This window comes from Vigna umbellata, chromosome 2 (genome assembly GCF_029865625.1).
Source record: "Vigna umbellata cultivar VRB3 chromosome 2, Vumbellata_1.0, whole genome shotgun sequence".
Classification (NCBI taxonomy): domain Eukaryota; kingdom Viridiplantae; phylum Streptophyta; class Magnoliopsida; order Fabales; family Fabaceae; genus Vigna; species Vigna umbellata.
This window is the reverse complement of record NC_142166.1, coordinates 40,110,636-40,182,724: the sequence shown is the minus strand read 5'-3', so window position 1 is coordinate 40,182,724 and position 72,089 is coordinate 40,110,636. Positions and strand designations below refer to the sequence as shown.

The 72,089-nt window shown below is 31.6% G+C and overlaps 4 protein-coding genes and 2 pseudogenes across 6 annotated transcripts in view; 4 read left to right on the top strand and 2 right to left on the bottom strand.

The window, feature by feature from the left end:
• Window positions 1-4,136, top strand: part of LOC124823122 (protein disulfide-isomerase-like) — a 10,593-nt pseudogene extending 6,457 nt beyond the window's left edge. Inside the window, exon 10 of the transcript XR_015784342.1 lies at window positions 3,652-4,136. The product of XR_015784342.1 is annotated as a protein disulfide-isomerase-like (transcript). The remainder of the gene's footprint in view (window positions 1-3,651) is intronic.
• Window positions 4,137-7,787: 3,651 nt separating this feature from the next.
• Window positions 7,788-11,552, top strand: LOC124823121 (protein disulfide-isomerase-like). 2 transcript variants are annotated; one of them, XM_088106794.1, is made up of 11 exons: window positions 7,788-8,024; window positions 8,350-8,380; window positions 8,472-8,759; window positions 8,836-9,024; window positions 9,111-9,236; window positions 9,579-9,716; window positions 9,798-9,917; window positions 10,086-10,203; window positions 10,759-10,871; window positions 10,970-11,212; window positions 11,297-11,552. In XM_088106794.1, the coding sequence occupies exons 1-10, from the start codon at window positions 7,843-7,845 to the stop codon at window positions 11,207-11,209; spliced, it is 1,545 nt and encodes a 514-aa protein (XP_087962920.1). In that variant the 5' UTR covers window positions 7,788-7,842; the 3' UTR covers window positions 11,210-11,212; window positions 11,297-11,552. The 2 variants fall into 2 exon arrangements, with proteins under 2 accessions (XP_087962920.1, XP_047151213.2); XM_047295257.2 differs by having other exon boundaries at window positions 7,790-8,024; window positions 11,314-11,552.
• Window positions 11,553-21,024: 9,472 nt separating this feature from the next.
• On the bottom strand, window positions 21,025-24,000 carry LOC124823120 (two-component response regulator ARR17-like). Its single transcript, XM_047295255.2, has 5 exons — window positions 23,501-24,000; window positions 23,229-23,356; window positions 22,113-22,190; window positions 21,659-21,726; window positions 21,025-21,431 (listed from the first exon to the last, which is right to left on the bottom strand). Exons 1-5 carry the CDS (start codon window positions 23,655-23,657, stop codon window positions 21,167-21,169), a joined length of 696 nt encoding a protein of 231 aa, XP_047151211.1. The 5' UTR covers window positions 23,658-24,000; the 3' UTR covers window positions 21,025-21,166.
• Window positions 24,001-38,470: 14,470 nt separating this feature from the next.
• Window positions 38,471-47,630, top strand: LOC124842912 (delta-aminolevulinic acid dehydratase, chloroplastic). The gene is made up of 12 exons (XM_047319515.2): window positions 38,471-38,894; window positions 38,993-39,104; window positions 39,472-39,545; window positions 40,369-40,437; window positions 40,520-40,603; window positions 40,698-40,767; window positions 43,311-43,366; window positions 43,733-43,854; window positions 44,867-44,938; window positions 45,038-45,119; window positions 45,209-45,286; window positions 47,209-47,630. Exons 1-12 carry the CDS (start codon window positions 38,634-38,636, stop codon window positions 47,374-47,376), a joined length of 1,248 nt encoding a protein of 415 aa, XP_047175471.1. The 5' UTR covers window positions 38,471-38,633; the 3' UTR covers window positions 47,377-47,630.
• Window positions 47,631-48,800: 1,170 nt separating this feature from the next.
• On the top strand, window positions 48,801-49,543 carry LOC148203985 (uncharacterized; annotated as a pseudogene).
• Window positions 49,544-49,905: 362 nt separating this feature from the next.
• LOC124848907 (IAA-amino acid hydrolase ILR1-like 6) lies at window positions 49,906-59,094 on the bottom strand. Its single transcript, XM_088106793.1, has 5 exons — window positions 58,430-59,094; window positions 57,378-57,503; window positions 50,840-51,154; window positions 50,614-50,742; window positions 49,906-50,475 (listed from the first exon to the last, which is right to left on the bottom strand). Exons 1-5 carry the CDS (start codon window positions 58,886-58,888, stop codon window positions 50,110-50,112), a joined length of 1,395 nt encoding a protein of 464 aa, XP_087962919.1. The 5' UTR covers window positions 58,889-59,094; the 3' UTR covers window positions 49,906-50,109.
• Between the last annotated feature and the right edge of the window lie 12,995 nt (window positions 59,095-72,089).

The window sequence follows — 72,089 nt, the reverse complement described above, 5'->3', positions numbered from 1 at the left end:
GAAAACCAGAGAAAGGAAATGGAAGAATGAGTATAATCCAAATGAGCAAGATGAAAAGGTTGAATGTCCAGAAGGCAAAAGTGGTTCTGAAAAGAACTTAAAGAAGAAAGATAGAAGGAATGTAGAATGTTTTAGTTGTCACAAGATGGGGCATTATGCATTCGAATGTTACTCAAATAAAGGTAAGCAGAAGAAAAACAACAAAACAAGGAGGCGTATCTAGCTCAAGAGGACTCTGACTCAGAACCATTGACGCTGATGGTGACAACAACATCTGATAATTCACAATCATTTGTGAAATCGTGGTATTTGGACTCGGGATGCTCAAATCACATGACATGCAACAAGGAGTGGCTGATCAGATTAGATGAATCAAAGAAGAGTAAGGTCAGATTCGCAGATAACAGCACACTCCAGGTAGAAGGAATGGGAAATGTGGTTATACGGAGAAAAGATGGCTCACATGCAATCATAGAAGATGTTCTACTTGTACCAGCAATGAAATGCAACCTTCTGAGTCTGGGACAACTTGTTGAGAAAGGATTTACAGTTGTTATGGGAGGCTGTGATCAGGTAGAAGTGTTTGATAAAAATAAAGTGTTGATCTTGAGAAGCAAGATTTCTAAAATCGAACATTTCAAGTGTGTATGGATGCAGTAGGAAGCTGGCAGTGTTTGTCAACTGTAAAGGATGATGATACCTGGAAGTGGCATTTAAGGTTTGGCCATCTAAACTTTAAAGATCTAAGGCAGCTAAGTGGAAAAGGTATGGTTTCTGGAATGACAGAAACCAGCATACCAGAAAACGTGTGTGAATCTTGCATTGTTGGAAAACAAAGCAGAAGACCATTTCAAGCGAGATTGGAAATGAGATCCAAAGGATGTCTTGATGTGGTGCACTCAGATATATGCGGCCCTATGGAAGTGTCGACCTTGGCTGGGAACAGGTATTTTATCACTTTTGTTGATGAATTTAGTAGAATGGTTTGGGTGTTTCTGATACAGATGAAGAGTGAAGCACTTGAGATATTCAAGAGGTTCAAGATTAAGGTGGAAACAGAGAGTGGAAGAACCATTAAAATACTCAGAACCGATGGAGGGGGTGAGTATACATCTCATGCATTTGAACAATTCTGCCAAGACAGTGGAGTCAATCATGAAGTAACAGCACCATACACTCCACAGCACAACGGTTTGGTAGAAAGGAGAAACAGAACTATCATGAACATGGCCAGGTGTTTGCTGCGTGATAAGTGCTTGCCACGAAGTCTCTGGGGTGAAGCGGTGTCAACAGCTGTTCATATATTGAACAGGTGTCCTACCAAGAGACTCACAGACAAAGTTCCACTCGAGGCATGGACAGGTACGAAACCAAGTGTAAGTCATTTTAGAGTGTTTGGATCTTTGGTCTTTAGCCACATTGCAGATCAGAGGAGATCAAAGCTTGAAGATAAAGGGGAGGCGATGGTTCTCGTAGGATACCATTCGACAGGGGCATATAAGCTCTACGATCCTAACAAAGGCAGAATGGTGATCAGCAGAGATGTAGTAATTCTGGAAGATGAAAGTTGGGATTGGGAGAAAGGGCAGACCAGTACCAAGAAGGTGACAGTGGTGACTGAGATGTCAGATGCAACTGATAAGAAAGTTGTTGATGGAGCTGATAGTGATGATACACTAAGGAGACCTAGAAGACAGTCTAAAAGACCACCCAGATTTTCAGATTACGAGTTATATACGGATACTGGTGTAAGTGATGAAGGTGATCTGGTGCACATGGCATTAATGGCTGGAACTGAACCAATAGATGTTGATGAAGCTATGGCAGAAACCGAATGGAAGGAAGCCATGATTGAAGAACTCAAATCCATCGAGAAGAATAAAACGTGGAGTTTGGTCGATCTGCCACATGGAAAGCAATGCATTGGATTGAAGTGGGTTTTCAAGCGAAAGCTGAATCCAGATGGCACTGTTTTAAAGCACAAAGCTAGGCTTGTGGCAAGAGGATTTTTGCAAAGACAAGGAATTGACTTCACAGAGGTGTTCGCTCCAGTAGCAAGGTTAGAAACAATTCGTGTAGTAATTGCTATTGCCTGTGCTAAAAGATGGTCTATGATTCAACTTGATGTTAAATCTGCGTTCTTGCATGGACCACTGGAGGAGGAAGTCTATGTTCAACAACCTCCAGGATTTAACAAAGGGAACAAGAAGCAGCAAGTGTACAAGCTTCATAAGGCTCTCTATGGCTTGCGGCAAGCTCCAAGAGCATGGAACAGAAGGATTGACGGGTTTTTCCTCGATCATGGATTTAAACGCTGTGTTGTGGAGCATGGTGTGTATGTAAGGGAGAACACTGAAGGCAACAGAATGATTGTCTGCCTATACGTAGATGACTTGTTGATATCTGGATCAAGCCTAAAGGAGATAGACGAGTTCAAGCGTATGATGGAATCTGAGTTCGAAATGACTGATCTTGGGAAGCTTAATTACTTTTTGGGCATGGAATTTACTCAGACAGAAGCAGGATTGTTGATGCATCAGCAAAGATACATGAAAGAGTTACTGGAAAGATTCAAGATGGCTTCATGCAATGATGTTAGAAGTCCTCTTGAAGTAAATACCAAGCTGAAGTTAGATGAGACTGAAGAAGGAGTGAATGAAACGATCTTCAAACAGGTTATTGGTTCATTACGATTCCTATGTAATAGTAGACCTGACTTGATGTTCAGTGTAGGTCTTCTGAGTCGGTTCATGGGAAATCCAAAGAAGAGTCATATGGTGGCTGCCAAAAGGATATTAAGATACGTAAAAGGGACAACTAACTATGGAATTTTATTTCCATATGGTTTGCGTGAGGATGAACTGAAGTTTGTTGGCTATGCAGATTCTGACTATGGTGGAGATCTTGTTGAAAGGAAAAGTACGTCTGGAAACATATTCTTCATCAATAAAGCACCTGTTTCATGGAGTTCTAGAAAGCAGAATGTAGTTGCTCTGTCTAGCTGTGAAGCAGAATACATATCTGGATGCCATGCAGCTTGTCAAGGAGTTTGGTTGAAGGAACTAATGAAGGAGTTAGGAATAGTTGAAGAAAGTCCAGTACTGTTAAAAATGGACAACACTTCGGCTATGAATTTGGCTAAAAATCCTGTTAGCCATGGAAGGAGTAAGCACATTGAGATCAAATATCATTTCTTGCGTGACATGGTAACCAGAGGAAGAATTGAGCTGATCTACTGCAAATCTGACTTACAACTTGCAGATCTTCTCACAAAACCACTTAAGACTGATAGAATTGAGTTTCTGAGAAAAGAGATAGGAGTGTTACCTCTGGACAGCTTGATTTAGGAAGGAGTGTTAGGAGTTTTAAATGCAAGCTGTTATACAGTTTTTTCTGTTATTCTGTTTACTATAAAACACTGTCTGTATTACACTTTTGCTGTTCAATAATACACGTTCAATATTTCCACATTCATTTTTCTGTTCTGATATCTTCTATCAGTTTTCATTCTCTGCATTTCTCTAACAAAAGCTATGTGCTACAGAAGCTGGGGGTTGTATTAGTAGACTTTAAGAAACACATTTTTATTAAAGGTTAATATCTTATGCTGTTTTCTTAAGTTATATTCTGCATGTTGTTTGCATTCTCCAGGATGGAGTTGCCAACGATATCTCAAGTGATTCCTTTGAAGCCAAACGTTATCCAACAGTGTACTTCAGGTCAGCAAGTGGAAAGATATCAAAATACAGTGGCAATAGGACCAAGGAAGACATCATAGAATTCATCGAAAAGAATCGGGATAAACATGCTCATCAAGAACAAGCAAAGGGTGACAAAGAAAAAGGAAAAGATGAGCTTTGAAAGGTAAGAGTAGGTAGAGCATTAGTTATCCATTTACTTTGCAATGCTATAAAAACTCTTCCAAACTTTCTATGCATATTTTGATTTAATCTCTCCTTTGCTGGAAGGAAGTTGTTCATCGTGGTAGATAAAATCACACAAGTGCCACTCTATCTTCCTTTGCTCGCCTTTAATGTTTTTGGGTTTTCCTATGTATAATGTATGTATGTTTTACATAAGAAAACGGGAACCTTTGTTTGTCGGAATCCAGAGTCAAATATAAATTCGAGTCTCTAGACATACATCGTATCATTCTTAACCTTCGTCTTTTTTAAAATACAGAGTAAAATATGTTACTTTCTCTTAAAAAAATTTCAAATTAGCTGAGAGATATTTGATGCCTAGGAGTACATATTTCAAGTTTTAATTCATGTTAAATTTTAATTTTAACTCATAACTAACTTAATAAAAAAAAACTAAATATTTTAAAATCAGAGAGATTGAAGCGAGACAAATTTTTTTGAAAGATTTTACAGGAAGGAAAGCATTTTTCATCTTTTAAAAAATGTCTCATTTGATGGTTAGATAAATTCATTAAGCGTCCGCATGTTCCATGGCTAAAATATAAAATTTACAATTGAGATTAATACGGATTTTAATATTCATTATAATAAATTTTTTTATGTAATATCAGTTTTGATTTTGTTAATGGCTTAAACTTATTTGTGTGTAAATATCTAATTTTTATACGAGCATAAAATAACTTCCATTCTTTAAATTATATGTATTAGTTTATAATATAGGAATATAATTTCATTTTAAAGAAAGATGTAAAGTCGTTCTATATTTTGACCCCCATGGACCCAAAAATAGAAGAACCTTAAATCACACTCTATTGATGAAAAAAATCTGGTTTGGACACATATTGGAATGATGTCTTAGATACAACAAATACAAGTTTGACAGTAATATAATGTTCAATTAAAGTAAATAAAAAAGAGTCTTACTATCATTAGATGCAAGAAAACTTCAGAAGTCTAACACAATAAAAGTGAACCAATCTCCTGCGCGTGTTGAAAACTCGTGTTGGAATAAGTTTTACCTGTTAATTTTTATTTTTATTAAATATTTTTCCAATAATTTTTTTTAAGGTTTTTCATTTTAACCTTTCTAATTTTTTTTATCTATTTTTATTTTTATTGTATTATTTTAATTTTCAAATACTACTCTTTACCTTTGGAACGTTATTTAAATTATTCTTTCTCATTATATAAACTACTAACAAAAAAACGGTGTAAAGTAAAATTGCATAGACTCAAAGCAAATAACTTTTTCTAAAGAAACTAAAACTCAAATTTAGTGAAATCCAAATATATTTCATCCTTTTTTTTAAATATGCTATAAAAAAATCATTGGTTGTATCTAATTAACTTTTAAATCTTTTTTTTTTCATACGATGTTTACTCCTGTGTTAGTTTTACGGTAAATTATTTGATGCTTTTGTAATATAAAAAATGTTATATGTGGCTGTAATCCCTGTAAGGTTGAAAATAATTTTTATCACAAACTTTGTTATATATTATTGATTTTGATATAAATTATAGTAGTTTTCATTCATTTCTAATTTAATTCCAGAAAACCATATTAAAAATCTTAAAATTTATCTTTCTCATTCATTCACATAAATCATGAGAGAAAAATATTAACTTTTGATTCATGAGAGACAAATTGACAATATCTTTTATGTGTTCTCTAATCTTATTTTTCCAATTTATCTCTTGACATTTCTTTTTTTCTCTCACTTTTTTGATAGTTTATAATGAGAAAATCTTAGAACCTAAATCTATTTTATTTACTACATTCACCAAGTTGGCTACGATTCATTTTTATTTTAACTTTTTGTAATAATTGATAGGATATTATATTTTATTAAATTACATCATCGTTATATTTCACGAGTCACATAGTTGAATTAATCTATTAATTAATTCTAATACTCCAAATTTTAAAAATGAATAAAAATAGTTATTTCAATCCAATAATTTTCAAATTCTTTTACATGTTAAACGATACTATGGACTAATATTTAACCATAAAGGTGTATAATAGCGTAAACAATTCAAATAACGTCTTGAAATATCATTTGAGATGTAAAAGAGAATTAACTCAGAATTCGGCACACAGACAAGTATATGAATATATATGTATATAAAATAAGGATGTACAAGAAAAATTAAGTAAGTACTCTAACAGAAAATGCATTGTACTTATAAACTGATGTGCATACAAAATTGTAAAGATGACAATTGATTGTCAAATGAAATTAATTACAATTTGCTTCATTTATTAAATTTAATGAAATTTGTGACATTATTATGCTTTGATATTTATTACTAAATTAATATGTATATATATTGCATGATATAATGAAAATATTTATATTTATTTAATATTATTCTTTAGGATGGAGAGAAGTACAAAGTCTATGTACATAGAATTCTTCTATATCTTTTAAGGAATAAGAAGATTTAGATGTAAGGGAAAGAAATTAATTTTTCCTCAAATCATAATTAAATTAAAAATTAGACTATATTGTATTTGAAAGAGATGTCACAATAAACAAAGATAAAAAAAAAAGGTTCATTTTAGAAAAAACTTGTTTGCTCAACGAAGAATATACCGATATTGAAAGGATTCATTTAGGAAAAAAATGTAAAAAATTTAAATGAGTTTAAGTATTACATTTAATATAAAAGAATAATGTATAAGGAATAAGACTTAAATTATTAGGCTCTAATATCCTATATTAATTAAGGTTTTGTGATTTTAAAAATATAGTATCTGTTTTGTGCCACCTACACGAGGAATATAAGTCAATTAAGGTCCACTTATTTTAAGATATATCAAATGTTAACATGTAATAAATCTTATTTATTATGATTAGGTTAAATTAGTAGTTTGATTTTAATTTTAATTGAAATAATTGAAATAGATCACTAATTTCTTTTTCTCAATTGAATCTTATTTTTTAAAAAATTGATTTAATTAAATAGTTTCCGTTATACTTGTACGAATGGTATTAAAAACATACTATTTCATAGTTTTTTTTTTTCATATTTTCCTTTTTAAAATATAAAAAAGCACGTCACATATTATTAACGTTATTAAGAGAATATTAATAAAGATAACCTAATTGCACTTATTTCCTTTTTAGAAAAAACTTAATCAAGACAAAAAGATAAAACAACAAATTATTTCAAATAATATTAGGACTAGCAACTAATTTAACTTTATCATAATTGTAGAGAAACATCTTATATTTAATTGTAATATAATATGTAACTAAACGTGAATTCCGTATTATATATATATAAGTAGGCTTTTCTACTCATAACCATACGATACGATGGATCAAAGTTTTTTTTTTGATCGCTATTGACTTTTTAGTTCCATTTAGAATATATTTATAGAGTTTGGTTATTCTATAGTTTATATCCATGTAATTATAGAATGGTTTTGACTGGTTGTAATAATTAAAAAAATAATCCGGAAGAGTCAAAAGATGTTATCAAGAATAAATTTATTTCCTTAATCAATCTAACAGCAAACTGGGCACGCAATTATTCAAATCCATCAGATTTGTTCAGCCACAAATATTTAACATACACCTGACCTACACGGGATTATGAGCACCCTCAGAAGCATTTATCCGTTAATTAAAGCCCTATTATTCAATATCAGAGCCACCGGTTTCACTGGGATGCTGAAGAAAAGAAAAGAAATGTTGAGTGACAAGAATGGTCGAATAAGATTTCGCCACGTCATCCAGAGTGCCAACGTGGGGACAGGAGATTCGTTAGCAGTGGCCAATGTCCAAAATATCTGAGAAACATAGCGCACGTGTCATGCGGTGTTCTTACCGGGTTTCTAACTCCTACAAAAACCCCTCTCGTGACCTTCTCTTAACCTCAATTGCTTTCACAGCTTCCCTTCAAAGGAACAATGGCGCGTAGGGTTTCCATTTGCTTCTTCTTCTTCGTCTTTGCACTTTCTCTTATCGCCTCTCAGATCTCTGCGGAGGAGTCCTCTGAGACTAAGGAATTCGTACTCACACTGGATAATTCCAACTTTCACGACACTATCAGCAAGCACGATTTCATCGTTGTCGAGTTCTACGCTCCATGGTATGTTTCGATTCTGTTGCATTTTTACTTGTTTTTATTTTATGCTTCATCTTTACTCCTTCTGATCTGAGACATTTGCTTTGACTTTGTCTACATCTCGCTTTTGTTAATTTCCTGTTGTGATTTTGTGTCTATACTGATGCCCTCGTTTTAATCTGATTTAATTTTTGTGTTTTGGATTTAATTCTGTGGTTTCGTTTGAATTGACTGTGTTTGATTTGATTTTTGAATCTGTTGTTCTGAATCGGCTTCACTGAGATCTATTGTTGTTGATATTAGTGCATTGTGGTTTTCACGTGAAATTTGTTTTTATTTTTCTTCTTAGGTGTGGCCACTGCAAGAAGCTTGCTCCTGAGGTAATTTTGGTCGCCTTTAATTTTGGGGTTTACTTTGATTTGTTGTTGTAGGATTATGCGGTTGATATTTTTGGCATTTTTGTTTCTGCAGTATGAGAAAGCTGCGTCTATCTTGAGCAGTCATGATCCTCCGATTGTTTTGGCTAAAGTTGACGCCAATGAAGAGAAGAACAAAGCTCTTGCATCGGAATATGATGTTAAGGGATACCCCACACTTAAGATTGTGAGGAATGGGGGAAAGAATGTTCAGGAGTACAAAGGTCCCCGTGAAGCCGATGGCATCGTTGATTATTTGAAGAGACAGAGTGGTCCTGCTTCAACTGAAATTAAATCTGCCGATGATGCTACAGCTTTTATTGGTGAAAATAAAGTTGTTATTGTAAGTGATCGATTGTTTAATTTTTCTTTATTTTAACTCATTGGCCTGTAATAATGATATATTGATATGATTTCAGGTTGGAGTTTTCCCGAAATTTTCTGGCGAGGAGTTTGATAACTTTACTGCCTTAGCAGAGAAGTTGCGTGCTGATTATGACTTTGGTCACACCCTGAATGCTAAACACCTTCCAAGAGGTGAATCATCAGTCGCTGGCCCTGTAATTAGGTTATTCAAGCCGTTCGATGAACTTTTTGTTGACTCCAAGGTAGTGCTGATTTATGTGGATTAATTTTGCAATTTTATTTGATGTTTAATCTAATACTGGCTGTCAAAATTAACTTGTGTTTGCAGGATTTCCAAGTGGATACTCTAGAGAAATTTGTTGAGGAGTCCAGTATCCCTGTCGTTACTATCTTTAACAATGATCCTAACAATCATCCTTTCGTTGTCAAGTTCTTCAACAGCCCCAATGCAAAGGTAAATTTGCTGTTTAAGTCAATTTTGTTCTTTCAATATTGAACTTGAGATTTCCGTATTATTAACGTTATTGCAGCTGAATTTTTATTTGTTAAATACCTCCATGTTTCATTAATTGCTATAGCTGGGTAGCAGAGCATGGATTTAAATTGAGGTTTTCAGTTGCGGCCATTGGGCTACTAGCAGCTTTTTGCCTTCTGTAATCTGAACAAAATAGCATTTTCCTAAACTACTTTTCTTTCCCCTACCCTTCCTGTTCCATAATATTTATTATTTTCTTTGTTTTGGTTGTATGCCCATTTTATCTCGTGTTAAAGAAACTTAAATTGTTGATATTGGCAGGCAATGTTGTTCATCAACTTCACTGCTGAAAGTGCTGAATCTTTCAAATCAAAATACCGTGAAGCTGCTGAGCAATTTAAACAACAGGGTGTAAGCTTTCTGGTTGGAGATGTAGAGTCTAGTCAAGGAGCTTTCCAGGTTTGTATCAAAATATGTAACATTCAAAATATGTAGCATTCAATATCGATATTTGACATTTAGTATGGCTTGTCTTGACAGTACTTTGGACTGAAGGAAGAACAAGTACCTTTAATTATCATTCAACATAATGACGGGAAGAAATATTTTAAGCCCAATTTGGAAGCCGAACACATTCCAACTTGGTTGAAGGCATACAAGGTTATTCTTATTTCTCTTAGTGGCTTGTAACGTAGGCATAATTTAATCTGGTTTATTACTTTTAGTATTATATGTTTGCGGTACTCTTTAATTTTAAATTATTTAATTGTGACTGCTATTTGTCTTGGAAAGATATAAATCTTGACACTGTCTTTCTGAATATTTCAGGAGGGTAACATTGCACCATATGTGAAATCTGAACCTGTTCCAGAAACTAACAATGAACCAGTTAAAGTGGTAGTTGGGGAAAGTCTCCAGGACATCGTTTTCAAGTCTGGGAAGAACGGTATATACTTGTTCCTTTTTTCTATTTTGGTTCTATTCAATGGATTATCAGATTTTGGCACACACTGTAATCTTAAAAAATATCACGTTTATAATGTTCCTTGTTTTTGATGGATCATTACGGTCCAATTTAGATAATGAATACATCTTTAGTTTGTATAATATCATCAACCTTTACGAAAAGCTGATATATATGATTTTATATTTTTACCACATTTAATTTGGTGGATCTGTTCGTATAATCATTGCAAACTATGAAGGATAGAACTTTGGATTTTTTTTAATCGGAAATTGTGTTAAACATTAGACGAATTTCTCTTCATATATGAAATTATAGAATAACAAAATTGATTTGAATTTTTATTTATAATCTAAATGCAGTTTCCATCTTCTTCAGACAACTATTTATCTTTGATTATATATAGTAGTAATTATGCCCATGATTATATATGGTAGTAATTATGCCCATAGTAGAATCTTTCATGCATCTACATCATTTTTGTTAGTGGTAAACCTTTATCAGTCCATCATAACTGCTAAAACAAACACCTTGCAGTTCTACTGGAGTTTTACGCTCCCTGGTGTGGTCATTGCAAACAGTTGGCTCCTATATTGGACGAAGTTGCTATCTCATATCAAAATGATGCTAATGTTATCATTGCTAAACTGGTAAGAATTGTATTCAGTTTTCAGCTTCGATTATTATGATAGTATATCCGTTTCGTTCTTTGTCAGTCACATTCTACATGTTGTTTGTCACTTTCCAGGATGCAACTGCCAACGATATCCCAGGTGATACCTTTGATGTCCAAGGTTATCCAACCCTGTACTTCAGGTCATCAAGTGGAAATCTATTACAATACGACGGTGGCAGGACCAAGAAAGACATCATAGAATTCATTGAAAAGAACCGGGACAAACCTGCCCAGCAAGAACAAGGAACAGATAAACCTGCTCATGCTGAACAAGTAAAAGATGAGCAAGAAACAGGAAAAGATGAGCTTTGAGAGGTAAGTTTTTGCTGATCATTGGCTGTCCATTTTCATTGCAATGCCTAACTCTTGCAGACTTTGATTTGCATTTTTTTGATGTAGTCTCTCTTTTTTTGCAGGAAAGAAGTTGCACCTCTCTGGGGATATAGGCACATAGTTACATGTGGGGTGTTAACCCCGTTGTATCTCTTTATCACAGTTTAGTGAATTTTAGGTGCAGACTATCTTTCTCCTTCGGTTTTCCTTCTCTTTTGTATGTTACGAGAAATAAAACGGATTTTCTTTGGCGGAGTAGAGTTTTAGTTTTGGAAAAGTTGTAGCTCGAATTTGAATTAATTTAGTCATGCTTTTAGAACAAGATTTCCGGTTCTTAGTCTTCTTTGGACTATAATTTATATAAGATTTTCAATTCGGTTTAATTTTCTTAATCGAAATCCAATTGATATACATAATAAATAAACGCGATTTGCAAATCCCATTGAGTAGTTGTTGCTCTACACCCAGGTGCTACCAAAGCAAGCCTTTTGTCTTTGCGTTAAAATTTGTTTTTCGTAACTTGTTCCCAAAATGTACGTTTTCTAGTGCAAATGTTTGCTAAAAAGGACGTCTGTGGAAATTAATTCTAATTGAATCAGTTTTTATGACCACCATTTTGGAATTTTAACTTACACAAGAATGTCAGTTACTTTATAAACGTAATGAAGGTACGAGGTTTCATTTTGTGGTTTTTTTATTTATATTTCTAGTCTTTATTTTTAAGATCTTTAAGAGAAATAATAAGTGATTAATAATGTAATATTTCATACCAATGGTATATCTTATAATTCATATAATTGTTGAATTTGGATTATCCTAATAACACAGCATTAAGCGATTTTTGCACCTTTTGCATAACAAAATCTTGTGTTTATATTACATTAGTTTTTTTTATCTCTTTTTTTGTCTTTATATTGTTTAAACCTTATTTTTTTCCCATATAAAAATACTACATTAGTTTTTTTTTCTCTCTCTTTTTTATGTGAAAGGTAATTGTTTTTGTTTTATAATTTAGGAATTTAAAGTAAGCTGAAAGTTTTATGTAAAATGTAAGTGGAAGAATCATAAATGCACTGTTTTAAAGTTTTGTCTGAGGTGTAAAATCTCTTGTGTCTCTCTTCTTGTAAAGACTTCACACTGGTACCAGAATTTCATTTCAAGAAAATGACGATACAATGAATGAGTAAAGAAACTCATACTCGAATAAAAGATTATTAATAATTCAAGATAAATTAAAAATCTAATACTAAATAAAAAAATAAAATATAAAGAAGAAAAACTCATAAATTAATATCCTGATTTTTATAGAGAATTCTGAATCTCCCAACATAAACCTTACATCAATAACGTGCATCCTCTGCAAAGTAATACTCTGTCATTTACTTAAAAGAATTTACATGTCCTCCCGACTAAAGAAGGCCTGCGAGTGGCCGACTTCTTCTCGAGAATCATTTATATAAATGTGAGCTTCTATTTTTTTACTTTTTTATAAATATTATGTATAAGTGTAATAAAATATGTTTACTAAGGTGGAATTCAAGGTTAAAATTTAGCAAAATGCTTCCAGGATAAATCCTGATAGAAAAAGAATAGAATATATATCAACCAGCCTAAACTAACCAGAACATTATTACCACTTTTTATAAATAATTTAAGTACCCATTTATCATTGTTTAATAAATTTCACCATTCAATTTTTATTCACATTTTCAATTTTTACACATTTTGTCAATTTCTTAAATATGTAATAGGGTTAACCCTTTTTTCAAAAACCATACTGTTTCGGTTGAATTGGTCCGAGGGTCGGTAGTTCTTCCTTGTTCTGCTCTCTTTTTATCTTCAATCCTCTCTGAGAATGCAATCCACTTTGATGAGTTGTTGACTTGCATAAGACACTCGACGCTCAAGTCAGAAATGTTTCATAAAGATGTCTATATTTTATTAGGATAGAAAATGATGTCTTTCCCATGGCCTTAACCCTATATTTATAAGACTTATGACAATCAAGCTCATTAATTCATATTTGATATGGCAATAAATCCAATAATACTTGCTAATATACCTACTAATTGTCCATTAATACCATATTCTTGTGCAATATGACATGTCAATCACTCATAAATAGCGTATATTCGCATTTAATATGACCATTAAACGTATTAATTGGCCATTAATGATATTTACCTTTTCTGATTAGTTTGTCTGACAGCTGGTCAGTTGCCAGGTATAGTACACATACCATTCTATCACATGTGTTTTTTTATAAAATATAATGTTAGAAATGTGCAAAGATCAGAGCAGTAAAATTGAAAATTTTGAAAACCTAACAATAACATGCATGAAAAGAACTCGCATGGTGAAATTTACAATGGACTACATACATAGCTTTTTTGGCAGGATGGGTGAAATTTGCAAACATTAAAATTCATTTAAAATGCAAGTTAAACAGACAAATTTATTTTTCGTAGTATTAAGTTATGCGAGTGTAAATTTAAACGGGGATGACCTGTTTGTATACTTAGCTTTACATACACCCCTCTCATATTAAAATAAACATTCACTTATCTTATATTTTAAATGAAAAACATTTCTTTCCTTATGTTTCTTTATTAAATGACATATATTTGTCTTATATTTTAATAAAGTAACATTTAGTTTCCTTATTCCATTTAAACATTAGTGTGTTTCATAAACATTGGGGTCAATATGAGTGAGACACTAATCACCATGGTTTAACAACCAATGCAAACTTATGCTAATAATTTTACTAACAAACTACTCTTGTAAACTTAAAGTCTTAATCACTTTTCCTTTTTCTTTCTGCTAGTGTTATTAAATTTGAGAGCATGAGGCTCAGAAAATACACTTCTTAAAAAAAAAGTTTTCATTTTAAAGAAAAAAAAAATTAAAATAGAGAGAATATTTTGATTCTTTTGATTTTCTATTTTTCTATGCTTTTTTAAGGTTTAATGTGGAGATTTGAGAGTCAAAGTTTAGTTTAGTTTCTGTTTGATAGTAGAGGTGGAGGAAAAGCAATGGTGGTGGTTTTGTGTTTGTGTTTTCGGGTGTGGAGTCTTGCTTGGATATGAGATCATTGCTACATACGTTGATAAAGTAAAATTTATGGTTTTAGCTTTTATTTTTGTGGGTATTGTTGGTTTATCCACTATGTCTATTTCTTCTAACAAGGAAGATTTATATGAATTGGACTTATTTTTTGTGATTAATTTAGGTTTTATGGACTTTTTATTGTTGTTTTATTGTGATTATTAACATGGAAGATTTATATTTTTTGTGCACTAGAGACTTTGATGCATAATGATGAACTATTCAATGACTCTTTTTCATATATTTAAGGTCTTGTTCACTTGAAGGGATTTGGGAGAGAGTAATTGAGGAGATTTGAGAGGATTTGAAGATAATTTTTGTTGTTGTTTATTTGAGTGAATTTGGAGGTAAGTGAGATTGAATTTAGAAGTAAAGTTTGTAAGAATTAGTGTAATATTTGATTGACGTCATAGATTAAAAAAATTTACTTCCAAATCCACTCTCGTTTACCTCCAAATTCACTCAAATAAACAACAAAAAAATTTATCTTCAAATTCTCTCAAATCCTCTCAATTACTCTCCCCCAAATCCATTCAAGTGAACAAGAAATAAGTGTCATTCTACTGTGTCTTACAGACAAAAGTCACATAGGAAAATGGGTTCCTTCCTATTGAGCGTGCTGACCACTTCCGGTCGGTCTTCTACACCGTATAGTACACTTATCAATCGATGTGTTTATATTTTAAGGAAAAAATGGGATATTTTTTCTAGGAGAAATATTATAACATGATAGAAATTAAGTACGAATTTTCTTAAAAAAAATCATCCAAGTTCAGCTAATAATCTAATTTATCCATTTGTTTCAATTAGTAATATTAATTGAATGTTTTGTTTTGTAATTTTTTTTAACTATGTCCCCTTTTAGTGGTCTAATAATGTGTATAAGAAAACTTGCTTGATTAGTCATTTTTATTATCCTGAGTATACCTTTTGTTCTATCCAAAAGAGAGTGTTTATTTGTTTTGCCATACGAATTTGGTGACAAAATATTTTGCTCTGTTAAAGGATAATATTGATAATTTTCACACATAAAAAAGAATGAAGTTGAATGTATGTTTGTTTTTAGTAATCATTCTAGCAAACTACAATCTTTGTTAAATGCTTATAATATAGTGCTCGTAAAAAGATAAAACAACTTATATGAACCTTGATAAGAGATTACCTTTTGCAAGAATTTATAGAATTCACTTTGGCATACAACCAATGTTGTGATATAATATCATCAACCCTTCTTCTTGATTTATTGTTGCAATCGATACATTTGTTTATGACAACATATCTCTAAAAGCACATACAAATATGTCACGATAAGTGGTAGATCTTCAAAAAATATTTTGCAGATGCCAAAACCTATATAAAAATTTTGGGAAGCTAAATATATAAAGTATATTAATTTAAAAAAAAATCAAATAATTCATTAATTTTTATACACTGAAAAAAAAAAGTTGGGGTGAGGGGAGCCTCCTCAGCCCCTGGTAAGATTTGTCTCTAGTCTTAATTTCTTTCAACTGTCTTTTAAGATTCCACATTTAATGTATAGATCTTAACATGAAGTCATCTACTTATCTAATGAACAATATGTTCTTTTTCAAGTTATTCATATGTCATACCCCTTACACAATGTATAGAATATTCATACATTTTTTTTTTCTATTTTAACAATAAAAAATCCACCAGTCTCTCAGATATGATCATTTTATATGAACACATATAAGGGTAAAAACAACTATAATATAGAATCATGTGTCATGTTGCGTCTAAATCTATTATCCACCCATCATAAAATTGTTTTTTGTTATTAAAGGTAATTACTATTTCAGTAAACAAAAATATGTTCATCTTTTAAGGAACTTAAAACACAACCTTACAAGGTTAATGTTTCAAAGTTCTCTATTCCATTCTTCTTACACAAACAATCTTTCTTTATGTGCACTTGAGATTCTTTTATCTTCGAGACTTTGATCTACCATAATTTTTACTATCAGTAGAGTTAGAGTTGTTATTGATCTACCTTGTTAATGTTTCCATTTGCTTCATGTTTTCCACCATATCTACCTTATTCGGATTCTTCTTTAATACTAACTTTAGAAACACCCTCAAAGTGCAAAATAGTGATGATGAATTAATGATACAACATTTATTCTTAAAGATATCGAAACCTACCATTAAAAGCAACAAAGAAAATCAGGTATTCAAATTTTTTAATATGGTCTATGAGGCTAACTAATTCAAAAATTGTATAATTTTTTCTTCAAGAATGTTTTATATATGAAGTGAACTAATCTCATACAATTTTGCGAGAATATCCCAAGTTTCCTTTATAATATTGTTTTAAGACAAAATTGTATTTACCATTACTAAGTTTACATTTATGATAGCATCATAATTAATTTCATTCCACTTTTGTTATATGATGTTCATATACCTTTCTTCAGTTGTATATTCACAATTGTCTCTTTAGAAAAAAAAAATATTTTCAATATCAGTAACAAGAAATTATTCTCATCGAACTTTTCCATCTTGTTGTCATGATTTTAAATTGAATTATCTAACTTTAGCTACAATAATATTATCCTTTTAAAATAATGATGATAATAGATTATGAATTGACATAAAATAAGATTAAAAATAAAATGGATCACTCATACACATTTAAATATAAAGTCTTTCTTTTATTTAAATATATAGTAGTGAATGGTGTTATAGTAAGTAGTGTATATTGACTATTTATGTGTGATTTTTTATTTTGATACCTATAGTTGTGAATGGTGTTGATTTTTTTTTACTATTCCTTATAACCTTTATTTTAGAAAGAAAAAAAATTAGAGCCCTTATTTTGGGTCTATATGAAGTTTAAAAATTATTTGGAAAGTCAATCGTTGCATATTGTTAAACAACTATAACTTTTTGCTTATGTTGGATTTGACATTATTATATATTGATTTTAGATAGAAAAAAATTTCCAAGGCATTCATTCTAGATTTAAAAAAAACAGACCATTTTCTATTTTTCGTTAATTTATTTTGTGTTTTTCCTTCTTTTTTTCAAACTTTGCAAAAATATTCTACATACTTAGACTTTGAATTTTGATCTAAACTTTTTTGTGAGAGTTTTTCATGATTTTTTGGTGTTTTGCACAAATTTTCAGGTCATTTGGAGTTTTTCTGAATATACTCTCAATTTTACCCTATATTTGGATGTATATGGTCTTTATATAACTAGGAAACTAGACAAAATATAACCAATACCATATACAACAAACAAGTTTAACAATACCAATATCAAAAAATGAAAGTTAATCAAAAACCTAAAAGTAACCTTGAAGGTGGATTCACTTTCGAAATAAAGCGTTGTTGTTAGTGAGGGAGAAAAGAGAACACACCTATGGTGGTCGCTGGTGGAGCTTCAATGAAGCACGAAAACACAAAATGAATTCATCAAAAACACAAATAAAAAGGTAATCAAGGTAGTGAAAACACATACATTTAAGGTAAATGGCACAAAATTGACATTTGTTCTCCCTTGTACTCGTGAACAAAGGAGTTCGTTTCCCTGAAAGTAGTGGATGTTTGAACTCCAGGACATCAATGCTAAACGAAAAATCAATATCAATTAACAAAAACTAAAAAAATATCCAAACAAAGACAACATAAACACTTTTGTTAAGGAAAATTACACAAAATTTACCTTTGTTCTTCCTCACACTCGTGAATGAAGTCCATAGTTCAAGCATAAGTGAAATCACGAAGAAATAGTGTGGCGGTGTTGCTTTTAGTAAATAATTACAATGTATATAACGTAAAAAACTCCAAAATACGGCGTATTATACCTCTTTGATGTCTAAAACTAGGGCATTCAACGTCATATGTGGGTACATTTTCACATTCGTGCCAAACATTTTCATGAAATTTACCTAATATGACTTCGGAAATTGAGAATTTCGACGTCTAATTACCATATGGTGTTGGAAAAGAATAAATTCTGACATTGAAATTGAATATTTATTTACAAAAATATCACCAATCATTTTTAAAGTTGATCTTTTTCATATTTTGATGTTTAACGCGACACATGGAAGACTTATTTTGTCCTAAAAGGTGATTCTAGAGGTAGTGGCCAAAGTGATGGTAGAAGTGATGATGAAGATGATAAGGAGCAAATCGCTCATCAAAACTGGCATGGTCGTGGACAAGGAGGAAACCAACGAGGTCGGTCAAGTAAGTTTGATGTTAAATGCGATAAATGTGACTAGTATTACCACTATGCGATTGAGTGCAATTATTCAAATGTTATTATTGTGGTAAGACCGGTCATATAATATTGTGAGGGTGAGAGAAAGGAGGAGACAAATATCTTTATTACTAAGGAAGGCAATGAAGAAATTGGAATTATATTGATGGCAAGAAGCCTGGATGTCGAGCTGCAAAGTGTGAGCCTGAATACCATATTGTAGAGCTGCATGACCGAACTGCCGAGCTTGGGTGCCGAGTTACCGAGTAAGAGTCCAGAACAGAGAAAAGAAAATTCAGACAGACTGTAAAGGTATCATGACAACTCGGTGGAGAGCTTGGAAGAGTTAGTGGAGAGCCCAGATTGGGGACCAAGTACTTCGTTTTTCGTAGACAGTTGGGTCAAGGAGATGAACCTTTGCTTCGACATACTCCTTGGAGAGAAGGACCACGAAGTTGAAGGTCTCAAATGTGAACTGAAAAGTCTTGTTGTGCAGTTCTAGAATGAGATGAAGCTTCAAGAAGAAGGGAAGAAGCTTTTGAAAGGTGAAAAGTTGTTGTTGTAGTAACAAAGAGACGTTTGAGATTTGAAAATAGAACGAGATTTGACGCTGCAGAGCTCTCGAGAATCACGTGCGGTAACTGAAACGTTGAAGTAGGAGATCGTAGCAGTGAAGAAGTGTTCATCTGAGGTTGTTGGTGGTGGTCCTATGTTGTCTTCTGGGGATGATGATGTGAAGGTTTATAGTGGGGTGAAAAATCATGTGATTGAACCGTCACTTATTAGGGGACCCTAAAGTCATTCTCGATCCTTATAAGCACAATTTGAAAGTGGAAATGGACTCAATTGAGGGATGTTTCTGTTTGTGTTTATCAATCTTCACATATTGAAGTTGAAGACGTTTCTTCATTCCCGGCGAAGGATGAGGATTACCAAATCCCAAAAATGAAGTTCTAGAAATCTCTACGTGGTGAAAGTGAACAACCGTCACTGTTGGGAATATATACTTGGATTGAAAGACCTTGTAGGACAGTAGTTGAGGCAGCAGTTGAATCATGTAGGAATGTTGGAGTGAAGATCAAGATGATCATAGGAGATAATGTGCACAGTTAAAAATAAGTCGACCATGAAACCAATTGTTACTATTACTGAAAGGAGCAAGTTTGATCTGGGTTAATGCAAGAAGAAAGATGAAGTAAGACAAAATTTAAGTTTTTGGAATAATTTTGTAGGAATAAACTTTAATTTAAGAGTTATTAATTATTGAGAGTGGTAGTGATTATTGCATTATGAAAACAAGAGTCAAGAAATTACTATGCTATATTTTATAATAATTAAAGTATTTAATTTGTAATAATTGAGAACATCATGATTCATAAATGAAAGACGTAATATTAGTCCTCTGGACTGTAAGTCCTCTGAGATGGTACGTTAAATTGGTAAACTGCATTTTTATCAGGAAATTATAAAAAGATCGTGTCAATTCATCGTCTTATATAAGTTCGTTTTACAGTGACGACTTTATGTGATTATTGTACATTCAGACCTTGTTGAATAACAAAGAAAACTGAGATATATTTTACGCATGAAAATGTCCCATCAGTATTTCAAATCTAGTTCGAAAAAGTAACATTATATTATTTGTAGACAAACCTTACAAAATAAAAGTAATAAACAGCATCCCATGGTAAAAGCCTATGATTTGTTTCAGCGTACAACAGCATTAAGAAAAAGTTGATGATACATGCATTGCAACTCAGAAAAGAAAAACAGTGGAAAGCACGTGGTTCATGAAATACCCCACACACACCATTTTGTCAGTGTAAACACTGATTTTTCTCTTTGCCTGCAAACTAGTTCAGTTTTACCGTCTATTGCGTATGTCCAAAGCAAGAGCCTTTAACTTGTAATCAAGAGCTTAGTTTATGCAGTAGACACAAGGATTTTCAAAGACCCCACTCAGCCACTCACCTGTGTTTCATTTCCTTTATCTTATAAACTATAATTTTGCCAAATAGAACTAAATCACTTATGATATGATCTACGGACTAATTTATGCTTCAACTTTTCCTTCTTCAACACGAAGATGTAAGTTAGAGATTTCACTAGTTATATATCTTATAAGGGAGTTAAAGAGCCATGCAAAATGTTCCTTCTGGTCAGTCAAAATTGTTTGAAAGTGATTAAATTGGAAAGTGGTATGTTTTAAGTGTAATATACATTACTTTAATCTTATAAATCCGATAACCGTTTTTAAGATAAAATTTCCATTCATTTATATCAATAAATAATGTATAATTTTCAACATATCTCCTCTTATAAAAACATATACGTTTTGATACGAGATTAGATATTAATTAAAGATGAACGATTATATAATAACAAATAAAACAATAAACCCAACCAACAACTTTTTGTTAACAGAACTTTTAACCTATATTATATTAAGAAATGAATTTTAACTCAAACTCAATTTTATAAGACATTAACACTCACTGGGAATTCATTAAGCTTAGATTTGAGGAGATAGCCATAATTAGAATCATAGTCATAAACTATATCAGGTATGCACCAAACACTCTCTGTAGTGTTGTTTTCTTACACCACAGCCAACTCCTTCATTTTGGGTCTTGATCTCTCCTGATGAGAGTCCGGAGATATGGCCTTCCTTTTGCTAATACTGTTACTGTTATGGTTACTAATGTTAATGATGACATTCTCATTCTCCGAATCTATGCAACTGTTAGCAGATTCTTTTTCACAAGAGTTTTCAAGGGATTTCAGAAAGTATGACTGAAGCTTGTCCAAATCTGATAACTGAAGAGGCTTCAGCAGAAACTCTTCTGCCCCTCCTTCCAAGCACCTATCAACAATGTCATAAATTTCTCAATTACATAAACTATTATGCCATTAGTATCAGTGACAAAAAAAAATCCGTTTCCTTGATGAAGTGGGTGTGTTTTAATGTCACAAAGTGATGTTTTTTAAGGACTGCAGTGCAGCTAATTATGGTAAATCTAAAAAGATCGGTTTTAAAAATTGCAAAAAAGAGTTAACTCAAATTCCACAAATGAAGCAAGAAAAACTCACATGCTGATTCTGGAAGGTACATTTTCTGATGACATAATCACGACGGGAACATCTTTCCAAGAAGATCCCTGCAGCGGTAAGCAATGTCAAAACAAGAAAGAAAGGAAAACAAAAAGAAGGACCAAATTAAAGAAAAGGGAAAAAAAAAAGTGAAAGCAAACTTAGATCCTGAGATCTGTAACTTTTCCTTTTTCTTTTATCTTTCTTTTTACTGAAAACTACATTATCACACACTGGCTATATCTGTATGCAATGGTGAATAAAAAGATGAGCAAGTTGAAGAAGCAATGTGTATTGGAAATATTTATGATGGGATTAAAAATTATTGTAAGTGTTGATTGAAGGAGAAGGGAATGTTTGGAATCTTTTAGAGAGTGTGAGTACATGCTATTGAAGCTAAAAAAGACAGAGGGAATTTCGGGAAGGTGTCGGGGAATAAGAGTTGTGTGTTGACCTTGACTCGTTTGAGTAAATCATAGCCACTCATCCCAGGCATGCAATAGTCTGTCATGATCAAATTCACTTTGATTCCCTGAAATTCAAAAGATGCAACAGAAAGTACAGGTTACTGTTTGCTATTAATATGGAATATCTCTCACCCCACTACACATACGTATTACTGTCACCAAAAATTAAAGAGAGAAATGACCACGATCACCTACCTAGCTAGCTAAGTACCAAAAACCATATTCAATGGTCTTTGCCCAAACCTTTTTGTACCCGTTTTTCTTTTCCAAAAGACACCCTTAACTTAAACAAAAGAAAATAAAAACAACTGATGTAGACAACAGTAGATACGATTCTGGGAGCGTGCCATTCGTGCATCAAAACAACGATTACGCCTACGTACACGCAATAAAAAGCTCTTAACTTTTTCCACAAATTGTATTATTTTTCATGCCATGCTTATGGGATTACAATGCCGTCGGATCTTCAAGAAAACTTCCACAAACAATTATGCAGAACAAAGGTAATAATATTTTGTTATCTTATGCAAATGGATACATAATATGCATGCGCGATCTTATGCAATGGTGGTGAAAGAGAAAAAGAAAGTCACTTTTTATGACTCTTGAGATTAGTCTTAGCCGTCCTAATAAACTCGCCCTTTACGTGATTCCACAGAACTCAATGTTATTTACATTAATAACAATTTCAGAAACTTCCTCCTGCTTAATCACTATATACGTGTACCTTTTGAAGGTAATTTTTGGGGAGAAAATTAATATATCCCCACAGGTCATCTTATGCCCTATTATACATTACTTATGATAATTTATTCTGGCAATTGAATGCTGTTACTTAAGTGGAAGAAAACATGAAAGGAATAACTAATGCTGCATTACAGCGAAAAATGGAAGCCATTTAGAAGTTGTGGCTTGTTTTGAAAACTAGTTTTGTAAGCGAATTAAGTAAGAACATACTTTCTGTGAGGGGAAAGAAAAATGTCCATGGAATGAAATTACAACTCAAATCAAAGGATTGGCTCAAATGTAGTACACAACAAGCACACATGTCTTAAAACCATTGAAGATAAACAAAGAAAAGAACAGACTGAGATTATTATTACCTCTTGCTGCAACGGTTGAGGTGGAGGAGGAGATGATGATTCTAAAGAGGTTGAAGAAGTAGTATCATGAAGGTCATCAACCAACCCGAGATATTTCAAAGCCTTGTCTCCGGAGTCCACGCAGGTGACTGCTTAACAAATAATTAACACAACCATAAACCAAATTAGCAACACTCAACCTGAGAAATAAGAGGGTAATGGTAGCAACATTAGAACGGTAGGGAAGAATTAAAAGAGAAAAAAAAAAGAAAAAGGGTACATATTGTAGGAACCTTTGCATGAAGAACCTCTTAGGAGCCTCTCCAAAAGCTTCCTATCTATGACACTGTCGTCCACTGCCAACACATGAAAATGTTGCTCCTGCGGTTGCGGCTGTTGTTGCAGTTGTTGTTGTTGTAACTGTAGTTTTCTGTTATCCACAAACTCCATATCAGGGTTGAGAATAAGCTTCTGAACACTATCTATATGTTTACTTGCAATATATATAGCTGGTTTAAAATGTATCAGTAATTCGGGGGGGGGGAGAGAGAGAGAGAGAGAGAGAGAGAGAGAGAGAGAGAGAGAGAGAGAATGAATGGGAAGAAGAGGTGGAATGTAATTATCCCTGGTAGCTTTTTGTTTTGATTTTTGATTTATTTTTTTGTTTTGGTATGAGTGGGTGCATGAGAGAAAAAACTGTGGTGGCACAGTGGCATGGATGTGGTGTTGTTTTTGTGTGCGCTTAGCTTCTTCATGGTGAGATCTTCTCCCTAGATTCTCTCTACCACTTTGGTACAACCACCACACATACATAAGCTTTCTCTCTCTTTCCCCTTTCAATTAGATTTTATTTGATTGCTGAGGAAAAACCCAAGATCTTTGTTCCCATTCGGTCATCATGATGATGGAAACAAGGTTGAAATTTTGGGTCAGGATACCATTGCCTTTCAAAATTAAACCAACCCTTCTTTCCTAACTAATTAAACCGCTTTTACTTTCTTATTAATTTTCTCAACTACATTTATTAATTTTCCAAGGCCAATGAGTGGGGTTTATTTTTGTTCCCTTTTACCTTATTCTAATATTCTTGCTTCTCCACCCACTTTTGTTTACTTTCTCATCGTAAAATACAGTGTTTTGTGTTACTCATAAAGTGCACGATGCATTGGGTAAGATAATTTCCGAGACTTTTCTCCAACTAACGGATAATCTTACATCACCCTATTTTACTTTAGCCAAACATTTCGCTATGGAATGTAGGATGTGACCCCTAATTAAATAGGATCCTTTGCTACTATCATTTTGTTGTAAAAAAGAGAAGTTCACATAAACTAAGTTAATAAAAAAAATTCCACTCATTTTGGGTCATTAACCTCTTCTTTTACTGTGAAGTTCAAAATTTTCTGTGCGTCTTATAAAATGTGGAGAAATTGTAATTTTGATGTTAAATATCCTCTCACATGCGAAAACCCATCAACTCCTCCTACATGACAAACTCATTCTGTCGGGCACGAAAAAAATCGAATAAACGAGGTACATGAAATTAACTCGGTCAATTAAGATTGTTTGAACTCCTAGGCGATTATTGTGATGTTTCATCTTTTCAATGCCTTACTGGTATGATAGTCTAATCTTAATTAATATGGTTAACTGCCAAGTACCCAAATTTACGCAAACAACAATAACAAGATCTTTATGAAATCCCACCGAATATCAGAAAATAGATGTTTGCTTACCTGAAATTGGACGCAATGTTGACATCGCCCCCCAAGAGTAAATATTGTGGAGTTTGGGTAAAGAAACGAGGAAAATTACTAAAAATTCAATACATGATATGATAAATTTAATAAATAATAATGTATAATTTTAACATGATTTTTTAAATTTAACTGATAAATTATTATTATTTGTATGTGATATGTGAAAGCGCAACCTAAGAACTGAAAAATAAAAGAGGGAGAATGTGAAATAATGCGTAATACATTTACACAAAGGTTAGCATTAATGTTTGAAGAGTAAATGGTAAAGGGAAGAAGAGATAAGTATAAGGGTGGGGGAGTTGGGACCAAAATGGGGTCCAGTTGGCAAAATTTGAAATCTTGGGTGGGTCCAAGCAAATATAATCTTTTGTGGATCCCAAACCCATTCCTCTCTTGTGATATAGATTTCCCAATATTTGGAATCTGTTCCCATCGAGGGTGTCCAAAGCAGAAAGTTTTTCCTTTAGGGCTCAGTCAGTTTGTTCAAAACCCCTTTTTCACACTTGAGTGTGGGACCCAATTCTTGTCTGCCACGTGTTCCTTCCTTTCAAGTGTAGACCTAATTATCTTCTGACATTGGGACACCCTTCTAACGTGGTGCCTCATGAACCGTCAGATCACATCACTGTCATCCTCAATCATTTTACCTCTTCTCACCTTACCACCCCCAATTCTACTTCTCCTATTTTTTTTCTTCTCTTTTTCCCTTTTCTTTTTCTTTTATTGCTTTAATATTTTAGACAATCCCATTAGCGTGTTTCCAAAGGACTCTCCGTTTTCGCAACACACGCCACACAAAATAATCAATTTACTCTCTCAGCAAAACCCCAAAAAACCAAACCATGCAACCACAGATTCATCTACAACCATCATGCTTATAATATATCATATAATATATAATATATATATTCCTTCATCATAAATCAGGATTTAAATTATTTAAATGTTTTATGTCCTGCAGCTACCTTAATTGTAGAGTTTCAAGCCTTCTTACACTAAAAATAATAATGCACTTTTTTGCTTGGGTAAAATTAAAAACGAATCACATGCTTATAATGTTTTCATCACTCGATAAAGGCGACAAAATGATTTATGTATCCATGACTCAATCAATCCATATCTATGCTTAACTTTAACGTAATATATTTATTTTTATGATGATAAAATTAAAATAATTTTGGTTGACTAATGGTCAACCCTTATTTTTCCTATGTGCGCTGCATTACAATTAAAAATGTATCAGGAGGTTAATTCTTCATAAAATTCAATAACTCTTACTAAAATGTTTTACTAGTGCATTTTTAGGACGATTATTTGTTTTATCAAATTATATTATTGATTGTTATTAATTAAGAGGTGAAAGTATTTGTTGTTACTTGTATTAAAGGCTATATAACCACTGAATCAGTAATTAAGTTCCTAAGAGAAGTGATTTTGGTGAAAACAATTGTAGTTAATTTGTTAGGTGGATATGGCACAATGCAATTCAAATGTTCAAATGGCTTAAGCGTGAATGATACCAAACTAATAACAAAGACTTAATTGTTTAAATTTTAACAAATAAGAACTCAATTAAGACAGAAAAGTGAATGATTTAGTTGAGAGATTACATACATAATTAAACCTTTTAAATATTGTTTAGACATTTTTTAATGTTTTTTTATTTAACTTATTTTTAAACTCTGAATTTTATAATATTAATAATTTTTGTGTCACTCATTCCTTTATAAGATTAAAGTCTTAAGTGGATAAATTTATAATATGTTGTTCTCTTGAAACATATTTTTCTTTATTCAGATTTAAAATACAATAAAAAAATGTTACCAAATAATATTAAAACACAAAATAATAAATAATTAAATTAAACTAGGCAGGTTGGTGAATCAATTCGGCTCATCACGGACTCAATTCAAGTGAACCGGATTTTAAATGGGCTGAATTGAAAATTGACCCATATAAAAAGTTTTATTTTTTTCCAACCCAACCTAACTCGAATCCATGGTGGGTCAAGTTATTCGTCTATACATATGCCAAATGACATTGAATTTAATTATGAACAATTACTGGTTAATTAATCTGTTTATTAATTGCTTTTATACAAAATTTATCGATAAAAATATTCCTCAGTGACGTTAAAGTCAACAACAAGTCAAATTTGATTATTTGTAGTTCTGTATCATAGTTCAACCTAATATATCATATCACATGTCACAAACTAAATTTATCAAAGTAAGATACCGAATACATATTAATTAAAAACCAAAGTTGAAAAGTAAAGTTTAAATGCCAGAAATACATATTAATGTGGGATGTTGAACTTTCTCACTGATCAAGCTTTGCAAATTCTTGAGCTAACAAAATTGTTGGTTACGTGAAATGTTTGAGGTATGATTTTACCATTGACTTTAAGGCAATAAAAGAGAATACTATTGCATATTCTCTTTCTTAATCGTTTTAAATAGCTTGGTCTAAAGAAAAATCTCAATAAATAAATACATTGAAGTCTACTGAAGAAGTATATTTAGAGTTAAAAATCATTATACAAGCATGTTATAAGGATCAGCCTTTGAAACCTAATTACATTACATGACAGATTGTTAAGGGGAGATTGGTAATTCCTTCCATAAATGATTCAACCAACTCTTGCAGGTTTCATAGTTCCCTTATTGGTGGTCATGGACCTTTGCCAGAATTATCGCTCTATTTTTTTAGCGTAGAATGTATGAGGAAGTCAATCTTATGTTCAACTGTGCTTAATATGTGGAAAAGCTAAATCAACCAATGTTCATCCTCAAATTTGTTGCCATTACTTGTTCCCGAGAAAGACTAAGAAATCTTAGTTATGGATTTTCATCACTGGTTTTATCTTCCTGGTTTGATAGTGATTAACTATTTTTTTATTACAAGTGATTAACTATTTTTTATTGAGAGGTTATCCAAATATCCATCCTAAAAAGTGATTAACTATTTTTTATTATAATTTCCGTAATGAATTTTTTTTTTCTTTCAACAATTCACGACTACCAATTAAATTTTCCAAAAATTTTTATTTTAATAAATAAATTAATTTAATTTTTCATAATAGACTCTATACAATCTATATATTTTTCAAATTTTTCATAATACACTAAAATCGTTACCTACAATAACGATTCCAGTTCATAGTTAAATTACTCTGAAATTATTACCAATTTAAAATTAATAGTTTTGAACTCGTTAAAAAGTGCACGAATTCAGTTAAAAATCCATCAATACCGAATTTGTAAGAGAGTATAATACTTTTTATTAAAAATATTATACTGAATTCGTTAGAAGTGAACAAGACTTCAATTAAACTTAAAACATAAGTTCTCTTACGATTTTTTTTAATTAAAACCACTATTCTCAATCATGATTTTTTATAATTAATTACGGCCTAACCTAATTATGTTTTAATCTAATTATGAAAAATATACTAAACTTTAATATTATACATAAATTGTCATTACATTCTACAATTTCTTTATAATGTCGTCATTAAGTATAATGACTTACACTAGTGCAGTCAGGGAAAACGACAACGATTATTTTTGTCCATAGGCAGCGATTCCTAAACCGAGTCATATACAGGCGAGGCAAAAAGTCTACTCCTTTTTGTCTCGGTTGTGAACCGAGGCAAAAAATGGTAGCATTTTGCCTCGGTTCTTAGGTAATCGAAGCAGTAGGGTTTTTGTTTTTTTATTTTTTACCCGAAGGACTTTACGTCTCGGTTCTTTTTGAACCAAGGCAGTATGTCGTCCTCTACTACCTCAGTTGTGACCTGAACCGAGGCAGTAGAGTGTTTTTTATTTTTATTTTTTTGTTTTTTTCACCAGACTTTATGCCTCGGTTGTGGCATGAACCGATGTCGTAGAGGGCTTGCTGCCTCGGTTATGGTCAAACTGAGGCGTATTCCCCTGCTTTTTTTAAGAACATGTCTGTTTCTACAACATTCCCAACTGCAGAAACAGACCTGCATATAATTTTACAGCCAGAACAGTTTAGAACAATCATGAAGCATATATTTTCAATAAAAATTATATTAAAACATAAATGCATTCATGTAATCGTAAATCAACTTCTTAGAAGCTTAAATCAATTCAATGTAATCATAAATCAACTTTGAAGCATAAATCAATCCAATGTACAAATTTAAACTAATAATAATGTACAAAAGCATAAAACAACTTAGAAGCATAAACTTATAACTTACTATATCCTAATATCTACTACATACTATTATATAGTTGAATTACATATTTAGCTAGTGTTTTCCTCACGAGTTTAAGTGACTTCTCTAGAATTGGAGTAGTCATATTGGATCTCTGCATAAAACACAATGATTTTAATTAGTGTATATGAAGTCTAAACTATAGAGAAAATGAAATTCAAACCTAAATATTACTGTTTCTCATCCATTGGTGTGTAACGTGCACGAATAATGACCATCATCCAATACATGACGTAGTAACCACACTCATATGACCCATTTTGTCTATTACATTATAATCATCATAATTATAAAATGTTAAGTAACATCATTGGAATGGTACAAAATGTAACAAAGTATGAACTAAAATACCAAACCTTAAGGGGAACCCATGCAAGCTTTTTAGCTGTAGCAGTAGATCTCCTAGACAACATCATATGTGTTGCAAGGAAACTATTAAAAAAATGGCTTTAGAATACATTTATATAAGAAAGAAAGTTGAAACATTGAGGTTCTTACCAATCTACTACATGTCTAAGAGGGCTTGGAGGAGACGTGCAATGAACAAAACCAGTCAGCAGTGCTCTTCGATATGGAGATCACAAGTAGCTGCCAATGACACCTGAAATTGGTAATAACTTAATTGTCATATACCAAAATTCATAAATGAAACTTTAAAGTTAACAAACTTCACTTAGCCAAGTATATAAGGAAGAAAATATATGTCCTTCCCCATTCCAAAGCAGGTGATGATGTATGTTTGGATTTCATCAAATTTATTTCTTTCATGAGTCATATAGGGGTCAATGAACTCATATACATCATTGAACCCCATCTTGTTACTGACACCAAACATATACCTGAAATGAAGAAATGATCTGATATAAGTAATTTGATAAAAAAAATTATATAAAAAAGTTATCATAAACTTACATAATCCATAGTTGAATGAGTGTAATATTAATTTCTTCTCTCCCCGACGCAAGCTCCCCAACATCTTGGGCATGCAAAACCTCACCACAAAAATACAATATCTAGACAAAAACAAACAACACATTGATTAGTATCATGATTTCTAACCTTAAAAGTTTATTTCATCACCAAATACCCCAATTTAATACAAACAATTCAAAATTATAATACCTAATTTCTATATTTCTAATTTCTATATACCTAATTCAAAATTATACACGAATTTACATAATCAACTAATTCAAAATTATGTTCCCCTAATTTCTATATCCTTAATTCAAAATTTACATCTTCAACCAATTTACATCTTCAATAAATTTAAATCTTCAACCAATTTACATTCCCTAATTTCTATATTCCTAAATTCTATTTTCTAATACATTATCAAAATTCATAACTATACACAAATTCAATCCAATTTCTATATTCCTAAATTCTATTCCCTTAGTTATTCCTATCAACATACATATACACAAATTACTATCAAACAAAAAAATAGCGATGGTCTAAAGAACATACCGGACCAACAAGAACAACAACACCAATGGCGGATGAAGAACGGTCCAAACCACGGCAGTGGTGCACTTGGCAATGGCGACGACAACAGTGGTGCAGCGGCGCGTCAAAGAGGTAAGGAGCAATGGCGACGACGACAATGGTGCAGCGACGCGACATGGAGACAAGGAGCAGTGGTGGCTACGGTGCCTAGAGGTTGAGCCAGCAATGGAGACGACGATTAGAGTGGGGCACTTAGCCATGGGAACTGGCGGCGAGGCAGCGATGCGGTTGCACGAGAAGACCAGCGACGAGGCAATGCAAGGCTTCTTCTTGCGTGAGAACACCGACGGCGTGGTGGCAACGGAGCGGAGGAGTGGTGGCGACAGAGACTAAGCTGTATGGAGGGCAGTTGGAGAGTGAGAACAGTGAGAGGGGATAATTTGCGTTAGAAGAATATGAAGAGCGCTGAAGGGCAACTTCAGTTTATACAAAGCTATACTGCCTCGGTTCAACACTTAACCGAGGTAATACAACCATATTGCCTCTGTTATAAGCTCACCTGATGCCTAAACTATCAAAAAATAATTAAAAAATGAAAAATATAATGGCAAATTTGAAAATATATTCACCTTATATGCCTCGGTTGACGCCAAACCAATGCGATAACGTCATTTTTTATGCCTCGGTTCTGTAGATAACCGAGGCAGTATCCGTGTCAATTAAAGAAGTTTCTGATTGCAGAGGTTGCAGGGGGTACATGTCACCGTTTATGTCTAGGTTCTTAATGTAATTGAGGTAGTATGTGATTTTCAAAAAGTTTGTCAGCAAATACTAGTGATAGGAGGGTGAGTTGGCAAAGCTTTATGCCTCGGTTGCTGACTTAATTGAGGCAATAGACCTATCACGCTTCGATTCCTTTTGAACCGAGACATATAACTTTCCTAAAACTACGAAAACGCCACCGCGCTTTTATACGCTTCGGTTTCAGTAAAACCGAGGCGTATATAACGCGTTAAAAAAGATTTTTTTTACTAGTGTTAACTACTCTCATAATTTTTTAAAATGAAACCAATAAATATAATTTTCAAAATTAATTAACCTCATGTGGTAAAAATATCTCATATGTTCTTTAAATATTGTACTATTAGTGTACACCACTTCAATTTTAGCTTCAATTTTAGAATTAAAAAACAATGAATTTTAAGCATTTGACAATGATATATTTTTTACTTTATATGTTAGTTTGGTGACATTTCACTAGAAAGTATCTTGCACAAAGAAAAATAGTAGAAAAACGCATTTACTTTAGCATAATGGACCTTTTGGTTTTATGATTAATTTAATAGGAGAGATAAAATATATGAATTATAAATGAAGAATGAACACCCTTTTAATTTTCCCCATCTCCCCCATAACCTTTAAAACTATGATATTTCAGTATGTCAAGAGTTCCATATCCTCAACTTTAAGTTAAAACCCAATTTCATAAAATGATAAAATTATTAAATTATTTAATTATAGAATCATATAATTATAAAATTATAAAATTATTTAGTTAGAAAATTATAGTTATAAAATTATAAATATTTAAAGTTATAAAATAAATTATACAATTATATATAACAATCACATCAACAAGTAATTAATAAAAATATTTAATGAAAATATTAAATTAATTTTTTTTTAAATATTTGAAGAATCAATAAATAACAAAATATAATATAAACTCAATAAAAGCTTCTAAAGTTATTAGAAACTTAAAACTTAATAAAGTCACAAATTTATTAAAGACGTGTGAAAGTTTTAAATTTATTATAACTTATTAATTTTATTTTTTATAAACTTATTAGATGTGCCTCATTATAATTGAGTCTTTGAATTTAAAGGTTCATAATACAAAAGAGTTTTTTTTTTAAAAAAAAAACTTTTGCACTTATAAATGCTGAATTTAAAATTTGAATAATTTTTCTTGAATAATAATTCTTTAAGTTCTTCATTCAATTTTTTTTATCTTTATCTTTGTATAATCACAGTAGTAGTTAGCGTTAAGTAGTTTCTCCACTTTAATTACTTTTCTAACATTTTCTTTTTCAACCTTTAATCTACATTTATTTTCTTTACTCTCTTTCTCTTTTATTTTTTTTTCTAATAACCCCTTTCACGTGTTTATTTTTTTTTCTCTCTTCTTACAAAATATTTTTCTCCTACCATAATTTTTTTTTCATTTTCTACCTCTGGTTTCTCTTTCAAGCCTTTTAGTTCTCTCACAATAAAATTTTTCTTTTCATGCAAGTCTTTAGTCATGTCATGCTGGTATCTTTAATTTTTTTTTTTCCAATTGCAATATCATATGCCCCTACCCCACAACCCAAATCCTTACAAATATTCTAACTAGGTTCTCTAATAAAACTTTTGATTCTTATATTTGAATTTTCAAGTCAAAAGGTCAAATTGTTTTATTCAACAATTTCACAATTTCTCTTGATTATGTCAATTAAGATAGATTGGAGTCTTTCTTTTTTCATTTTTTGATCTCTTTTATTTTCTATTTTCTTCATCCTTTTGTGGAAATTAGTTTCTTATAATTTGATGAAATCATGGGAGAAGTAACACTAAACCATGAAAGAGGCTTGGGAGTTTGATAAAAAAAAATGTATTTTTATAATTTTTGTATATTGAGTCCACTAGTAAAAAAACTGCTTTTTAACTCGCGTTATATGCTTCGGTTTAGGTGCAACCGAAGTCTATCAAAATGCGGTGGCATTTTTGCAATTTAAGCCAACTTATACGCCTCGGTTCAAAATCAACCGAAGCATATAATTTATATTACCTCGGTTAAAGTAATGACCGAAGCCTAAAGCCCACCTGCCCCCTGAGAGTCTCTGAAATTTGAAATAAGTGCAGAGCCTATGGCTTCGGTTCGTTCAGAACCAGTGTAAAATAGTGTTTATGCCTCGGTTTAAACGGAAACCGAGGTATATAATCATTTCATATTTTTTTTTTTTTAAGAACTATAGGCCTCGGTCAGGTGTAGAACCGAGACCTAAACGCGTGTATGGCTTCGGGCGAGCAGAGAACCGAGACCTATTCATTTTCCAGATCTGATTAACACCCCTCGCTCTCCCTACCTCGCTCCCTCACTCTCCCTCCCTCTCACTCGTTCTCCCTCACTCTCCCTCCCTCTCACTCGTTTTGCCTCACTCTCCCTCCCTCTCACTCGTTCTCCCTCACTCTCCCTCCCTCTCCCTCGCTCTCCCTCCTCCCTTGCTCTCTCGCTCCGTCAATCTCTCACTCCCTCGCTCTCGCTCGCTCCGCCACTCCCTCGCTCTCGCTCCGCCACTCCCTCGCTCTCGCTCCGCCACTCCCTCGCTCTCGCTCCGCCGCTCCCTCGCTCTCGCTCCGCCGCTCCCTCGCTCTCGCTCCGTCGCTCCCTGGCCCTCGCTCCGTCGCTCCCTGGCCCTCGCTCCGTCGTGCCTCCCACCCCGCAACCCCAACCCCACCACCAATCGCTACCCAACCGGACGCGATCTCACTCCACCAGCTGACGCGATCTCAGATCTAGTGTTTTTTCGTGGACCGCCTGGTGCGGCCCGTGCCAGTGGTGGAGCCGCTGGCCTAGCATCCGGTCCAGCCCCCTTTCGAGCCCTCAATCACCGTGGATGAAGCCGTTGTGGGACCGTCCGGCTCCGCTTCGAAGGCTGGGTTCTACCAATTGAAAAGGTGATTTCTTTGTACTGGAAATGGGGGAGAAGGAAGGAGCTGGGAAATGGGGCCGAGGATGGCAGCGTCAGATGAAGATTTTCTTTCATTTTTTTCCATTTGTTATGCTGGTTTTATCTGTTCTTAGATGTATCCTTACTCTGATTTATGGTTTTATCTGCTCTGTGATGTATCTTATTCTGATTTTTGGAGTTGGTTTCTATTTTGGAATTATAACTGCTTGAATTCGAATTCTATATTGAGACATGGCTCCTGTGTTAAAGGATTGAGGAAAGACCCAGAAAATACCCAGAAAATGGTTCAACAGTTTTCTGAAATTTTTTTTTATTGAATTTTTAAGATACTAACTCGGTTCAAAAGATAACCGAGAAGAAAATCAATCTCTTTTTGACCTGGTTTAGAACCGAGACATTAAACAAATCTTTTTTACCTCGCCTCTATATGCACCGGTTGTAAAACCGGGGCGTATAAACGAATCTACCCGATGCCATTTCTATTCATTGTACTAGTGGTCTTGTAATTATTTTGTAATTTGTACTAAGCCTTTATTACGCCTTTTTAATTGTTTTGTTAATTTTTGCATTTAGTCTTGTATTTCAAGAGACTTTTTAGACATTGAGTCTGCTTGTTGGATGAACTCACTGAAGCTTTAAACACAAGATCTATAGTGTGAAAGATTTTTTTTAGACTTCTACGCTCATTATTACTCATTTCATTAAACCCTTTTATAATTTAAATCTTCAATTTAAAGTGATAAATATTTTTTAAGTCCTTGATTTGTTTTATTTATTGTGACATTCCAAACTTAATTGAATTTTTATTTTTTATTTGGTTTAAACCTTTCTTGATCCTCATTTTTGTATGAAAATCTCAGTTCGGTCCTCATTTTTTTATCTCTCTCAATTGGGTCATATTTTTTGTAAAAATGAACACATTTTACCCTAACCGTTAACTGGTTTCAGACAGCTTAAATTAAGGCCATGTGGTGCATTGAGAATGTGTTGATGTTTTAGAATTAAGTTTTATAAAATGAAATAATTTAACAATATTATATTAAAAATACTAAAATAAATCTTTAATATATAAGATGTGATGTTTTGTCTTATGATAAAATAATATTATTATAGTCAATTACGGTATTTTATATATTTTTTATTTATATAAATTTATTTTTAGAGGAAAGCTCAGAAAACTAAAAAGAAAATATGTACTTAAAATGCTTAATCAATTGATGTACAATAGTTAATTATTTATCTATATTATTTTTGTATGAATTTCAATAAAAAATATATAATTTTAAATAAATTCAACATATATATTATATTTTTAACTTTTCAAAGTAATAAAATTATATATCTAATGATTATAATCAAAACACTTTCTGCGCATGCACAATCAAAGCACTCTCTACACAAACACACATTAGCACATTCTCTCTGTACCACGTGGTCTTAATTTAACGCCGTCTGAGATCAGTTAACGGTTAAGGTAAAATGTGTTTATTTTTACAAAAAATATGACCCAATTGAGACAGATAAAAAATGAGGATTGAGATTTTCATACAAAAATGAAGACCAAGAGAGGGTTTAAACCTTTTTATTTTTTCCGTATTTTTTATTTTCTTTAACCTTAATTGAAATTATCCAAACATATTAATTTATCATGTTGATATACATTGAAATTGACCACCTTAAGTTATGAATCATCGAAGCTTCATTAATGTATTATGTGATTGTTAGGTCGATCACAATCTCAACGATTAATTATAATTTGATAGTTAAACTCTCACTTTGAAGAGCAAACTAACAAGTCTGATTAGTCACTAAATAGGTCGGTCGGCTAAGTTTGGATGGCCAACTCCAAGGTCGAAAGATCAACCTAGTGCGCCTGACCGATCACCAACAACCGACTAATCATGCACCAACCCGGACGATCAAGTACTAACTCGGAAGAGCAACCTAGCATGCTTGGCTAACCATCAATAGCTTGGCTGGCCATGAAATAACTTGAACGGTCAAGTACCAACTCGGAAGAGCAACCCAGCATGTTCAATCACTAAACAACTCGACTGCCCACACCATCAAGCTTAGTCAGCCACCAAACAGACCAACCGACCATACACCAACTTAGATGACTAAGCACCAACCTAGAGATCAGGCCACTAAGCATGGATGATCACCAAACAGACCATCCAACCTCAAATTAGACCGATTAGAATGAATGATACTTGAGTAGATTAACCTTAAAACTTATTAACTTAATATTAAAATATGATTACTAACAATTAAGTCGTAATTAAGTCAACATTGAGAAAAATCCCATCAAGAAACCTATAAATAAATGTTTAAGGTAAAAAAGTATATTATGTACATTAACACTTGTATTGATTGTTATCTGTCAAATGTTGAACTAATTTTAACACCTTCCACAGGTATCATCCGATAAGTTTGAACTTACTCAAGAGGAAACTCAAAGAGTTGACCTTAACTTCATACCTGAAAAGCCATTCCACAAAAAAGCACATGTGGTGAGATCCAAGTCAGATTAATTGAACCAATAATTATTGTTGTTCGAGGCATTTATCTGGGACTTGTGATGAAGCAGCAAAAATAGCACAAGTGAATAAAAATGAAGATGCAGTTGAATCAACAATTGGAAGAAGTTGCAATTATTAATTAGTAATGGAAAATAACTTGTATCGGTTCATTCAAATAAGTGCAGTTTTCATCCGCTATTGTCAATGATTTACGCAGCCATGGAAGAAAGTTGGTTGCAAATTTAATTGCTGATTAGTTCAATACCCAAGTGGTTGAATTCAATAGATACTAATTAAACGTTTAAAACCTATGTTAATGTATTAACATAGCTAATATATAATCTTATATATATTGTGAATTTGAAACACACAAAACCAAAATGTTTTTTTATGTGGTTAGAAATAGAGTTTAATTAAGTTTTGATAATCTCTTGAGATAAAAGAATTTGACTGCCAATAGTCTTTAAAGTTGCCAAGTTTGACATTTCACTTTCTTTGATTTATTTAAGAATGATGGTTGTTGCATCAAATATCTCTTTTGCTAGATAGTTTTGTGAACTTTCAGTGATCGTCTTGTGTTTATCACATGAATTATTTGCATCTAAATAAAGTTCTGTTGAGCTTTAACCCATTCTCTTGTTGTGTGCACTTTCTTAAAGAGTTTCATTGAGTGTATTTTTTTCTTTAAATCAACATTACAAATTATCATTAATCACAAGAAATAATGTAAATATAGTTTAATTGAAATTAATTTCTTTTCAAAGTAATGTTATGAGTCCATTCAAGCTCAAAATATGTGTCATTGCATCAGAGAAGACGATGCAAATGTAATCACACAAAATCTCCTCCAATATCATATTTTTGAGAAAATATAGAATAGCTCAATATTACTTTGTTTATTTCTTAAAAACTTTAATTATAAAAGAAATGGAGAGATTTGCAACATTATCATAGGTTATAAGCTATTAGTTAAAACATAAATTAAAGAAGAATCAGTACGTCATATTTGAAATTGTTTAGTTGGATAATAAAGAAATAGATTTTCAATGTGTTTAGATTCAAAATATGCAAAGTAGTAATAAACAAAGAAAAAGTTTTGTTTTTCTCTCGTGAAATGATTGAATAGAAAAGTAGCGAGAAAAAAAGTGTTTTCTTTTTCTTTTCTTTTTCTTTACAGCATACGTTTACCTTTAATACGTGTAGATATTGTGGATTGGAAAAAGATAGCTTAAATATGATTTTAATTCTGTAAAATAAGAGTAAGGTTTTTACTTTAATTTTATATTATTTTATGTTTTCAAATTTAAAAATATTAGTTATAGTTTCGATAAAATACCTTTCATTGATCTTCATTATAAGAAATAGCTTCTGACATTTTGATATATTTAAAAATAATTTATTTTGATATTGATAAATAACACGTTTTATATAAAAGTTATATTGTAAAAGATTAGAAAAAACATTGTACTGGGATGTAATTTCATCTAAGAGAAGTATTGAATCCTGTACGTACGTCCTCACTTATCCTCTTTCTGCGACTCTCTTCTCATTGGTTATCTGTATTCTCTCCCCATCCTGTAGATCCAAATTTCCTTTTCCTTCTTCATTCCCAATCCCATTCTTTAAGCTTCGCCAGAGAAACTCTAATATCTTTCAAGCAATCTAAAGTTAAGGCGCCAAAACCTTCAATCGATAATTCTAGGCGTTCTATAATGCAATCAATGGCTGCTTCAATCACTAATGCGCCATCCGCGGTCAATTGCCCGAGCTATGTCGGTCTCCGAGCGCCGAAGAGGACCTTCAACTTATGCGTTCCTCAACCTGCCACGAAGTCGTTCCCTCCGCGCCTTTTCGTCGTGAGAGCGAGCGATTCCGAGTTCGAGGCCGCCGTTGTCGCTGGAAAGGTTCCGTCGGCGCCTCCCGTGCCGCCTAAACCGGCGGCTCCGGTTGGGACTCCGGTTGTCCCTTCGCTTGTGAGTGTATTAATTGTTTTGTTGCATTACTACAACTAACTACACATTGCTTTGCAATGGTTTGATTGGTTTTGATTGGATGTTGGATTTTGTATTAGCCACTTCATCGGCGTCCTCGTCGGAACCGGAAGTCGCCTGCGCTTCGGTCGGCTTTTCAGGAAACTAGTATTTCGCCGGCGAATTTTGTGTATCCGCTCTTCATCCACGAAGGTTAGTCTCTTTGCCCACGGTGATTTTTTGTAACTTAGAGAACTTATATAAGTTATAAGCATTTTGAGTAAACGCTGTTCTAGTTTCATTTCATTGTTCACTGTCATTTGTACTAAACATAATATAAATGTACTACCAAGGAGCCAAGTTTTATAAGATCAGAGACTAAAGTAAGAGTTTTAATTAGTCAAGGACCGATGATTTTGCAAAAGCTTATTTATTTGTTTATTTATTTTTCGTTTTTCACTGTCATTTTTTTTGCTACAAATACTATTTTTCGTTTGTAGGTATTGGGTTGTAATATAGACTAGTATTTTCTTTATTATTTGATGTTGGACCATGAGAACGTTTGAGTTTGAACTTGCAGGCGAAGAAGATACTCCAATCGGAGCTATGCCTGGATGCTACAGGCTTGGATGGAGGCATGGACTTGTACAAGAGGTTTTATCTGCTACTGTTTATGTGTCTCTTACTGTTATGCATGACTTAAATGAATCCCTTATTTGCCTCAAGTTTTTATTTCATTTTTACGTTCTTCAATTTTAGTGCCAAAGTCATTAAGCGAGTGGAATTTTGGAAATGTTGTAGAGTGAAGTACAAGTTAACAAAATCAAACCATTCACAAATAATAGTGAATCTGAGGTTTAGAGATGTCTCTCTACTTTGTTTTAAATCCGGACTGACTAGTTGGATCAGAAAACCAGTGAACCAGTCCGTTAACCAGTTCAAAGAAACCACAAAACCAGCCTTTAGAAGTCATTTTTGAAAGATTGAGTTAAGTTTAAAATTCATTTCTAAATATAGTCATGCCTTTCTAGGATAGGTGGTAGGTTTTGCTTGGGTACTAGCGAAAACACAACCATTGCTGCACATGCGTGTCCACATTTTTTATTATATTATTTTATTTTAATTAAAACATTGTTGGAGAAGCAATATAGACTGCAGATTTGCATGAAAGAGGAAGAAAGAAAATGTAATTGTATTGTAGAGTAATGGCATATACGTAACAAAATAATAGTTTTGAGGTTCAAAATATTGAAAAGGGCAAAATAGGAATGTCAAAATGTATATACAAAATGGGTATCTCCATTATATATTATTATATATTGTTATAAATGTTATCGATTATAACTTAGGAGTAGAGACACAAATGAAACGTTTTTCTTGTTTATATTTTTAAACTGTGTGGGTGATGTTATTTTTACTGTATCTTGTGTAACTTACTATAAGTTTAGTAATTTTCCGTGGGCATTTTGTTCTTCAGGTTGCAAAAGCACGGGATGTTGGTGTTAATAGTATTGTGCTCTTCCCCAAAATTCCAGATGCTTTGAAGGTTCTATTCTCTCTCCTGTAAACTATAGGTCTTTAGTCAGATAACTATAGCTTAATCTAATATAACAACTTTCTCCCTTTAGTCTCCCACAGGAGATGAAGCATACAATGAAAATGGTTTAGTGCCTCGGACAATTCGTTTGCTCAAGGATAAGTACCCAGACCTTGTAAGTGAACACTATTTCAATAATTTGAAGATATTATACTGTGGTTCATATAGGAAGGTAAGTCAATGACCTTTCTCGTTCAATCTTTCTTCAGGTTATCTATACGGATGTTGCATTAGATCCTTATTCATCAGATGGGCATGATGGCATAGTTAGAGAAGATGGTAAGCTATCAAATTTTCCTTTTATACTTTATTTAGAAACCTATTGAGAAAAATGAAGAAATTATAGGGTTTTTAGTTGGTTCTTGCTATATTTGAATCAATATTGTTATTTCCCACACCATATGGACCTCAAAACTTCGAACATATGTGTCATGTGGAGATATAAGTTTGGTTTGGTGGTAAAAGTTGGAAGAGAGGAAAATATAGGTCATGGGTTCAAGGTCTTCTTACTAACCAAAACTAACATTAATAACTAATATTTGTCGATAAAAAATAATGTCATCCTGAATGTGATGTCTTGACTTAACTCATGAGAGTTTTGTGAAGTTGGGGCATGGATGCTAAATAAGAATATTATTTAAAGATGGAGGTGTCAAAATGGGTTTCAACTTGTGAGCCAATCCGACTCATCACGTGATTGAGTCGGGTTGGTTTAAAAAAAATTGTTGTTTTAGATATGAGTCAAACTTAACTTAGCTCACTTAACCTGCGAGTTAAACGAGTTCGAGTTGAGTTGGAGGTGGGTTAACTCCGTAACTCCCCAATAACGACCTTTATTACTTTTTTATCATTTTTTTATTGTAATTATTTATTACTTCCAATTACTTAGGTTGACAATTTGATATTTTTAAAGATTAGAATGTTGTTTTATAATATTTGAATAGTTTGGATTTTTAATTTATTTGTTTGTCCAATTATATAGGTTGACAGTTTAATTTTCAATTACGGTCTTTATAATAATGTTTGGTGGAATATGTTAACACTATTGTATTTCTATAAATAGATGAGTCGAGTGAATCCACTTTGACTATACTTACGACAAATATATGAAATAAATTAAGAAAACAAACATTTGTTAAGTAAGTCAACCTATCTAACTCACCAATCCGTTGTGGGTCGAACTAGGTTACAAAATTTATGTCCCACCAAAAGGTGACTTGGGTTGAACTAACTATTTTTTAGCTCAACATGGGGTGAGTTAACCCATCTTAACTGTGTTGTCTCACTTTTACTCTCCTATTCAGAGACGATCTTGTTTTATGGTGAGAAATGATATGGAAGAAGTATCGAATTGTTCCCAATATTCTTGCATTCATTCCTCTTGCTTCAAACCTAACAAGATTTTGTAAGGATATTGGATCGTGGAGTGCTCCAAATGCCTAACTACAACATACCTAAACATTGACCAAATTTGGTTCATAGTACAAGATTTTCACCCATTTAAACCTTGACAAAGCACATCCCTCCATTTCCTTCTTAACTGCCTGTATCCTCTCCCTAATTGAATATCCTTCTACTGAAAATACTTCTTATCCTTTAACCTAGTTGTAGGCGTCGACTCTAGCAAACAAAAGAATATCTATTGTCTCCAACACTTGTCTCTTGGTCATCTTGCTTGTCTGCCTAAGGCCCACTTTTAAGTCTTCCATTTTCCGACTCCTGGTGATGCATTTCTCCGAAGTCCCCACCATACCTATTGGAGAACTGTGTCTTCAAGAAGGTGTTCAATCTTTTTCATTCTCGCTTCTTGTAGCTCACTGCAAGATTCTAAACTGCTTCAAAGTTTCTAAACTTCTCTCCCAAGTAATCTCTTGCTTTCATTCTTGTCCAAAACGTGTAGTGCTCCCTGGACCTTTTATTAGTTTTGATAGAAACCTCGTTTCTTATTACAAGGAATAAGGCAACTCTCCCCTAATTATAGCACTGCAGAACTTCGAGGGTCTGCACCTCCTCATACCCAACGGCCCCAGTTCTCTTATTAAGTACAAGATGATCTTTTTTCTTATCTCTATTTCTGGATGGCTGAGTGATACGCTTTGCTGACTGTAAATAACTAACTAATGAGTTATCTGACTATGTTTTGTTTTTGTTTCCTTCTGGATTAGCAGATAATAAGGAACACAAGAAGAGAATAGGTTCTACTTTGGTATTTGAATCACCATCATAAGGGTACCTAAGTTTTATGGTAGGATGTCTACCTACTTATAAGTTGACCTTAATGTATTTTTGCATCACAAAATGCAATTATTTGGAATTGAAATGTGAATAGAATTAAGAATGCAGTTGTTTGGAATGGTAAGTATGTGCAATGAAGATATAGATCAATAATAATATAAAGCTAGGATAATTCAACATGGAAAATTATACAAAATACAAGGTAAGAAAATGAGCATTAATTCATTTCATTCTGCAACGAATGGTCATTTATGATTCTGTGGAATCAAAACTCTTGATTTTTTTTTCCCATACTACCCATAAAAGACTGGAATTGAATCGGTATTATTCTCCCCTTTGCCATGTACCCTCTACTTTTAGTTTAGTACTTTTTGAATGTGTCCTGTCTGTTTTTCTTTTATTCCAATAGTATTATTTTTGAAGAAAAATATTATTTCCTTAGGAATAATTGACATTGATCTTAATATGTAGTTTGTGGCTCTATTTATCAACTTTAGTTGGGAAAAGAGTAGTGACCTAATCTGGTTGAGTTTGAGAGAAGTGGTCCTTCTTCATTAATTAAATTATATATCCTTGATATCCTGTAGGAGTTATTATGAATGACGAAACAGTTCATCAATTATGTAAACAAGCTGTAGCCCAGGTAATGACTGCTTCTATGTACTTTTTCGACTGTAAGCTCAATTATGTTTTTCAGATTTTTTGAACACATTGGTTGCCTCCAGAAAGGCCTTGAAATGTTCATTCACTCCCAAATAAGTTTCATTTGTTTCATTTATCGATGTTATTTGATTCATGTAAATAATGGATTCAACATGGTGGTGTCTCAACTCCGAGATAGAATAAAATAAAAGAGGAAAGAACCGATGCTTTAAGGATATTAAAGGTTGATTATACTGAAAAATCATCATATGCTTTTATGCTCCCAATCTCGAAGGCTTCCTTGCTACATTTCTCTATTGCATCACTAACATTATGTTTGTCCATATTCTTTTTAATTTACTAAAAGGCCCAAGCTGGAGCAGATGTTGTCAGTCCTAGTGATATGATGGATGGTCGGGTAGGAGCATTGCGTGCAGCTCTTGATGCTGAAGGCTTTCAACATGTTTCTATAATGTCCTATACGGCAAAGTAATTTTTACTTGCCATTTCTTTTTCTTATCTCATTTTTTGTTAATACAAGCTTTCACTGGAAACTACTGAAGGCTTAGTCAGTACGGAGATGTATACATGCATCCAAAATTAGAAATAACTACAACGAAAATAAAAAAGAGAATTTGAAAATTAAAACTCAAAAGTAACTAAAGATGTAGTATTATATTTCATTGATGCGTTACAACTTAGAAGAATGAGTTTATGGAGATAATCTAGAGTGAGTATCAAATGATATCGGTTAAAAACTGAATTTTAAGCTTAAATCAATCTCACAACCGGTTTGAAATGTGAGGATTGCACCCACTTATATATTATAAATTAACTTTATCTTTGGTCGATGTGGAACTTCCAACACACTCCTCTCATGATGAGGTATATACGTCTCGAGCGTAGGACGACAATAATGAGTGGTCCGACAGCGAGTGACACAATATGTCTAATAAACAACAAATTTCGTCAGGATAGACTCTAATAGTGACTTTGATACCATGTTAAAAAGTGGATTTTAAGTCTAATTCAATCTTACAAAACCAACAATCAGTTTGTAAGGTGAGGTTTGGATCCATATATATTCTAAATTGACTTTATCTCTAGTCCATGTTAAACTTCTAACAATATCTATTGTCTACCGTATGTTATAAAAGATTCAAAATGTGAGGGGTATTGATTTAATTTTTTATGTGAAACAATTCTATCGTGAACAAGTTGGTTTCGTTTTCATCCAACCTATAAGCAATTTTATCATCCTTACTGCCATTGTTATGACCATCCAAATAATTTAGATTTGCATGTTCTTGCTGCCATAAGCTATCTCACTATTTTTGCTAATTGTTACTGAGTTTATTCATTGACAAAGAGTTATGTATGCATATAAATTTTACTTAAAAAGATGGATTGACGAAGATTGTTATTGGCTTCATCCATGTCCTTTTTGTGTGTCTGGTACATAATTTGGTCCAAAACAATGTCATTTATCTATTGCCAACAGGTATGCAAGTTCTTTCTACGGTCCATTTAGAGAGGCACTAGATTCCAATCCCCGATTCGGAGACAAGAAAACGTATGTATCATCTTGAAATTGAACTTACCATTCTATGAAATCGTTTGATCAATTACTAATTCTTGGTTTGTTCATAAATATGGCCTGGCTGAACAAAAGTTATCAGATGAACCCAGCTAACTACAGAGAAGCTCTGACTGAGATGCGCGAGGATGAATCTGAAGGAGCTGACATTCTCTTGGTTGGTTCACTTTTCTTGTGCGCTTAGGTGCAATTTATGCTCACTTTCACCTGCACTATTTTTACAAACATGAACAAATGGATTTGCAGGTAAAGCCTGGTCTTCCTTACTTGGATATCATAAGGCTGCTCAGGGATAATTCTCCTTTGCCAATTGCAGCATACCAGGTTCTTTTCTTTGTCCATTCTAGCACTAATCTTAATATTTCTGATTAAAAGTTGATCAAATATTCAATAAATTTTATCCGGTGCTTGCTGCAAGCGACAGAACACTACATATATAGTAGACAAATATCACAACTCTAATTTAATATCAGGCTGAGGCACAAGTTTACGTGTGATTGAACAGTTATTGCCCTTTGACCAATATGTTATTACATTGCATCAAATTCTAATACGATACTTTAGAAGAAATGATTGGATGGAAATTTATTTCTATAAATATCCGTGGCCTTTAATTCTGGCAATTTGAAAAATCCTTGCACTATTAATTAAATTTTTAACCATCAGCAAATGAAATGTTAGAAAATTAAGTTGTTGAAGAAATTTGTTTGATATGCTAGTTTATTTTGGACACTTTTTAGTAATTATAAATTACTCAGTTTACGTGTTCTGTAACGATTGTCCAACTTTTATTTGCTCTCCAGTGACCCCCTATGAGATCTTGAACGTTGTTTGGACAGTGGAAATTGTATGACTAGAATTAATTAGGTTTAATAGCCAATTTAGTCCCCACTTTGGTTGAAAAATCTCAATTTAGTCCCTCGTTATAAAAGTGTTTTGAATTAGTCCTAACTTTTAAAATAGTGGGTCAGATTGGTCCTTTCTGTTAAATATAAGTTAACAAAATTAATGGATGATGATGTGACACAACTTAAAGCTAACGAGGGACCAATCTAACACATCAGCTTTAAGCTGTGTCACATCATCATCGATTAATTTCGTTAACTTATATTTAACGAAAGGGACGAATCTGACCCACTATTTTAAAAGTTAGGACTAATGTAAAACACTTTTATAACGAGGGACTAAATTGAGATTTTTCAACCAAAGTGAGGACTAAATTGGCTATTAAACCAATTAATTAATAACAAAGGAAGAAGATTTTATTTAATTGATTTGAAACAATACATCCACTTCTATATACAGAGAACTCAAACCCTAAAATAATAATTACATGAGATTTCTAGAATCTTCTAACAACTTTTAGTAATTTAATATCTTACCAACAACTATCAATATTGCATCTAGGGTTTCTTTCTTTTGTTATGGGGCTTTTGGGCCTCAGTCCACTATCATTTTGTTGTTTCATATAAAGTGTAGTATATGTTATATAAAATGTTATAACTAATTAAATTTATTATAAAATAACAATCATATTAGAAAAATATGAAAAATACTTAAAAATATAATATAATAATCTAATAGTAACAATAATATTTCATTAAAAAAATTTAAAAAGTTATTTATAAAATCATATAACAATAAAATAATATATTATTTATAAATATTTTAATATACTTTTATATAAAGTAAATCCTAATGAGTTTATAATTCGGCGAGTTTACTATACTCCACGAAGTTATGTAAACTCTCGATTCACAACATTGCTTATACCAACTAGAAAGAATTAATGACAAAGAAAAGATTTTTATTCAATGGAGTACATTCACTTCTGTATATAGAGAATTCAAACTCTAAACTAATAATTATAAAAGATCTCTATAATCTTTTAAATACTTCTAACAACTTTTAGTGATTTAAAATCCTACTAACAATTTTCAGTACTGCATTTGATATCCAACTAACAACAGTATGAAAAGAAGACAAAATAAAAAAGAATCTTGTGAAGAATGGAAGCTAGTCCAACAGCATATGAAAATATGAAAATTGTTCATCAAAGACTTAATGGGTTCGGTTATTCTTGATAGGGATATCCTAAATTAGCAGGTCTTTAAAGCTGGGAATAAAAGAAAACCTTTGCATAATTTTATGTGAAAGAAAAGATTTAGTTCTCAATAGTTTTAAAACAAGTTTGCTTGGTTTCTCTTCTTCACCACCCTTTTTTATTTTCTTAATTCATGAAACAGGTTTCTGGGGAATACGCAATGATAAAGGCTGCTGGTGCTCTCAAAATGATAGACGAAGAAAAAGTTATGATGGAGTCACTGATGTGCCTCCGAAGGGCCGGTGCTGATATCATCCTCACATATTCTGCTCTGCAAGCTGCCAGATGTTTGTGTGGAGAGAAGAGGTGAGAGATTCTCCAATCACGTAAGGCATTGTTCACAGAGAGACAGATGAGATTCTCTAATTATGTGGAAGGCTGAAGAGATTTCCTAATACCAGCATGTTAAGCTGGAATTTTGTCAGTTGTAAATTGTTTAAGAATGACATTGGGGTATTTGTATAGAGAGACACATTCATAATAAAATATTATGGTGTGGTTTCATTTTTTTATTTAATAACTTAATAGAAAAAGACATGGCCGCTGTTTTTGGCGTTATTCTAACTTCGGGTAACGTAACGCATGAATGCACCTGTGTACTCGCCTACTGAATATTGTAGTAAAAACGTGGGGATGGTAAAACCCAATTGGCAAACCGACCCATCTTTAGTGTGATGGGTAAAACGGGCCCAAAGCATAATGGGGGCAGTTTGGGAGGAAATGGGCCAGGCCCAAGGAGAAAAATATAACTTTGTGGCCCATAAACATCCTTATACTACAAAGGCCCTGATTGAGATTCTTTGTTAAGGAGGTAGTGAGGCTTAATGGGGTTCTAAAGTATGTGGTGAGTGATAGGGATCCAATATTTATGAGTAGAGTTGTCAAAACGGATAACTTGGTTCGATCCGACCCAGTCCATCACAGGTTAATCACTTAGTGAGTCAACCCTGACTCACTTATTAGCGAATCGAAAAATTCAAATCCGGCTCGACCCACCACGGGTTGGTGAGTAAATGGGTTGGTTCACTAGCTCACTTAATTATAAGTTTTTATTTAAAATAAAAATATTATAATTTTTTTAATTCAAATCTAAATAAATTTCACTCTAAAATGATGTTAAACCTTAAAGACAATTCAAATCAAATAAAAAGTATCATACAATTAAAGCGTAATCCAAAAACAAGCACAAAAGGCGAACAACAAATAAGTTTTTAATATTGATAATTTTTGTATCATTTGTCCATTTATAATATTATAGACTAGAATAGATAAATTTATAATATATTTTTGTTTTGAAACATCTTTTTTTTATCACATCTACAATATAATAAAATATAATTAAAAAAATGCTAACTAATAATATTGAAACACAAAATAATAAATAATTAAAATAAATTAGTTGGGTTGGTGAGTCGAGTTGAAAACTAACCCACATAAAAAATTACATTTTTTTCAAACCCAACCCGGCTCAAACCCGTGACAGGACAACACTATTTATGAGTTTATTTTGAAAAGAGTTATCTAAGATGCAGGACAATAACTTACAAATGAGTACAACTTACCATCCATAATCGGATGGACACACTAAGATAACAAACAAGTGTTTGGAGACGTATCTAAGGTGTTTCATCACCGACCAACCTAAGTTGTGGGTTATTTGGATGCCTTGAGTAGAGTTTTGTTTTGATACAACTTATAATGGATCTACAGGAATGACTCCTTTTGAAGCTGTGTATGGGAGATCACCCCAAGATTGTGCAAGTGGTACAAGGAGAAGTGAGAGTTGAGGCTGTCTACAAGGATTTTTTGGAGAAGGATGAGGTGATAAGACAGCTAAAAGCCCATTTGTCTCATGCTCAGGACAAGACGAGGACTCAAGCCAATAAGAATCGACAGGAAAGACTATTTGTTGTGGGTGATTTCGTGTTTTTAAAATTGAAACTAAATAAGCAGCAGTCAATCATGAACAAGGTCAATCCAAAATTGAGTGCTAGATATTATGACCCTTCTTAGATTGTAAAAAAAATTAGGAAAGTGGCATATTGTATTAAATTGACACCAAATTCAAATATTCATCCTATCTTTCATGTGTTATTACCAAAGAGAGTGTGAACAAATATCAGGTTGAGGAAGATCTTCCTACTGGGTTAGATGATGACAGAGCTTAATTACTAATCCCTGAGGGGATCTTGGCTACTATGAGCAACACAAAGAGGGGAGAAATGAAGAAACAAGTGTTGGTGCACTGAAAGGGACAAAATGCTGAGGAAACTACTTAGAAAGATGAAGTGACAATTCAAAGTTAGTTTCTAGAATTTAGCCTTGAGGACAAGGCTCTATTTCAAGAAGAGGATATTGATACACATTGAAATGCTATTGGGCTCAATGAGCCCTTGATCTAAGAAGAGAAGGGTAAGAAGAGGTGGGGCAGAGTATATGAGAGGCAAAAAATTAAGAAGGGTAAGATGACATACTAAGAGGTTTTGGGTAGTTAGAAGAGAAAGAAAGGGGTATTGTTTGTTTAAAAAGAATCAAGGAGATTGTTTAAACGACATAAGAAGACGAGGTGATTTAAGAGAAAAAAATTATTTCTCTTAGGAGCGTTGCTATGGGTAGAGAAATTGTTGCATCGTGCTGAATTTCTTATTTTTTAATACTAAATACTCAGATACATTATATTCTAGATTGCATTTATTTTATTACCGAACATATCAAGTTTCAATTGCATGTGTTTGGTCTTTTAACCCTTGACTAGTCTTTTAACTTCGTAAAATGGCGTTTAATATAGCTTGGTCAGTAATTTGTGTTGACATTAAAGACTAGGGAAAGTGTTCAAATGTAAAAAATAGTAAAGTGGAAATATTATATAAAGGTAGAAACTAGAGTACAGATATATAAACTTAAACTAAAGTGACAAACACTTAAAATGAGAATTTACTCGTGTAAGAAAATGAGGAGGAAGAGGAGGGGGTGAAGTAGGGTGCCAATTTTGTACGAAGTTGAGAGAATGAGTTGTGATGTGAGAAAAGAAGAGTAGATGTGATTAGCCATGTTGAATGAGATACCTCTCTGCAATAGTGGCATGAGTAGCAGCACCTATTGGTAGAACGTCTTCATCAATCATGAAATAGGGAGAGTGTCCCGTATGAGTAGACCCCAATGTTTCATTCCTTATCCCTATGTAGAAGAAAGCTGAGGGAACCACCTCGGAGTAGAAGGAGAAATCTTCAGCACCCATCATAGGTGGAACTACCCTGAAATTCTTCTGACCCAGCAAATCAACCGATACCTTCTTCACATGCTCATACATTCTCTCATCATTTACTGTTGGAGGATAAATCGTGTACTCCTTTTCAAAGAAATCCACTTCTGCCCAGCATCTGTACACGCTTGCCTGTTCAACAATCACCTGTTTTCCAAAACAACATTCTTCTCTTCAGTTTCCTCCTTCAACAGATTTTTTTTTTATTTTTAATTCTGTGATTTCAGTCCATCCATCTAACATTTAACTGAAATATGGTAAAATGACACCGTCAAAGTTTCTAACCTGTTCTATTCTTTCAAGTAACTGGTAAAAGCTGGTGTTAGAGAACGCTCTGAAAGTCCCACCGAGAACCACTGTGTCTGGTATCATGTCAAGATTGTTGCCTCCATTAAACGAAGTTACAGAGACAACCTAATAAGATGTAGTTGGTTAGGAAGGTATGCGAAAAGACACATAAATGGAGATTGGGAAAAAGGAAAAGAAGTGTGATATTTGAAGGATGCAAAACCTGAGAATCGAGTGGATTTGATTCGCGGGAGACAATACCCTGTAAGCTGATAACAGAAGCCGAAGCAGCCAAAACAGGATCAACGGAACGGTGAGGATCGGCAGCAAAACCCTTTTTGCCCCTAATGACGGCTCTGAAAAACCCACAACCGGCAAGGAGGGGCCCAGGCCTTGACCCGATTATTCCAGTTGGATGTTCATGGGATACATGAGCTGCAAATATTGCTTCCACGTCCTCCAAAGCACCATCTTGCATCATTCGTTTTGCTCCATTTCCAGCTTCTTCAGCTGGCTGGAATATCAAAACTACAGTTCCCTGTCATCCACAGAAAAAACACTTCAGTTGGTCATCATCTTTCTTTGCTCAAAATAAAATATATGATGATGAGGATGAAATTGTTGAAAAATAATATACTTGAATCTAAGTCTTACATTAAATATAAATAATAAAATTAAATAAATTTATTATTTTGAGATTTTGAATTCGATATAATTTTTTAAGGAAGTTAGATTCCATGTCACTTATATAAATTTTTTAATGATAAAAAAAAAACAAAAATCCATCAAAATTTACGTGAGTATGGTAAAGTCTGGTTTTTATTCAAAAACTCATTATCTACCATATATCATGTTCCTCAATGAGAAAACTAAGAAAACGTAAGAAATGAAAATAAAAACTTAAAAGAGGAAAAGATATTAAACAGAATATGGAAAATTACGACGGTTGTGTTTTGGTTAGATTTTGTTAGTACCAATTTGTGAACGATGGCGAGTGAAATAATACTCACGACAAGATTCATAGGACAATGTGGTTGCATTTAATAAGTATGGTGTTGCTTTTAGGTGACACGAAAATAAAGATTGGGAACCAGATCACATCTCGCCTTCTAAATTCAACTTTCCAATCATCTCACACTTCACTTCCTACTCTTCCCCACACCAACCCCATGCCATTGCCCCCAACACCCACTACTTTTCATGCTTTCTTTCATCAATTAAAAAATCTCAATCTTGAATAAAAAACACATTGTCACAAAATCAACTTAAATCACCTACACCAAATATCCAAAAAAAATATGAGAAATCAACTCAAATTTTCAATTCTAAACAGTAACTTCCTCAAACATCAAATAAATTTTAGACCTAATTTAATTTTAAAAATTAATTTAAAAAGTAAAATTTATATTATTCACTTAGTCAAACTCCCATTACAATACCGATATTTAATACTTCTACCTTACATATGTTTGTATTATTCGTCATACATAGGAGGGAGTAGCTAAAAATCTATGTTGAAAGAAAATGTAGAAAATAGGTGATAGATGTAGGGACTGAATTGGTGGCAATAGGATGGCCCCTACTGCTTCCTACACCTAGGCTCTGCGTTCCTAGTTATAGGATAGCCCCCCCCTGAGTTTAGAGGTCTCATCAATGACCATGTTTTTTTACTGAAAGGGTACAGGGTAATTTTTCTGGTCAAATGTCCTTGCACTGTCTTTGCTTCCTATATAAGGTACTTTTTGCATAGGAAAGGAAATTTGGATCTGAATTGATTTCACGGCTTGATTTTTAGTTCATTGTGAGAAATGAGAGGACAAAAAGAGAGGTCTACTACATCCACATCCACTATTTTCATCCATCAAATGCAAAGATCCCTTACAACACTCAGAGTCCTATTGTACGTTATCCACAATATCGAAACTCATTTTCTCTTCTTTTTCTTAGATGTTTAAATCAATACAGAATATTAATTTTGAAGTTGACCTTCCTTATATTTTTTTTGTCTTATTTTTATAATATATTAATGAACATTAATTTTAATATTTTAAAATATATCGTTTTGAAGATTCAGTATAGTTACGTATGAAAACTTTAACGGAAAATCTAGATCAAGGTTTCATATTTTTATTCAAAATAGTAAACTTTCTATTTATCCTCCTTTTTTAATTTAAATTAAATGGTTTCATTTTCTAATTTTCTATTTTTTCCTGTGTCACTTTGCGTAACTCTTCCAAACAATCCAGAAAAAGTGTATGGTAGAGATATTGAAGAATATGATGAGGTACATAAATGGCAAAGCAAACTTTATTGTTAAGGACGACTTCTGACATTGCTTCAGAACAGGTCCTTTAATAGCAATGCAGCAGTGATTGGCTAATTTCTTTGCCTGGCTGGCGATTTTTAAATACTAAACTTATGTTTCTTTTCGATCAAAAGCATATTTATAAAATAGTTTAATTTACGAGGATGTTATTTTAAATTATTTTTATGATACTTATATGTTAATTTATTTTCACCTTTTATTATTTTAAAAACTGGAACAAACAGCAAAAGATAAAAGATAGCACCAAAACTATAAAACATAGTCATTCTAAGTGTACTGTTTCTCGTAAAAAATTCAATAAAAACAAAAATATAATGCCTCAGCAATTAAAATATATTTTATTAATTGGATTTGTTTTTAAAAATAAAAATATTACTGGCTGTAAAGTTAGAATGACTAATTTATCTAACCAAACCCACTCTAGTTCCTATGTTTTCATCGATAATTAAAATTTGGTATTCGAATGTGATCGAGCTTACAATAGGTTTGCAATGGTTGGGACCAGTCTAATGGGGTTCTGATGTGACTAATCATCTTAATTCAAATTTATTATTTTAAAATTTCATATGTGTATTTAATTTATTGAGTTATTTGTATTTAACTTGTATTGAGTCAAATCTTTTTCAGAAAAATGTATATTTTACTTTTAAATAAATGAAATAATATACACTATCTTTAATAAAAAGAATTCTGTGTGGCTTTAATAATTATTTTTATATTGAATTGGTTTTTTATAATTTATTACTAGTTTTTCATAAAAGTTTATCATATTAGAAATAAAATTAAAATTTTAAATATATCTTTTCACTTCAATGAAATTGGTTAAACAACAATATTTCAATGAAATAGAATATAGATGGATATCAAAGAGTAAATATAGACCCAACTTTGTTCACTAAAAATCTGGCTTATACTAAAAAATAACTGTGGTCACACTAAGGAGAAAATGGGCCTGAAAAGGATAACCAAACTCATCCGCCATTTCGATTTTTTTAAAAAAAATTGTTATATATAATAATAAATATATTTTGTTAAAAATTTGGTATGAATAAAAAATTTTAAAATTGAGTTGGATATCATAATAAAAAATTAAAATCCTGACAAAATATATTAGTGGTTAAATATATAAATAGATGTAAAATTAATTTTACAAAATAGTTTTGAAGAATTGAATTAAAATTAAAAAGAAAACACTGCTTAACATATTTTAAATTAAATTAAACATTAAAGTCAAAACCTCTAAGAAAAAATAAATAAAAGGATGGAATGACTAAGGCAAATAAGCTTAATTATATAATTTAACTAGTATTCCTCGTTATTTATGAACGAGTTGGGAAGTAGAGTAGCAAGCACGTTAAAAGGAATCTGAACTTCCTAATTATAGACGAAAACGTAAAATCATAATCTAACCCATTTAACTCGCTAAATGAGAAAATTCAGAAATTCCTATCAAAGCAGGAATGCAAAAACTAATAACAGAAAAAAAGTTATTGAAATAAAGTAACACAGTAAGCCAGTTTTGTATGCGTGTAGCGTCATATATAACTTATGAGGAAATATGCCTACTTTTCGTTGTATGTGAGAAATACATGTAAAAACAAAGACGAGTTTAGATAAATACGTGTTGTAAAAAATGTAAAAAATAATATTTATAAGACACCCGCATTTACTTGTCAAACCTGGGCAGACAACCCACTTGACCTGATTCTTAGAAATCATAAATAAATAAATAAAAAAAGTTGGTTAGAGGACCTTCTAAACACACATTCTAAAATCTTTCACGTGATGAGTTCTTAAAAATGTCAACGCGCCTCATAATTGAAAAAGTAAAAACGTACATATGGAGAGTTGTTTATAATGTAATTGTTACGGTTCAATAATAATATTAAATTATATTATCATCTAATAATAAAGTTATCAGAATAAAATTTTCAATTATTATAGTAAATAATTTTAAAATTATAATTAAAATATTTTTTATTTTATCTGACAATATGAAAATCTATAAAAAAATATTCACCCCCACAAAGCATAAGATAATTAAAATGGTGTAAGAAAATAGTAATCATAATCAACTCTGTACTTCAAAAATAGGACAAACTGCAAAAAGCTCAAATTCTGAAAGAAATAAGGGCAGCCAATCAAAATATATCCACTTGGCTAAGTTAATCTGGAACCTCGAGATAGAATCGAAGTAATTTAATAATAATGAATTAGATTAAGTTGGGTAACGTAGATTTATAGACAATATATTTATTTAATTATTACTACTTATTCAATACACATCATTTAAAATTTATACAAATATTGTAAAACTTGATGTTTAGTAGAGATGACTGTAAAAAGGTGTTAAAGTTTTAAGTTGTGTTTACTAGGAGATTTATTATTTCATATATAACATATAAATCCTGTAAATATTATTTTCATGAACGGTAATTTTAAATATTTTGTAATTATACAGGTTTATATCTATGTTAAATTTTGTGAAATGTCCGGGGTTTTCTTAAGACACATGTTAGAAATATTATATCTTTTATTTTTATCTTTTATTTTTCAGTTAGTTTGTTATTATTTTTTATTTGTATTTTGGGCTTAGTCCATATTTTTTTAATTATAAATAGAAAACCCTATGTGTGTTTAACACAAGGGAGATTAATCCCATATATAATTTTCACTATATTTAACATGGTATCAGAGCAGGTTTTCTAATCTCTTCCAGTGGTCTTTGCTGTCTGCCGGTGGTCGACCGTCATGGCCGCCGACAGCCCCTAAAAATTTCATAAGATTCATTTTCTCTTCTTCTTAAATCTTAGCACCCAGAATCAAAGAGACAAGTCTCCTGGGAACCACTGCCTCCTCTGAACCAGTCGTCGCCTTCTCACCGGCCACCGTCACAGTTTCGACCGGTGACCAGTGGATTTGGACCGTCTCTTCAAGCGCGACCTAACCCTAGCGGTCGCCGTCTTTGTCTCGTTTTCATGCGCTGTCACGCGCCTCCACTCTCCGGAAGTAGATCTCGAACGTGTGTTCATCACGTGCCGCCTTCTCGGCGTCGGTATTAAACCGCGCCGCTGCCAGTCATCTCACCGAACCTCCCTCTCTCTGTTCAGACCTTCCAGAGCAGCCATTGTTGCCATCGACGTCTGTCTTCTTCTCGTCGCATGCTTCCGCATCTTCGGACCTCCTTCTTCTTTCTGCATTTTTTTGTGCTTCGTCTCTATTGTAGAGGGTTTCGCCTCTGTATTGTTGTTCTTACCTTGTTCTTCCTTTCTTATTGTATCTGTCGCACAGATCTGCTGCGTTTATTGCCTCCTTCTCCGCTGCTCTCCTTCATCCACTTCTGAAGTTGAAGTGTTTATTTCCTCCTTCTCCGCTGCTCTCCTTCATCCACTTCTGAAGTTGAAGTGTTTATTGCCTCCTTCTCCGCTGCTCTCCTTCATCCACTTCTGAAGTTGAAGTGTTTATTGCCTCCTTCTCCGCTGCTCTCCTTCATCCACTTTTGAAGTTGAAGTGTTTCTTGCCTCCTTCTCCGTTGCTCTCCTTCATCCACTTTTGAAGTTGAAGTTTCACAAGCTGTTGTTTGTTCATTGACATGTGATAACCCATCTCTGTTTGTCTCACACTCTTAAAGACAAATCATCTAGTTCAAAACCAAGTTCAGTTATTTCAAGCTTGGTTCATACAATTTGTATGCTTCAGCTTGAGGGGGAGTGTTAGAAATATTATATCTTTTATCTTTCAGTTAGTTTGTTATTATTTCTTATTTGTATTTTGGGCTTAGTCCATATTTTTTCAATTATAAATAAAAAACCTATGTGTGTTTAACACAAGGGAGATTAATCCCATATATAATTTTCACTATATTTAACAACACCAAATAGAAAACAAAAAAGATTGACTTGTTTTTCTTTCTTAAATATAAAAGTTCCACCGTTTGAATCTTTATGAAGAAGTTTTTCCACTGTCTGTCCTTGTGGGAGCCATTACTGATAGCGGCAATATATCTAAACCCACACAGTAAGAAGATTGTGTCTTCCACAGAAAAGTGCAATGGAATTGTTAGAGGCAAAGGAAGTGTAATGGACCACACTTCTAGGCCCAAGTGTCGTCCCAAATAAAGTTATGCCATTATAAACCATGGTATCAAGATAAAAGATGTGAATCCTATATACTCTTATTTATTATTGTAGAAAACGGAAAACATATATATAATGTGTTAAAGTAAATACTGAAAAATTTCATATATAAGATTTCTTGCTCTAAATTTGAAAATAAAATAAAATTATGTAGTTGTAAATGAATATCCTTAAATGTAAGTATGAAGTGAAGTTGTTAATTATGTGTGATTGAGATGATCGAGGAAGTGTCGAAAATAATTGTAAGAAATGGTGGAATAGTATGTTGATTAGTAGTAAGAGATAAGGAAAGAACAAACCTTTAATAGATGCTCTCGAGTTTTCAAGATCTTGGCAGCGCCAAGAAGCATGGCAACGTGTGCGTCGTGCCCACAAGCATGCATTTTGCCGGCAACTTTAGACCTGTGCTCCCACTCCACAGCTTCCTACAACGAATCCCGACTAGTGATGAGATGGAATTTTGTTTTATCACAACATAATTTGGCAAATCATACTTTTTGTTATGTAAATGTAAAGTTAAGCGCTTTTTTTCACTGCCGGATGCATAGAAAATAAATCTATAGTCAACGGTAGTAAAGTGGGGTAGAAGTAGTGAAAAAGAAAACACATCCATCTATATTTTTGGTTCAAATGCTACTATGAAACTTCAAAGCAAAACATTGCAATAAATTATATTAAGGAAGATTAATACATGTAACAAAATCTATGTATAATACATTTCCTTCTTTTCTTCTTTTCAAATATAACACTGAAAAACAAATACTCTTTTTATCGAAGTACAGAATCTAATATATTCTTTAATAATCTTTGTCTTTTAAGTTAGACACAAAAATTTCACAATCATAAAGTATAACTACTTTTATTATTGTCAGACATATAGTACAAAACACTTATAACAACTCAAATATATCTAAAGGTTTATCATTAATATCTATCATATAAAGACAAATCAAAGATTTCAACTATGTCTCGTGTCGACACGTAATAAGACGCAATAAAAGAATAACAATAATAATTTTTTTTATCATAATAAAATATTTAAACATAAATTTTCTTCTTATTGTTAAAAATGTTTTAAAAATCCACTTAAAAACATTTTTTTTTTAATTTTTTAAATTATTTTAAAAATTAAAAGTAATATCATGAATGAAGTTAGAGATAAACATGAATCTTTGAAGGCAAGTTGGAAAGGATTAGAAAGTCCACTAAGAGGGTAATATTATTATATTATACCATGTTATATTATATTTATTATATTATATTATATTAGTGGTTTTTTGTGAATTGGTTTTGGTTTTAGGTTTTGAAGAAGACAGAAGGAAAATTGAAAGGAAGAGAGGGAGAAGGAGACCTGAATGGGAAGTGCGTCCATGTCAGCTCTGATGGCAACAAAAGGAGGACCACCAGTGCCGATCCAAGCTCGAATACCGGTCTTAGCGAGGGGATACCGATAGCTAACTTCCATCAGATCCAACTCCTCTCTCACCAAGCGACTCGTCTCGATTTCCTCAAACGCCAACTCAGGATTTGCGTGGATCTTCCGCCGAATACCTCTCAGCCACTCCGCTGTCTCCGACTGCCGCGCTACTTTCAGCACCGCGTCCGAACAAGCCTCGCTCCACACCTCGCACTCCGCTGCCACCGGTGGCGCGCCGAGCCTTGTGCTGTTCTCCGACATCGCCCTCTGGCATCTCCGGTCGGGAAACAGCACGCGGTTGTAGGCGGCGGAGGGAGTAGGCTCGGCGACAGAAACCACAGCCGAGACTGCGAGGAGGATTGATATGAGCAGGATGGAGTAACGGAATTTCATACTCTGTTTTTTTAGTGGAAACAGAGTGGAGAGAGCGAAGAACAGAGGAGGGGCGTAAAATAGAAGGAGAGAATGGGATGAGAGAGATGAGAGATAAGAATTTGAACACGTGGTGATAAAGAAAAGTATAAAAAAATGGAGGTGACAGAATTTTGTTTAACTTTTGTGATTTTGGTCCTCTGACAACGGTTGAATAATTCGAGCACGTGGGAAGACAGACACGGATGTATTTACTTCTACTTAATGCTAATACAATAATACACTGATTCGAATACATTGTCACACCAAGCATCCAGTCAATTTTTTTAATTAACTAACTTATTCATAATTAACAAATGAGCATGTCGGAGAGAATAATGAATACACTAATACATATCATTTTTTTTAAAAGTATCTTTTATGTGTCTCTCATATCAATGAAATATTTTAAGGTTTATTTAATGACTTTAAATCCTCCTCAATAAATCTTTAAAATTTTTTACTGGAAATTATGAAAACAGAATAAATTCGATATAAATATGGACAATGGATTAAAATTGATTTTTTTTACTAACGTGGTTTTCTTATAACCAATTGATTTGATTTAATTTGCAGTTTAACAATTTTGAAGTAATTCAAATTTAACAATATATTATAAGTTAATTCATTTTCCAAAGAAAATGTGTGTAATCAAATGAAAAACTCAAATTTGACTAACTTCTTATAAATATTTATAAATATGTGAAGAGAGACTAACACAATAATCCTATCATAAAAGGAATGAGATTAAAGGAAGGAGATTATCTTGATGTAAAATAACATATTATTCGAAAGAAGTAATACAGAAAGAGTAATTTTAATATTTGTATTTTGAATTTCAGATAATATTATATATTGAAATTTAAGAGAGGTAGATTCTAAGAATTATCTTATGTGATAATATATAAATATGTTTAATTAATATTTTGGTTTCATTATAAAATTTGTTTAATGTGATTTTTTTTTTGTCTTCAATTTAATTTTTAGTTTTATTTAAAAGATTCAATGTAATTTAGAGTAAAAAAGAGATATGGTGGTCAAAGGTGGTAGAATGTGAAAAGGACAAAAACAAACCCATAAAAAACCCAGAAAAAAAAGGTTAACACAGTAATACATAATCACGGTGTTAATATCAATTTAATGAAAAACACCACGTTAAATTGAAAAGGTAAAAAAAATATCTAAAGAATCATATTGAATAAATCTTTTATAAATATTGAGACTAATATAAATATGACATAATATTTTTTGTATTTTTTATTTTTCTTTGTTATAAAAATATAGAGCTCCTTTATATATTTCCATTTTATTCTAGTTTATTTAATAAACAAAAGAAAGAAAATGTGTGTGAAAGTAAATATGTTTTAACATAATATTGAAAACAACAAACCTTTTAATATAACAGAACAGCTGATGAAGTTATACAAAATTATTATATTATCTTATTTTTATTCAAATTGAACTCCATGCAATTTATGTTTGATTGCTATATATTTTTAATTAAAAATCAAACAAAGATGCACCACAAAAATTCCCTCACGTACAGAATTAAAAAGCTATTGTGAAACATCATATTAAGGGCTACTAATATTTATTTCTTTCACGTCAACGAAAAATCTATATGCATATAAAAATGAAAAAGTACGTACAGATACTAAAACAAACTGTAAAACAGAAATCTTACCGCAAATGGAGTTTCTAATTTGTAATTTGTATATTACTTTATCTTTAATGTATTTGATTTTCCTTTTAAATCTTGAGAGAATTTTATTAATACTAACGTCTTTCTAAACTAGACTTTTGATAATTAAATTTTAAACTTTAGATAAATTTAGGTATGTTATTCATTTATTCTTTATTAAATTTTTGCGATCTACTCACTATTTAAAAATTACATATTTTTTAATTGAGTATATATAATTTAATTTTTCCATTAAATATCTTATTTGATTGATATTTTCTTTACATGGTAATTTTATAATTGGGTTAAATATGTTTTTAGTCCATAAACTATTGGTCGTTTCTGATTTTCGTCCCTCTTTTAAAGTAAGATACAATTTGGTCCTCATTCTTTTCGAAACGTTCGTTTTAGTCCTCGGAATTTTGGTTTTAGTCCTCATTTGTTGCTAAATGAGGACCAAATTTTTTAACAGTGTTTAGTTTTCGAGGACTAAAACAAACGTTTCGAAAAGAATGAGGACCAAATTGTATCTTACTTTGAAACATGGACGAAAACCAGAAACGACCAATAGTTTAGGGACTAAAAACATATTTAACCCTTTATAATTTTATAATTCAACTATTATGTCATGATTTTGAATTACTCTAATTTCTTTTCTATTTTATGATCCAACATTAATAAATCATCATTACTTATAATATCTTTAATGAAAAAAATTATAAATCATATATCGGTCAATAAATAATAGGCGAAAAAGTTTCTAGAAAAGTTATGAATCTTCAACAATGTCGTCTCTTAAGCCAATAATAAGGGGAATTGTGCGTGAATAATATGATTCTCTTTAACCTCCAAAACATTGTCACGCAACAAATCCTATTAAAGAATTGAACTCGAGTTTCATCCTTAATAGGTGTACATTGCAAAATATAAAGATGTGGCCAAACCAAAAAAGTTGGTTTTGCAAAGTAAAAGCACTTGAAATTTTGGCACAAATCTTAGATAAACAAGTTTAGTGATACCATTATCCTCTACAGGGAGGTGAACAAAGAGGAATAGTTTGCATTAACCAAAGATAAGGTTTCATGCTGGAAACCCTACCTTTGGTTAATGCAAACTATTCACACTAAAATTGTTTGTAAGTGATTGCGTTTGGAGTCCAAGTACAGATATTACAACGTTCACATAGAGCCAAATATTCCTACTAAAATTGTTGTAGGTGATTTTGATGAGTTAGAGTTGAGTTTTTGATGAAAAGATCACTAGAGTATCACTAAAGAAGATATTGTTGGAGAGGTTTAAGAAAAGGTGGTAGGGGATTTTTTCGGTGAAAAGATGGCATACTAAGTTGAGGATTTATTGATAAATTTTGGACAATGTTAGGTTGATGAAAATAATACATCTTGAAAAGTTTCACATTACTTAGGATAAGTAATAACGTGGGTGAAGGCGGCTATAAAATAGATTCTAAGTTCATGGTTTTAGTCACCCAAGTCAAATATAGTTCAAGCTTGTATTTGACTTTTTTTTATACTCTTGTAATAGAATGTGTTGAGATTTTGGTTAAATTATTGTTTTGGAGAATGTGAATGTCCTTGTAGTCAAAGAACATGAGAAAATTCCTCAATGAGTTTAAAAAATATTCATATAGTGTTATTATCAATTTGTCATTAGACAACATACATGATTTTTCTTTGATTTTAGAATTTTCACACTATATTCTTATGTTGATTGTTTTTATCCTATTTCTTTATTTGTAAGATAATTTTGAAGAATAAAGATGCTAATGTTCTTTGACATTTTTTTTTCTATTAGATTTTTGTCTTGATTAATCATAAAATTGCTACACAAGTGAAGAATATAAATTTATAAAAATCTAATATAATAAAATAACATGTAACCACTAACAATCAAAATCATAGGATAAAGAAACATCCACGTCATCCATTTAATAGAAAAATTAAATGATAAAAACTCTATTGAAAAATATAAAATCTTTTATTATTCAATAAACCATACATATTTAACAGACTTAATTGAATTGAAGATACTCAAAACTTAATTTAGAATATATATATATATATATATATATATATATATATATATATATATATATGATGGTGCATACACCTCGCTGTATACTCATATACATAAAATAATCTTAATAACTCATCACACAAAAAATAGATACAAAGTTATTGAAAATAAATATAAAAGGAAGAATTTCATTATAAATCTATAAAAACTTATATAAAAAGAATGAGATTACTTTAACAATATTTCCTATTTTTAATTAGCATGTATTAATTTAAAATACAGTTATTTTAATCCGGACGGCAAGGAAATATACCATTCATTAAATTAATTATTAAAACACGTGAATAGTACGCGCTATATGAATAATTGATTGTAATAAAATTATCCAATTTCGGTATAATATTTTAGTCGCTAAATTCGTACTATATATTATTACTATGAAATCTAGTTCTTTAAGTCATGATGATGAAGTTGACAAGAGGAAAAGCAAAAAACTAAGATCTATATAGAGTTGGTTTTAAAATGTAGCGTACTGAAAATGTTTATCAACACAACTATGAAAATTGTACTCAATGCCTCCTTTAATTAAAATTTAATGCATCTTCCGTTAACAAAAATTCTCAATTTAATCACATGAAAACAAATCTTACCACAATTCACAATACGTGTTTATGAATTATCCAATTTTGTTTTAACTTGTTTTAATCTATTTTAAAGTGTTCCATAAATATTAATAGCTTGAAGTAATTATTCCATACACGACTTCCCTAAACTGTGTTATTATGACCTAATTTTAACAATTATTAAAAGTTATTTTTTTAGCAAGATGTGGTATGTTTATTAAATGAGAGATTAAGTTGTAATTAAAAATATTAATTTTAATCTTTTATACTTTTTTTTAACAATTTCTTTTCACTTCACCTTAGGACCATTTCTCTCGCTTGAAAAAAAGTAAATTCTACGCAAGTATTAATTGTGATTTTCTTTTTTCTTAGCAATATAATAATAATCTTCAAGTGAATCATATAGGCTTAGCTTTTGGATGCTGTGCAGAATTAAAAAAAAAAAACTTCATACATACATATTACTAATCATGTTTATTTTGATCACTAAAGATGGGTATATAATATTATCCTTCTATCTAGACATTTCTTTATTTTCGTTTCTAGCTTGTTAATAAAAAATCAATAATTTTCATTCAAAGATCATATTATTATATTATATCAAGAAAGCAACAATTTTTTTTCTAGTAAATTTTATGAAAGATTAAGAATTAATTTTGTACATATAAAGTTTACTTTTATAAAATATTTTTAACATTCAAACAAAGAGAAGAAAGAGATGTAACAAGGAGATTAAAGAGATTCTAAATACATAATATACAAATGATATTGATAAGGTATTTAAATATCAATAAAACGACTAACGATATTGATTATGAAGAGACTTTGGACGAAAAATTTACGTACGAATTAATCTAAAAATGTATGTTAATATATTTTAATATAAATGATATATTGATGAATTTATTGTGTTAGCAACAAATTAATTAATCTAATTTTTATTTTGAAATAATTATTAATTTATATAATCTTTTTAAGTTGATTAAAAATAGTTTTCATATACACATGAAAAGAAAAGTAATATAAAAAAAGAGAATAAAAAATTAGTATAAATATTACAATTAATATTTTTTAATTATATCTTCTCCACCACTTATTATTATAGTATAATATTGCTACTAACTTTTAATAATATTTGAATGGTTTATATTGTTTGATATTATTTTGGCTTTAATGTTAGTTGATAAATGGGTTAAATATTACTTAAAGTTTAAAAATTAAATTGGATAAATTTTTTTGAATAAAAAATTAGTTCCAAATTTTACTTAAAGTTAAAGAAAAAGACATCTTTAACCCTATTTTTTAATGATGATAAATGCTAATAAGAAATATAAAAGTATTATAAAATGACATATGTAATGATAAAAAAGTGTGGAAGATGTTGCATAATGATGAAGTTTGTGTTTTGGGGCATTTGAAAAATGTGCATTAGAAAATATGAATGGGTAAGTGGGAGTGAGTAGTGACAAGTGAGAGATGTAGTTGCGTCGTGTGTGGCTGAAAGGGTTGAAATTTGGGGGTTTAACGAAAAACAAGATTTTGGTTGAATAGAAATTGCAACAATACCGCCATAAGTACCGGCCTACTCTATGCCTAAACCCCACTACTTTAACTCTCACCTATCATCATCAATAGCCCATGTTTTTTAAACTTTATTCACATTTATAATACTTTTTTTTTCTCTCTCCCTAATATTTATAAAAATTTTAAATATAACTTGTAAATTCATCCTTTCCAAAACAAAAAAAAATTTAATTAAATTTTTAATCTTTAACTTCAACAATAAGCAAAATAAACTTTTTTACTACGAACACAAACAAGTTCGCTTAATAATAAATTCCCTTACATTTACACTTTAAGGTTTAGGCCACTGTAAGTCAAAATTATCATAATAATACATTAAAAAAAATATGGAAGATGATTGACCACAATTAGTGATAGAAGTAAGTGAGTGTTCTAGTTATGAGTTTGAACGCTCGTTTGACGACAGTAATTGACGTATTTTTTAAAGGAAAGACTAATTTGACATTTTCGACCGAAACTGGGAACAAAATAGGGTATTAAGCCTTTACAAAATCTTGGATATTCAAAAAATAATAAAAAAATGTCTAAGCTTTTTGTTTTCATAAAAAGAAAGTATCCTGACCGATCGAATATTACTATGACGTGAATCAATTGGTTGGGGTATCGAAAAGAATTTCATAGGCAATCAGGCACGACAGTAGTTGGACATAGTTAATGCGTAATCAATACGGTAACTACTATTGATGAGTGGTTAATGTTGACATTAATGACCATTAAAAGGTAAATTAATAGGTTTGATTCTTTTAAACCCTATAAATATATGTTTAATTTCGAGGTAAAGACACTTTTTTCATAATTGAATTACTTTAGACTTTCAGAAAAAAAAGTTTGACTTGAGTAGGTCAACTCCCTCAAACTAAGCGGTCATCGAGAACAAAGTGAAAGTAAACATTCGGCCAAATAGGAGCGTTGCACAGGAATCATCCTCGTTCCAATCCAGCAAAAACAAACCTCAAAACATAAATTTAAATACAAATAAGTTTATTTAAAACATTTTTAGGTTCTAAATATTTCAAAAAAACAATAATTATTACGTTCATAAGAAATACTATAAAATATAATAATATATATACATATAAAGATTCTAGTATAACATTTTAGGAGTTTTAAGGTCTTGTTTCTATTTTTTCTACTATATGTATATTACTCATTCTTCCTCCCAGGAGTTATATTTATAGATTTTACATGGGGACACCAATCAATTTAGAGTACACCAGGATAAATTTCATATATTTGCAAGGTTCAATCCTTTTCATATTGAAGCTCTAGATTGTAGGAATCTCCTTCAATTTTCACAAATAGATATCTTCCTCTACATAAGTAAGATATTAATCAAGTCAGGATAGTTTTTCATAATCTTTCACAATACACTTTCTAACATCACATCAATGTAGTACTCCCTTATTAGAAGTCACTACATTCGCACCATAACTCACATATTACAATTCTCTTATAATCTTAAATCATCACATCATGTCATATATACTTGTCTTACTTCAATCCAAATAATCTCATAGCATCAATCACATATTATTAATTTCAATTTAAATGTTAATAACTGATCATCTATTTTCTTTTGCATTAACATAATATTAAAATACAATATTTCTTATAATCGACTCACAACAAAAATAAATTCTCTAACTAGAGATCTCAAATTAAAGATTCCCACGATCAAATTAAATATTCATATATCTAGGACCAACTGTCAAAATTTCAACAAGATTTAAACGATTAACGAAGTGAGAATCTTGATTTTATCAAGACACCTCAGCATCCAAAATTGATGTATAATGTTAGAATCCACTGAGTTCACTGACTTTTGTGTGCCCAACGGTCTTAAAGTGGTGCTCGACGCTTTGGACCATTGTAACCACTAATTTTTGAGCGCCCAATGGTCTCAAGGTACCACCCAACGTCGTGGAACTCTAGAGCTCACTTGTTTAAGCTCTCCACTTGACGCCTAGCGGTTCAGTGATACTATCCAATGTTATAACAACGATATAAGGGTTTTAGTGTGTTTAAAATTAATTCATTGGGTATATCTAAGTTATTTTAAGGTTATCTTATGCCATATAGGCTCATTCATTTTCAAAAGTATATCAATACACCAATGAACCAATTTGAAACACGTCAAATATAAACCCTTTATTTTACCCAATTTCATTTCTTTATAAGAGCTACATTAGAAATACTTTGTTCAACACAAGGAAGAAAATATCTCAATAGAACAACCAAACAATCATGCCATCAATGTTGAATTTAGTGCAAAATCAACATAGACAATTCAAGTGACAATGCTCATACATTATAAACCAATTTGCTTAAATTATGCAACTCAAAATAATAAAAACCAAATAAATTGCATAATTTTATTAAGTTAAATTCATCATCTCATCAATTTCACTGTCTCTTCACCACCACCCACAACATATGTATCAATATAAATTTTAAGTAAATGGGTCAAAGTAACCATGATACAATCAATTAATTACACCACAAGATTCAATATCATAACATTATTACTATCGAAATTTAATAATAGTATTTAAAATTTTTTTTACTAATCTTTTTTTATCTTAGATGTACTCTTTCTCAAAATTAAGCTCCCACACCTTAAAAGCATTATTACTCAACTAGAGACCAAGAACAAGATTATCCAAAAAAAAAAGTCAATATATTGTAAAATAAGTTGAGATGCTTACTTCTTTCAATTGTCCAACTAAAATTAATGACTAAAAAAGTCATTTATATTATATATATATATATATATATATATATATATATATATATGATAAGTTATTATTTTGTAGATACTATTTGATATCAACTTCGATATTATCAATTTTTATTATGAGTCGTATATTTCAAAAAACCTTATAAATGCATATGATATTTTACTAGAAAATACACAATTCTCTCATGCTCTTTTGTACTCACATAGATCCTAAAACTTTTTTACCGACTTGAGTGTTGAAAAGATTTTTACAGGTGAATCTCTCACCGCCTAAATAAGAAGGACTCAATTCTAGCTATCAAGAGCATTCAAGTTACCACTAGAATCTTATCACCAGTCCAAAGATCTACATTTCAAATCTCACTAAAATCATTTGGCACCTATGTGAGATCTAAATTAAACTTCATCATACCTTCACATTTTATACCATTTTTATGCAAGATGACAAATCATTATTAAGAGGGATTGTGAAGATAATTCATGTATTATTATATCGCTTACTACATAACATATGAGAAGGGTGAATAACTTATTAAAATTATTAAAGAAGGAATGACTCTAACAAACTTTACAAGTTCAATATGTATTTCTTATAATTGTATAATAATATTATGAAGGGAAAGGTAATTCAAGTATTCAAAACACCTAGGGTCTCACACAATTTCATGCATTAACGGGAAGCACTCACCCATTCAAATAGGTCGTTGCCCCTAAAGTTACACATTTTCATTATACCACTAGTAAAAAAATAGTGTATAACGTCACACTTTCAACGTCCAACCACTAAATAGCCAACGTTAAAAATGATCGGTGACATTTTTGTAAATAAATGCAATTATTAAATGTCGTTTAGAATTGTAATCGACGTAAAAGGATATAAAACGTCGAATGTCCTAGCGTTAGAGGTCGAAAGGTTAGTGAATTCAATAAAAATTTGAGCGAGAGATTGAAAATTTATTCACTTTATCTTAGCACGCGAGACCCTCTTCTCTTCTCAAACTTTTTCCGAATGAAGTTTGATGACCATCACATGCAATATTTCTTCCAGTTGATAAAAATGCATGTTAATTAACTACTTTATGTATGATTTTCATTTGTTTTGACCGATTATTTTCGTGCTCTTATCCTTCATATGTGCATTATGCTTTCTCTGTCACTAGTGACGACACTTTATTCCGATGAACCCACCTTTTGAAGGTTAGTTTTCATTTTCGTTTTGAAGAACTTATTTGTTGAACTTGTTTGTTGTTGTTTGCTTGAACTTTTTTGTTGTTGTTTGATTGAACTTGTTTGTTGTTGTTTATTGTTGCTTGTTGTTGATACTACGTTCATAGTTCTTGCTTTGTAAAATACCAAAAACTGAAATATGTTGTTTTTCTACTTTTCAAGTCTCGTAGAGTTGTAAAAATTGATCACAATTAATTAAAAAAACAAAAAAAATTGATTAACGTCGTATATTGACAAAATTCGACGTTAAGTTAACTTCGTATATTGACAAAATTCGACGTTAGTTTAACGTCGAATTTTTTGAATTCGACGTCAATTTAATATCTCCTAATATGACGTCGTTTGCGAATTCGCCGTTAAAAACCCAAAATATTGGATGTTGTACGCGATTTTTGTAGTAGTGTATTGATCATGATATTTTTTAACTACATGCATTTGGAATCATAATGCACACTTAAGTAAAAACTAGATAAAGTGGCTTTGATTCATTATTTGTTGATATTCACATGAGGATATTTGCGTTTTAACATAATTATTTATTGAGGTATTCATTTGGTTATTAATGAAAGAGTTGTAGTGGGAGGAGCTTCCTACGTTGCCATCAGGAAGACGTAATACAACCTCCGCATCTTGTCTTCATGTGTGCAACCTTTTGTTCAAGGCACCTGAGTTACTTAGAAAGTAACAAAGGCCCATAAAAATGGCACCCAAGTTACTTATATATTAATAAAAGCTTGCAAATTTAGCACTTGAGTTACCTTGACATTAACAAAAAACCACAAATGTGACACCCGAGTTACCTAAACAGTAACATACGATCGCAACACCCGAGTTACCATGACGGTAACAAAAGCCTGCAAATGCAGTAATTGAGTTACCTAAACGATAACAAAATCCCATAAATGTCGCACCCAAGTTACTTAGACGATAATATAAGCCCACAAATGTGGCACCCAAGTTACCTAGACGGTGCATAAGTTAAGTCCGCAAATGCGATACTCAAACCTACTTAGACAGTAGCATAAGTTAAGCCCACTCAAACGGCACCTGAGCCTGCCTAAGTCGGCAACACACATAACGTCTGTCTAAGTCAGTAGCACAAAGCTTGTTTAGACAAGTGGCATCAAATCTTGTCCAAGTCAATAATTCAAAACGCTCAAGACAACATTCATGTTTAAAGACGACCACCTACAATTCGGCCAAATGACCATACAAACATAAAGTTAGGTACAACTTGGCCAAAGGGCCCGTTATAGTCGTAATAAGTCTTCCCTTTATGATAATCAAACTTATGAGCTTGGGAGGGCTTATGTAGGTACCCAACCCAACTAATATACTAAGTAGCATGACCCAAAATAGCTAATTCAACATTATTGACCTAAAGTTGTTAAATAATATTCTAAGATATAATTGTTGGTGTAATTATCATATATTAACAGAATACGTGACTAAATCTTAATAGCTTGATTATGTTATAATATCTTTTAATATCATATCAACAGAATATATGGTTAACTAGGTAAAATATTACATTATTATTATTCTGATAATTTAACATATAAACGGTAAGTTGTTATATTGTTTGATATTATTTGATATTCTCTTGATATTATCCGTTTTTACAACAAACCTGATGAGACCCAAAAACTTTATAAATACACACACAATTCTCTCGCACTCCTTTTTATTCATAAGATTCCAAAACTTTCTTAACGACTTAAGTGTTAGAGAGTCTTTTAAATGTGGATCTTCCTATTCTAAACAATGAGGAATTTGATTCCAGCTAGGGGTGGGCAAATAGAACTGAACTGCACTGTACTATTAAAATCTGTACTGAACTAAAAACTAATTTGCCTAAATTGAACTGAACTGTAAAACAATTCAGACAAATTGAACTGAACTGTTTTTTGTTTTATCAAACTGGATTGAATTGAATTATACTAAATTATACTAAACTACAATATAAACTGAACTACTACCTATACTAATTTTAAACTTAAGTGTACTATTTTTAAACTGAATTATACTAGTTTTTAAATTGAATAATATAACAATACATGTTCTTTTTAATTGAAATTTATTTTAATATTTATTTTATTTTATTCATAAGTGTCTTACAAATTAACTTTTTAATTATTTGATATTATTATTTTCTATTTTATTTATATTTATTTTATTATTATATGTGTATGGAAATTATTTTATTTTTTATTTATTTATTTTATTTTATTATTTATTTTTTATTTATACTTATTTTGTCATGAATATTATTTTACTTTTATATTTATTTTTTTAATTTTTTATTTATATTTTTTTTGTTTTATATGTGTATATAATTTATTTTATCTTTTTATCTACTTATTTTATTTTAAAATAATTTTTTATTTATATTTATTTTGTTGCCTCATAAAATTGTTTTATTAATCAATTATTTATTATTTATATTTTATTATGTAAAAATTAAACTAATATTTATTAATGATTATAATATAATAAAAGATGATACTAGAAAAGTTACTCTTAACAAATGTTTGTTAATTTTTTTGTCATTTGATATTTCTATAATATTAATTATTTTTGTTATTTTATTATTTTTTTATGATATTTCATTATATAGTCATTTAATAAATTTAACGTTAAAAATTATATTTTAGTTTTAGTTTGTAAAATAATATCATTTAAAAATAATAATATTGATATTTATTTTAAAGTAAGTTGTTTTTTAAAATAAATAGTTATTTTAGTGGGTGCTCTTACACACATTTTAATATCATTAAAAAAAAATTTAACATATTTTTACATATTTAATAATATGTTAAAGAATATAATATATTTAAAGTATTATTTTTTTTATACAGTCTTTTTTTCTTTTATGATTTCTTTTACTTAATCATTTAATAAAATTAAATTTTAAAAAATATATTTTACTTTTATTACTTAAAATAATATTATTTAAAAAGTAATATATGTTTATTGATAAAAAAATATAAAAATTTGTGATAAAAAAATTGTCTTAAAAAATTGTCTTAAAAAATTCATTATTAATTTTTTATGTGAACGATTTCTTTTACTATAATATTTTATTATTAAATAACGTTTTTTTGGTAAGACGAAAGAGTTGAACGGGAACTAGAGAAGAAGAAAGAGTAGATACAGTTCTCACAGTTAACTGGACTGAAACTGTTATAAGTTCAGTTTTTAAAAAGTAAACCATAAAATAGTATACTGAAACTTTTAGTAAAAATGGATCAGTTTTTTTAAGTATAATATAGTACAATTAACTATAGTGCAGTACAA

What these genes read in the sequence shown, in the direction of transcription:
- LOC124823121 (XM_088106794.1), top strand. Translation starts at nt 7,843, where the DNA reads ATGGCGCGTAGGGTTTCCATTTGCTTCTTCTTCTTCGTCTTTGCACTT. An exon ending in CTTGGTTGAAGGCATACAAG is followed by an intron (nt 9,918 to 10,085) that starts GTTATTCTTATT and finishes TGAATATTTCAG; the next exon opens with GAGGGTAACATTGCACCATA. An exon ending in ATGTTATCATTGCTAAACTG is followed by an intron (nt 10,872 to 10,969) that starts GTAAGAATTGTA and finishes GTCACTTTCCAG; the next exon opens with GATGCAACTGCCAACGATAT.
- LOC124823120 (XM_047295255.2), bottom strand. Translation starts at nt 23,657, where the DNA reads ATGGAGTTTGTGGATAACAGAAAACTACAGTTACAACAACAACAACTG. An exon ending in CTCAACCGTTGCAGCAAGAG is followed by an intron (nt 22,191 to 23,228) that starts GTAATAATAATC and finishes TTTGAATTTCAG; the next exon opens with GGAATCAAAGTGAATTTGAT. An exon ending in ATTTACTCAAACGAGTCAAG is followed by an intron (nt 21,727 to 22,112) that starts GTCAACACACAA and finishes TTACCGCTGCAG; the next exon opens with GGATCTTCTTGGAAAGATGT.
- LOC124842912 (XM_047319515.2), top strand. Translation starts at nt 38,634, where the DNA reads ATGCAATCAATGGCTGCTTCAATCACTAATGCGCCATCCGCGGTCAAT. An exon ending in AAATTCCAGATGCTTTGAAG is followed by an intron (nt 40,438 to 40,519) that starts GTTCTATTCTCT and finishes TTCTCCCTTTAG; the next exon opens with TCTCCCACAGGAGATGAAGC. An exon ending in TGCCAATTGCAGCATACCAG is followed by an intron (nt 45,287 to 47,208) that starts GTTCTTTTCTTT and finishes TTCATGAAACAG; the next exon opens with GTTTCTGGGGAATACGCAAT.
- LOC124848907 (XM_088106793.1), bottom strand. Translation starts at nt 58,888, where the DNA reads ATGAAATTCCGTTACTCCATCCTGCTCATATCAATCCTCCTCGCAGTC. An exon ending in TGGACGCACTTCCCATTCAG is followed by an intron (nt 57,504 to 58,429) that starts GTCTCCTTCTCC and finishes GATTCGTTGTAG; the next exon opens with GAAGCTGTGGAGTGGGAGCA. An exon ending in CTCGAGAGCATCTATTAAAG is followed by an intron (nt 51,155 to 57,377) that starts GTTTGTTCTTTC and finishes TGTGGATGACAG; the next exon opens with GGAACTGTAGTTTTGATATT.